This window comes from Pristis pectinata, chromosome 18, assembly GCF_009764475.1.
Source record: "Pristis pectinata isolate sPriPec2 chromosome 18, sPriPec2.1.pri, whole genome shotgun sequence".
Taxonomy (NCBI): domain Eukaryota; kingdom Metazoa; phylum Chordata; class Chondrichthyes; order Rhinopristiformes; family Pristidae; genus Pristis; species Pristis pectinata.
In genome coordinates this window covers 6,924,735-6,981,008 of record NC_067422.1, presented here as the reverse complement: position 1 = coordinate 6,981,008, position 56,274 = coordinate 6,924,735, and the positions used below count along the sequence as shown (strand labels likewise).

The following is a 56,274-nucleotide window of genomic DNA, read 5'->3' as shown; positions in this document are numbered from 1 at the left end:
AGTCTATGCCCCTCATGATCTTATATACCTCTATTGGGTCACCCCTCAGTCTCCTACATTCCAGGGAATACAGTCCTAGTTTACACAACCTCTCTGTGTAATGGTTCCTCCTCTGCCTTCAGCAATGCCTCTTTGTCCTTCACTTCACATCTTTCTATTTTTCATCTACTTAATGTCTCTGAGCAAAAACATCCAAAAACAAAGACAGAGACACGAGATTCTGCAGATGCTGGAATCTGGAGTGCGCGCGCGCACACACACACACACACACACACACACAGTGCTGGAGGAACTTAGCAGGTCAGGCAGCACCTATGGAAGGAAATAAACAGTTGACTTTTGGGTCAACACCCTTCATCAGGACTGGAAAGGAAGAGGGCAGAAGCCAGAATAAGAAGGTCAGGGGAAGGGGAGGAGAACAGGCTGGCAGGTGAGGGGGAAGGGAGGTGGGTGGTGGGGGAGGGGGGAGATGTAAGAAGCTGAGAGGTGATGGGTAGAAGAGGCAAAGGGCTGAAGAAGAAGGAATCCAGTAGGAGAGGGCAGTGGACCATGGAATAAAGGGAAGGAGGTGGGGTATAGATGGGCAGGTCATGAGGGTGGGGCAGAGGAAAGAGAAGGGGGGAGGGGGCCACAGGAATGAGGGAAGACAAAGTGGTGGGGGGGGGAGGGGAGGGGATACGGGAAGTTAGAGAAATTGATGTTGAGGCCGTCAGGTTGGAGACTCCCAAGGCGGAATATGAGGTGGTGTTCTCCAACCTACGTCTGGCCTCAACGTGGCAGTAGAGGAAGCCGTGGATAGACATGTCGGTATGGGAATGGGATGTGGAATTGAAGTGGCTGCCCACCGAGAGATCCTGGCTTTGGCGGCAGACGGAGTGAAGGTCCTCGACGAAGCGGTCACCCAATCTGCGTTGGGTCTCACCGATGTAGAGGAGGCCGCACCGGATGCAATAAATGACGCCCTCAGATTCACAGGTGAAGCGCTGCCCCTGATAGCTATTTTGTGCACTATTATAATCAGGGTGACATGTTGGTTCAAATGAGGTGGTGATTTGATGCGCAAGCTTCAATTGTACTGAGAAATTGTTCTCTAACGAAAGAGGAAGCAGAGCCCTTCAGCCCTACTCTGTCCTTCCTTTGGTTAATTAGATTGTGGCTGATCTGTACCCAAACTCCATATGCCTCCCCCACCTCTCCCCGCCACTGACTCTGGATTTGCCCCATCTCTCCTCACTTGAGGCTGTACTTGGAGTATTTAGTCACCCTGTTATAAGAAGGATGTGATTAAACTGGAAAGAGTCCAAAAAAGATTTACAAGGATGTTGCCAGGACTCGAGGGACTGAGTTACAGGGAGAAGTTAGACAGGCTAGGCCTTTACTCCTTGGAGCGTAGGAGATGAGGGGTGATCTAATAGAGGTGTATAAAATCACAAGGGCCATAGATAGGGTGAGTGGTCTTTTTTCCATGTTTGGGGAATCAGAAACTAGAGGACATCGTTTTAAGGTTAGAGGTGAAAGGTTTAATAGGAACCTGAGGGGCAACTTTTTTTACACAGTTGGTGGAACCAGCTGCCAGAGGAAATGGTTGAGGCAGGTACATTAGATACATTTAAGAAGTATGTGGACAGTTATGTGGATGACAAGAGTTTAGAGGGATATGGGCCAAGTGCTGGGAAATGGGATTAGCTTGAATATACATCTTGGTCAGCATGGATGCATATTGGTCAAAGGGCCTTTTTCCATGCTGTACAGCTCTATGGGCTCCACCCTGCCCTGGCCTGAGGCAGATTGGTGCTCCAGGGACTTGGGTGGGAGTTAATCTGGATCCCAGTGCAGAACAGAGAGAGTGCTGTACTTTTGGACGGGATGTTAAACTAAAGGTACTCCTGTCCTATTGGGCAGACAGAAGAGGTTCATAGAGAACAGGAATGTTATCACAGAATCAGAGTAATTAACAAGCCCGGAGGGGGTCTCCTCCGTCATGTCCCCTCAGTCAATAACAGGAATAGAAAACTATAATTTCCACGATTATTGAAGCTTGATGCAAATTATTTCCCACAGCTCAGCAGTGCTGCATTGGCTGTGAGGTTATTAAAGGACGTCTAGGTCTTTATTCCCTTCACTACCGCAGTGAGAGCGGTTGTTAATGCAGCTGGGAGGTGATGTTCCCTCAAGGTCCTTGCATCCAGAAAGCTGCAGCCCAGCTAATTGGCACCTCTTAGAGTGGGATCTTGAGGCTTCAGCGAGAAGAGGCGGAGCAAGTGAGCGGAGGCTAAGGTGAGATTCTGGTATGGTCTCTTTCTTTGTTATTGCACAGTTCGAGCAGTGGGACTGGCAGTCAGGGCGGTAGTATGCTCCTCTTGCAGGATGTGGGAAGTCAGGGATTCCTCCGGTGTTCCTGATGACTACACGTGTGAGAAGGGCATCTGGCTGCAGCTCCTTATGGACCGTGTTAGGGAACTGGAGCTGGATGAACTCCGGATCATTCGGGAAACAGAGGAGACGACAGGCAGGAGTTACCGGGAGGCAGTCACACCTGGGCTGCAGGATGCAGGTTGCTGGGTGACCGTCAGGGGAGGGAAAGGGGATAAGCAGTCAGTGCAGGGTACCCCTGTGGCCGTTCCCCTCAATAACTAGTATATATCATTTTAGAAACGGGAGGCGCCTACCAGGGGAAAGCCACAGCGAGTGGCTCTGGCACCGAGTCTGGCTCTATGGCTCAGAAGGGAAGGGGGGAGAAGAGGAATGCGGTAGTGATAGGGGATTCATTGGTTAGGGGAACAGACAGGAGATTCTGTGGATGAGAACGAGACTCCCCGATGGTATGTTGCCTCCCAGGTGCCAGGGTCAGAGACGTCTCAGATCGAGTCCACAGCATTCTTCAGGGGGAGGGAGAGCAGCCAGGAGTCATGGTACATATTGATTCCAATGATATGTACAAGAAAACAGATGAGGTCCTGAAGAGGGAATATTGGGAGTTAGGAAGGAAGCTAAAAAGCAGGACCTCAAGGGTAGTAATCTCTGAATTGCTGCCTGTGCCACGTGCCAGTGAGGGTAAGAGCAGGAAGATATGGCTGAGGAGTTGGTGCAGGGAGCAGGGATTCAGATTTGTGTATCACTGGGATCTCTTCTGAGGAAGGTATGAACTGTACAGAAGGGACGGGTTACAACTGAACTCGAGGGACCAATGTCCTTGCGGGCAGGTTTGCTGGAGCTGTTGGGGAGGGTTTAAACTAGGTTGGCAGGGGTTGGGAACCAGAGTGTTAGGTCAGATGATGGACCAGTTGGTGTAAAGGTAGATGCAATGTGCAGAGAGACAGTGAGGAAGGATAGGCAGTGGATACGGCATAAATGCAGTCAGTTGGATGGGTTGAAATGTGTTCAATGCAAGAAGTGTTAAGAATAAGGGTGATGAACTCAGAGCATGGATCGGTATGTGGAATTACGATGTTGTGGCCATTACAGAGACTTGGCTGTTGCAAGGGCAGGAGTGGCTGCTTGATGTTCCGGGGTTTAGATGTTTCAAAAGGGATAGGGAGGGAAGTAAAAGGGGGGGCGGGAGTGGCTTCGCTAATCAGGGAAAGTATCACGGCTGAAGAAAGGGAGGACGTCATGGAGGGATCGTCAACTGAGTCAGTGTGGGTGAGAGTCAGAAACAGGAAGGGAGCGATCACTCTATTGGGAGTATTCTATAGGCCCCCAATAGCCACCGGGACTCTGAGGAGCAGGTAACTAGGCAGATTTTGGAAAGGTGCAAAAATAACAGGGTTGTTGTCATGGGTGACTTCAACTTCCCTAATATTGATTGGCACCTGCTTAGTGCAGAAGGTTTAGATGGGGCAGAATTTGTTAGGTGTGTCCAGGAAGGATTCTTGACACAGTATGTGGACAGGCTGACTAGAGGAGAGGCCATTCTGTATCTGGTACTAGGCAAAGAACTTGGTCAGGTGACAGACTTCTCGGTGGGCAAGCATTTCGGAGATAGTGACTACAACTTCCTGACCTTTAGCGTAGCCATGGACAAGGATAGGAGCAGACAATATGGAAAAATCTTTAATTGGGGGAGAGCTAATTACGATGGTATTTGGCAGGAACTTGGGAGCATAAACTGGGAACAGATGTTTTCGGAAATGCATGGCAGAAATGTGGAGGCTGTTCAGGCAACACCTACATTAGGTTCTGGATAGGTTTGTCCCACTGAGGCAGGGAAAGGATGGTAGGTTTGTCCCACTGAGGCAGGAAAAGTTGACAAGAGAGGTGAAACATTTAGTCAAGAGGAAGAAGGAAGCATACTTAAGCTTTTGGAAGCAAAAATCAGGCAGGGCTGTTGAGAATTATAAGGTAGCCAAGAAGGAGCTTAAGGGGCATCGGAAAGCTAGAAGGGGACATGAGAAGGCCTTGGCAAGTAGAGTAAAGGAAAAGCCTAAGGCATTCTACACATACATGAAGAACAGGAGGATAACTAGAGTGAGGGTTGGTCAGCTCGGGGATAAAAGTGGAAATGTGCCTGGAGGTAGGGGAGGTCCTTAATGAATACCTTGCTTCAGTGTTCACTAGCGAGAGAGACTTTGATGAATGTGAGGTCAGCATAGAACAGGCTAATGTGCTGGAGCATGTTGAGCTTAAGAAAGAGGCAGTGTTGGAGCTTCTGGAAAACATTAGTAATAGATAAGCTCCCAGAACCAGACGGGATATACCCCAGGTTACTACGGGAAGTGAGGGAAGAGATTGCTGGGGCGTTGATGATGAAATTTACGTCCTCCCTGGCCACAGGAGTGGTACCAGAGGACTGGAGGATGGCAGATGTTGTTCCCTTGTTCAAGAAAGGTAATAAGGATAATCCTGGGAATTATAGGCCAGTGAGTCTTACGTCAGTGGTGGGCAAGCTATTGGAGAGGATTCTTAGGGACAGGATTTATGAGCAGTTGGAGAAGGATAGTCTTATATTAGGGATAGTCAACATGGCTTTGTGAGGGGCAGGTCGTGCCTCACGAGTCTGAGTTTTTTGAGGAGTTGACAAAACAAATTGAAGGTAGAGCGGTGGATGTGGTGTATATGGACTTTAGGTAAGGTGTTTGACAAGGTTCCCCATGGTCGGCTCATCCAGAAAGTCATGAGGCATGGGATCCATGGAGACTTGGCTGCGTGGATTCGGAACTGGCTTGTCCACAGGAGGCAGAGGGTGGTAGTAGATGGAGAGTATTCTGCCTGGAGGTCAGTGACTAGTCATGTTCCGCAGGGATCTTGTCTGGGACCCCTGCTCTTTGTAATTTTTTATAAATGACTTGGATGAGGTATAAGGGATAGGTTGGTAAGTTTGCAGATGACAGGGAGGTTGGAGGTGTTGTGGATAGTGTAGAAGGTTGTCGTAGGTTACAACAGGATTATTGACAGGATGCAGGATTGTGCAGAGAAGTGGCAGATGGAGTTCAATCCGGAAAGGTGTGAAGTGATGCACTTTGGAATATTAAACTTGAAGGTGGAGTACAAGGTTAATGGCAGGATTCTTAGCAGTGTGGAGGAACAGAGAGATTTTGGGTTCCAAGTCCATAGATCCCTCAAAGTTGCGCAAGTTGACAGGGTGGTTAAGAAGGCATATGGTGAGCTGGCCTTCATTAGTCGGGTGATTGAGTTCAAGATCCACCAGGTAACGTTGCAGCTCTATAAAACTCTGGTTAGATCACACTTGGAGTATTGTGTTCAGTTCTGGTCACCTCATTATAAGAAGGATGTGGAAGCTTTAGAGAGGGTGCAGAGGAGGTTTACCAGGATGCTGCCTGGGTTAGAGAACATGTCTTATGAGGAAAGGTTGAGCAAGCTAGGGCTTTTCTCTTTGGAGCGACTTGATAGAGGTGTATTAGATTATGAAGGGCATAGATTGAGTGGACAGCCAGCACCTTTTCCCCAGGGTGGCAATGGCCAATACCAGAGGACATCTGTTTAAGGTGAATGGAGGAATGTTCAGCGGAGATGTCAGAGGTAGGTTCTTTACACAGAGAGTGGCGAGTGCCTGGAATGCACTGCCCAGGGGTGGTGGTAGAAGCTGATACAATAGGGAAATTTAAAAGCCTCTTAGATAGGCACTTGGATGTAAGAAAAATGGAGGGTTATGGGCTGTGTTAGGAGGGAAGGGTTAGAATGATCATGGAGTAGGTTTATATAGGTCAGCACAACACCCATTGTGGGGCCCATACTGTGCTGTACTGTTCTATGTTCTATCAACCACTGAGTATGGGAGGGCACCATTCAGGAGAGTCAGCACACGGCAAATAAAGTTCAGCTGATGAGGCTGCGTTAAAACCTCAGGTGACGTCAAACTCAGGACATCTGATCTCAGTTCATGGACCATTAAACCTCTCCCTAAAATTAAACAAAGTGTTACCTGAGAAACGTGTCCTTCGAACTGGGCCTGTAAAGTATTGCAGAGGCCCAAGGTGCAAAGGCCACTTTGGGACAGAGAGGGTTTGGGAATGTTTCTGGGTGAGGGAGGAGGCCAAGGATGGCGGTGAGGCTGCAGGAATCGGCGAGAGGAGAAATGAAACTCGTGGCTGGCGAAGGCTTGAAAACCCCTTAGGTTGTAGGAGGAATTGAGGGCTTCTGGGGAAGTGGGGGCAGAGACTTGGAGACCAGTGGGGTTCGCCCTGGTTCCTGCACTGGCAGGGGGTAGGGATCCCTGCATTCCTAAAAGTTCCACTGATCAAATTCTTCGGAGTTGGCCCATTCAATATCTGATTATAAAATAAATTTTAAGTCATTGTAAAACCTCACACTTTAAATGATTGTAATTCTCTACCACCCCTTGTAGACATCAACTAACCTTAGGATGTTGCTCAATTATTCAAGTGTGAACCCTGATGAGAGCTTCAAGCAGCTATTTGACTGTGGAGGCGTAGTGGTTTCAACCCAATCTTGCCCTTCCCCCATGACCACACTGACAGCTTCACTGGAGATTCAGTGCCCCAGTGGGGCTGCACCCTCACCAGCTGGAGTTTGAAGTAGCACCCCAAAGATTTAATACCCAATGTATTCAGTGCAGTACTGAGGGAGTGCTACACCGACAGAGATGCTGTATTATAGAGGAGATGTCACATCAGTCTCAACAGCAGCATGTGAGTTCTCCCCAGTTGATATTTAACCCTCATCACTGAAGTACAGGTTGTTGCTGTGCACAAGTTCTCCTCCATTGCAACAGTTACCCCACAACTCAGAGCCAGAGCAGCAGACAGCACAGAGAAACCCCTCCAGCCCAAAGATACTGGCCAGTTCTTCTGCCAAGCACTCAGATTAATCTTGTATCTCTTATCACTACAATATATAAGTAGATATCTAATCTGATCTAATCAAAGTTTAACCAGTGCCTTCTCAGATATTCCAAATCCTAACCACTCCTTGTGTTATAAACATTTTCCTTATCTTACATTCTGCAAAGACGTACTGAGTAAATGACAGGGATCTGAGGAGCATTGATGTACAGGGAGAGCTTGGGATGCAAGTCCATAGCTTCCTGAAATTGGTGACACAGGTGGATAGGGTAGTTGGTATGTTTGTCTTCATAGGCTTAGGCACTGAGTATAAGAGATGGGAGGTCATATTACAGCTGTACAAGACGTTGGTTAGATCACATTTAGAGTATTGTGTTCAGTTCTGATTGCCACACTACATGAAGGATATATTGGCAGTAGAGAGAGAGAGATTGTGCAAAAGGGACTCACCAGGATGTTGCCTGGAATGGAGGGCTACATTTATAAGGAAGGATTGGATCGGCTGGAGTTACTCTCAGTGCAATATAGGAGGCTGAAGGGTAACCTTATGGAAGTTTACAAAATTATGAGGGCCACAGATAGGATAGTTAAAATCTTTTTCACAGGGCATGAGAGTCTAGAAGGGGCACAGATTTAAGGTGAGAGGGGAGAAATTTAAAGGGGTTCTGAGGGGTAAATCTTTCACACAGGGTGGTGGTTATCTGGAACAGCCTCCTGAAGGAGGTGGTACAAACGGGTACAATTAAATATTTAAAGGGCAGCTGAACATACAAACTCCACACAGGCAGCAGATCAAAGCTGAGTCTTCAGCTACTGTGCCAACTTTGCTGAAATCTCTTGATGCATTTTACATCTGGTTTTTGACAAACATCAAGAGAGCATCCAGAAAGGATGGACAGAAACCCCTGTGCTCTCAGTGCTGGTAGTTCAGGGGTAGTGTCCTCGCCTGCCATGTGGGCAGATAGGGTTCAATTCCCAGCTGGTGCCGTACTCCTGAGGTTGGAGTGGTGTCCAGTGACCTGTCTCTGCACAGCCCTTCCCCAACCTGTGTCACCAGACCTCTGATCAGGTTCCCTTCGCGCTCTGAACCAGTCAATAAATGCAAATCAGACCCAGCAACTGGTGCCAACAACTGCTGTGAACACCTCAAATGTATTTAAATGATGACTTATTTGACCCTTTGGCCTGCAGGCATGGTAGTGTAGCGGTTAATGTAACGCTATTACAGTGCCAGTGACCCGGGTTCAATTCTGGCCACTGTCTGTAAGGAGTTTGTACATTCTCACCATGACTGTGTGAGTTTCCTCCGGGTGCTCCGGTTTCCTCCCGTATTCCAAAGACGTATGGGTTAGGAAGTTGTGGGCATGCTATGTTGGCACCGGAAGTGTGGCAACACTTGTGGGCTGCCCCCAGAACATTCTCAGTAATGCAAAAAGATGCATTTCACTGTGTGTTTCTATGTACATGTGACTAATAAAGATATCTTATTTCCCAAGTGTTGCTGTTGGAGGAAGTGAACAGGGAACTACAGCCAGGGGGAGAATGCGAGTGGGCAGTGTTGACAGCAGCCAAACCTGGTTAGTGTCGCAATGCGACATCCCTCAGCGGAGGCCCTGTATCTGGGAAGATTGGTTAATCTGTTGTTAATGGTTATTCTGAAATGAGGATAAGCAATTCCTGCAGATCCCCAAGTGTTCCGGCATTTAAAGTAAAAGTCGAAGCCGAGTTTATTGTCACATGCACAAGTCCATGTGTGTACAGGTGCAATGAAAAACTTACTTGCTGCAGCATCACAGGCACAGAGCATCAGATAAGCTGCATTTACTAGAGAAATAAACATAAATTATACGAATTTTTATAAGAAAGCACAGAACACAAAAAAAAAGTCTATTTTGGTGCAAAGTGGTCATAGTGTTGCTAAACTGTAGTGATTAGGGTTGTGCCGGTTAATTCAAGGTCCGAATGGTTGAAGGGAAGTAGCTGTTCCTGAACCTGGTGGTGTGGGACTTCAGGCATCTGTACCTCCTGCCCAACAGTAGCAACGAGAAGATGGCGTGAATCTGTCCAAATGTCTTTTAAACATTGTAATTGTACTTGTCTCTACCACTTCCTTTGGCAGCTCACTCCATACACCCATCACCCTCTGTGTGGGAAAAGCTTACCTCTCAGCTCCCCCCCTAATCTTTCCCCTCTCACCCTACCCTTGGGAAAAAGACTGCAACTATCTATCCTTTTTATGCCCCTCATAATCTTATAAACCTCTATAGGGTCACCCCTCAGCCGCCTCCTCTCCAGGGAAAACAGTTCTGACCTATCCAGTCTCTCCTTGTAACTCAAGCCCTTCAATCCAGGCAATCTTTTCAGCCTCTCGATCTTAATGGCATCCTTCCTATAGCGTGGCGATCAGAACAGCATACCACAGCCCAAGAATTCCAGTATTCCAGGATTTGTAAAGGTTCAGCACGACTTCCTCATTCTGCATTCAAACCCTTCTTTAGAATCTGTAGGGTGCCTTAACCACTGATCATCTAGTCCTGCTAATCGAACAATTTATGTGTACGCACCCATACCCTGTGCTCTTGTGCAGCAGTCCTGGGAGGACATGCATATACTCACAGGCACATGCACTTGCAAACACAGGCAAAAGCACACGTACACACACACATGCACATGCATATACATACAGAGACACACATACACACCCATTGATTTAGATAAAACTACCCCTCTGTGCTGTTTCTCTGAAAGTGCACCACGTCACACATCTACCCATAAATCACATTTGCCATGTGCCTGCCCAATTGCAGTTGTTTAGTAGAAATATAATAATAACTTGCTAAAACATATTGTAACTTGCATTTATTTTTCTAAAAAAAAGGCTAAGCTTATTTTAAAGTACAGCCATGTGGCAGGATTCCCATAGGATTTAAAGTAAACAAGTTTGTACAGTGGGATAGGTCAAAATGGAACTGGCGCTTGTAACTTGCTCTTGCAACAGGTTTTTTAATGAGTTCTGAAAATCAGATGAGTTCATTTAAAACAGTGACCTATGATTCAAACAACCTAATGCATAACTCCTGGTAGCAAAAATAGGGTGTGGTTGGAAACAGGCTGAACAAGTTCACAACTTCTGTGGAAAAAAAAACCCACTCACAGAGGGGATGTCATTTGTTTCTTGTTAATGTGTGTCTTCCCTTTTTCTATTTCCCCTTACCCATGTGGCTTTCCTCCCCATACAGAATCGTCCAGTTGAAGCTGAAGCAAGTATAAATTAATGCATGAAAGAATAAACAGATTAAAAAAAACAGTGGAATGGTCATCCAGGCTTCCCAGTAATTCCTGGTGTCCTGAGCTGCAAGACAATGTTACCCAAGTGTTCAGTGGAGTTAGTTGGTGAAGAGCTGAGCTCGTCAGGCAGGAGTAGAGTGGGCAAGATTGTGTGTGTGTGTGCGCACACGTGTGTATTTGTGTGCACATGTGCGTACACATAGTCATAAAGCAGGAAAACAGGCCCTTTGGCCCAACTGGTCCATGCTGACCAAGATTCCCACCTAAGCTAGTCCCATTTGCCCATGTTTGGCCCATACCCCTCTAAACCTTTCCTATCCATGAACCTGTTTATGAACCTTCCAAATGGCATTAATGTACCTGCCTCAACAACCTCCTCTGGCAGCTCACTCCACACATCGACCACTCTCTGGGTGAAAAAGTTGTCCCTGAGGTTCCTATTAAATCTCTCCCAAATATGTATGTACTATTGTGTGTGTGTGTGCATGTTCATGTATGTTTGTGTGTGTGTGTGTGTGTGTGTGTGTGCATGTTCCCTCTCACCTTAAATCTATGCCCTCTGGTTTTAGACTCCCCTACCCTGAGACAAAGACTGAGCATCCACCCGATCTGTGCCCCTCATGATCTTATAGCTCTCTCTAAGGTCACCCCTCAGCCTCTGCTCCAGGGGCAACAGTCCCAGCCTATCCAGTCTCTCCTTATAACTCAACACATCCATTCCTTGTAACATCCATTCTGCACCCTTCCCTTTAGCTTGGTGACCAGAACTGCCCACAATAGTCCAAGTGCGGTCTTGGACTATTGTACAGACGTAACATGACTTCCCAATTTATGTACTCGCTGCCCTGACCGATGAAGGCAAGCACGCCAAATGCCTTCTTCACCACCCTGTCTCCCTGTGTTGCCACTTTCAGGGTACCATGTCCTTTCACTCCTAGGTCCCTCTGTCCTAGAGCCCTGCCACTTACTGTACAAGTTCTACCTTGGTTTAGCTTCCTAAAATTCAGCACTTTGTGCTTGTCCTAGTTAAATTCCATCTGTCATTCCTTGACCCACTTTCCAAATTGATCTAGATCTTGTTGTGATCTTAGACAAACTTCTTTACTGTCCACTATACCACCAATTTTGGTGTCATCTACAAACATACTAACCGTGGCAACTACATTCACATCCATATTGTTAATACAGATGTTGAACAACAGAGGACCCAGCACCAATCCCTGTAGCACACCGCTGGTGACAGGCTTTCAGTCTGAAAAACAACCCTCCACTGCCACCCATTGACTACTACCACCAAGCCAATTTTGTATCCATCTCCACGTCTACCCTCTCAGGCCCTCCTGGATCTTGCATGTTTGAATAAGATCACCTCTCATTCTTCAAAGCAGCTGACATAATCAACGACCCCCACCCACCCCGGACATTTTCTCTCCTCCCCTCTCCCATCAGGCAGAAGATACAAAAGCCTGAAAGCACGTACCACCAAGCTCAAGGACAGCTTCTATCCCACTGTTATAAGACTATCGAATGGTTCCCTAGTACGATAAAATGGACTCTTGACCTCACAATCTGCCTCATTATGACCTTACACCTTATTTTCTGCCTGCACTACACTTTCTCTGTAACTGTAACACTTTATTCTGCATTCTGTTATTGCTTTTCCCTTGTACTACCTTGATGCACTGATGTGATGAAATGATCTGTATGGATGGCATGCAAAACAAAGTTTTTCACTGTACTTCGGTACATGTGACAATAATAAACCAATTTACCAAAGGGCCTCATTTAGAAGAACATTTACAGCTGTAGCAAAAATGTCCCAGAGTGCATAACGCATTTAAGGAAAGGTAAAAGAATCCTAACCTTGGGTGCTGTCTGTGTGGAGTTTGCACGTTCTCCCTGTGACTGTGTGGGTTTCCTCCGGGTGCTCCAATTTTCTCCCACATCCCAAAAATGCGTAGGTTGGAGGGTTAATTGGTCACTGTAAATTGCCCCTGGTGTGTAGAGAAGTGTTAGAACCTGGGGGAAATTGATGGGAATGAGGGGTGGAAATGAAACGGATTAGGGTAGGATTAGTGTAAAAATGGGTGCTTGGTGGCCAGCACAGGCTTGGTGGGCCCAAGGGCCTGTTCCCGTGCTGTATCACTTTCTGAATGACTCTGTGAGTTTTAAGGAGTGTTAAATAAGGAGAGAGAGAGGCGCAGGGAGGGAATTCCAGAGCTTCGGGCCCAGACTGTTGGAAGTAAATTACAACCTGAGACATTAACTCTCTGCACTGCTGCTGCTGCCTGACCCGCTAAGCATACCTTAAGTTTTTTTTAAACAACAATAAACAATCTGCTGGAAGAACTCAGCAGTCCGGCAGTATCTGTGGGGAAAGGAATTGTCGACCCTGCAAGTTTTTACCCAAAATGTTGACAATTCCTTCTGTCCCACAGACGCTGCTCGACCCGCTGAGTTCCTGCAGCAGATTGTGTGTTGCTCCAGATTCCGGTGTCTGCAGTCTGCTGTGTCTCCAATGTGTTTTGTTTTATATCAGATTCGAGCAACTGCAGTTTTGCTCCTTTGGTGTCTAGGGTTGTAGATGGCTACAGGGGCAGGAGCATGGGGTAAGGATGCAAACGTTCAATGCAGCAGCCGCAGACCCCTGCACTGAGGAGCCGGCGACCAACTCAACTTCCTCTAGCACACAGCACGTGTCATAAAGTAAGTACAATGGGCTGTCACTCAGCGGCAAGCCCCGCCTCTGCTCCAAAGCTCATTGGTGGGCCGGCAGGAGTCTGGCCGCTATTGGAAGAAGCAGCTGCCCATCATCTCACCAGCTGTCCGGGCTGGGTTCTAGTCGGGCTGGGTTCGAGTCGCTCCGCGGCTGGGACCTGATGCAACTGATCGGCCGGGGGCTGGAAGGAGGAAGAGAGAGTGAGAGACGCATTGCACTGGATGCAGATTTCTCTCTTCCAGCAGGAGTTTTATCAATGCTTCCAGTCCCGCGGATTGCAAAACTCAAACCCAGGAAGCGGGCTCTCTCGGGCTGGTAGTGCAGGGGCAGCGAGAGACGTTGCATTGGAAGGACATCATTGCGAGGCCACTGTTTAAAGAGCTCCGGCGGCGGCGATGCCGGAGAAGCGGATCTCCCGGTGGTATTTTGGAGGGTTGGCGTCGTGCGGGGCGGCCTGCTGCACTCATCCTCTGGACCTGCTCAAGGTGGGGGCAGCCGAGTGGGGTGCACCGTGAGCGGGAGAGACTGGCTGGAGGAAGGGAAGGGGAGGGGATAATCTCCTGCCAGGTCGCTCCGATTTCGGGAACCTGCAGTCATTCCTTCAAATGTAGAATTCTGCAATGAAGCCGCAGGGCAGGGCCTCTGATCACGAGGGGTCCTCTCTCATTTTACTTTGTGTTATCAGCTGAGCTCCTTTGAGCATTAGGGCTGCCAAACCCATCCCATCAACTGCATTCTGTTTAAATGGGGGTTGACCTTCCTCTATTTCTGATTGTGGAGCGAGTCTCCGGCCCGCTTCATTTAACCCCACCTGGTGGGTTCTGGTCGGTGCATCTCGGCTGCCCTTCTGCAGGGAGAGTCGGTGCTGAAGGCCATTTGCACAGGCTGCACTCTGCCAAGTGACCCGAGGGCTTGGCGTACCTTGTACAACACTGCTCTTTCCTCCGTCTCCTGGGGCTGATTGATAGCGAGAGCCGGGCTGTACCGACCGAGAATAGGAGAGGTGTACAGGGACAACTGCTGGAGGAACTCAGCGGGTCGGGCAGCATCTGTGGAGGGAAATGGGACAGTCCATGTAGCGTTTTATTTTGTCCCGAAATGTTGACTCTCCATTTCCCTCCACGGATGCTGCCCGACCCGCTGAGATCCTCCAGCATCTTGTGTGTTGCTCCAGATTCCAACATCTGCAGTTTCCTGTGTCTCCAAGGTTTAGAGGGAATATGGGACTATCTTGGGTGGGCATCTTGGTCAGCATGGATGAGTTGGACCGAAGGGCCTGTTTCCGTGACCAATGTTTCTCTATGACCTGTGTGGGGAGCTGTATCTCAGGATCATGGAGTGGTCTCTCATGGCCTCTGTACAAATCGATACTTGACTACAATGCTGCAGGCAAGGCCGATCCGTAAGTGGTAATTGGTTTATTAATGTCGCATGTACCGCGATATAGTGAAAAACCTTGTCTCGCTTGCATCTATACAGATCATTCCAGACATAAATACATCGAGGTAGTACAAAGGAAAAGCAGTAGCAGAATGCAGGGTATGGTGTTACAGTCACAGATACAGAGGGACTTCAGTGCCCGTAGACAATAAGGTGCAAGGGCCACGACGAGGTAGATTGAGGGATCAAGGTTCTCTTTTATCTTGTACCAGCTGCATAAAAGCTGTCCTTGAGCCTGGTGACACATGTTTTCAAGCTTTTATATCTTCTGCCCCAAGGGAGAATGACTGGGGTGGGGGGAATCTTTGATTACGTTGGCCGCTTTCCCGAGGCAGCGGGAGGTGTAGAGGACGCGGTGCCCTGGGGACAGTGGCGGTGAGCTGCTGCCGCTGTGAACTGCTGGTGAAGGCGCCCCCTGGGGCTGTTGGGGAAGGGGGTTCTTGGATTTGGACCCCAGTGATGATGTAATTCCCCATTCAGAGGTTGTGTGACATGGACGTGGTGGTGTTCCCTGCCACCCCTGTGTTGGCAGGGGTGGTGGGTTCGGGAGATGCTATTAGAGTAGCCTGGGGCAGTTAGCGGGGCGCATTTTGTGGATAGTGCACACTGTAGCCACTGAGGTGGAGGGAATGAATGTCTAGGGTGGTGGCAGGGCGCTATTCTTAACCTTGGTTCGGCAAAACCTCTTCACTCAGAGGGCCCCAGGGTCCCGAGGTCAGCTGCCCCAGAGGGGCTGCGGGGGCCGAGCCCTCACTGCCCCTGACTGAGGGGCTGGGATCCAGTCCCACTCCGGAGGTTCTGGCTGTTCCGTCAGGAGCTGAAGAGCCGCCCTCGAGGTGAGACCAAGGCTTGGTGGGAGAGATTGGTCCCAACTCTCCCCCCAGGTCTGACTGGCGTCGGGTTGGTATCGTGGGTTGGATGACGTTGCCCTAAAATCCCTCTGCAGTAGGGGGCAACACAGTGGCACAGCTGGTAGAGCCACTGCCTCACAGCTCCAATGGCCCAGGTTCAATCCTGACCTCCGGACCTGTCTGTGTGGAGTTTGCACGCTCTCCCAGTGACTGCGTGGGTCTCCCCCGGGTGGTCCGGTTTCCTTCCACGTCCCAGAGACATGCGGGTCGGCAGGTTAATTGGCCGCTGTAAATTGCCCCTAGTGTGTAGGTGGGGGGGTGGAATCTGGGGAGAGTTGCTGGGAATGTTGCGAGGGTAAAATGGGATTGGTGTAACTGGGCAGCTGATGGTCAGCACAGACTTGATGGGCCAAATGGCCTGTTGCTGCCCCCCCCCCCCCACCCCCCTCCTTGTCGTTCTGCTTATCCTCAGTTTGTTTGATGGTGCTGCCCCTCTGGAACCCCTGGGTCAGTCTTGCTGTGCTGTAGACATGATTGTGCCCTGCTCCAGTTCCACGGTTGCAAACCCCACATGATCCGGCCTCTCCTGCGACGTGCTGGTTCAGCCGACCCACCACGAGTGCTCCCGCTCCGGGCACCTCTCGCTTCCTCCGTGGCCGCTCCCTCTCGTCCGGTCCCAGGGTCCCTGCTCTCACTTGCTGCTACTCCCGGGGTCTGTGAACTCCTGCATTGAAGTCTGCAAAGTACCACAGTTCATAAAAGTAAATTGAATTGTTCTCAACTTTGTTTGACTTGTCTGCAAATCAGGAGTAACTTTTTAAAGGCCCAAATAACTGGTGGGCAACCTCAGAAATTAAGGTTATAGAATCTGAGAGATAGCATGGAAACAGGCCCTATGGCCCACTGAGACCATGCCAACCATCAACCATCCATTTACACTAATCTCATTTTATTCTCCCCACATTCCCATCAATTCTTCCCCCCCCCCCCCGCCAGATTCTACCCCTCCCCTTCACACGCCAGGCAATTTACAGTAACCATTTAACCTCCCAATCCGCACGTCTTTGGGATGTGGGAGGAAACTGGAGCACCCAGGGGAAACCCATGTGACAGGGAGAACGTGCAAACTCCACGCACACAGGTCCGGAGGTTGGGATCGAACTCAGGTCTCTGGGTCTGTGTTACCTGTGGACTTGGACCTGTGTTTAGGGGTGGGGCACTAATGCATTTGGATCATTGGTCATTGGGGAACATCGGCCAAGGTGGGTGTGAATGTTTACTTGCAGCTTGGTTAATTGTTGTCCAAGTGGTGTTTGAGTAAACTGCGTCTCTTGATTCGAGCTCCTGTGTGCAGTTCAGAGGGACAAAGTCTCACAGGTGACCTTTCTCCTCCTGCAGTTCGACATTAATCACCAAGGACCAGTGACCCAATAAAATGCCCATAACTATTGGTGCCTATTTCACCATCTGCTTTGACTTGGAATCACGACTTGGAATCACAACATGGTCAGGGCTCAGGAAGGAGCTGTTCAACCCTTTGAGGCTTCACTTCATTAGCGAGTGATCCTGCTAATCTCGCTTCCTCAGTTCTGCAAATACTTTCCCCTCAATAGCTTATCCAGCTCCCTTTTGAACACTGAACCTGCCTCCACCAGTACCCCGGGAGACCTAACCAGTCACTGTGTAAAGATTCTTTTACTTCTGACTTCTATTGCATTGTTGTGAGACAATTGAATGGACCTCTTGTATGAATATTCTTGACCTCACAGTCTACCTCGTTATGACCTTGTACCTTATTGTCTGTCTTCACTGCACTTTCTCTGTAGCTGTAACACTTTATTCTGCATTCTGTTATTGCTTTTCTTTTGTACTTTGTGGCAGGCACGGTAGTGTAGGGGTTAGCGTAACACTTTACAGCGCCACCATCAGGGAGGAGATACAGGAGCCTGAAGACCCACAGTGTTTCAGGAACAGCTTCTTCCCCTCCGCCATCAGATTTCTGAACAGTTCATGAACCCATGAACACTACCTCGTTGTTCCTTCTTTTTGTAATTTATAGTCCTTAAGACAAAGGAGCAGAAGTCGGCCATTTGGCCCATCGTGTCTGCTCCGTGCTTCTATCATGCGCTGATCCATTCTCCCATTTAGCCCCACTCCCCCCCCCCCCCCCGCCTTCTCACAATATCCTTTGAAGCCCTGGCTGCTCAGATACCTATCAATCTCTGCCTTAAATATACTTTGCCTCCACAGCCGCCCATGGCAACAAATTCCACAGATTCACCACTCCCTGGCTAAAGAAATTTCTCTGCGTCTCTGTTCTGAATGGGCGCCCTTCAATCCTGAAGTTGTGCTCTCTTGTACTAGACTCCCCTGCCACGGGAAACAACTTCGCCACATCTACTCTGTCCAGGCCTTTTAACATTCGAAATGTTTCTATGAGGTCCCCCCTCATTCTTCTGAACTCCAAGGAGTACAGCCCAAGAGCCGTCAAAAGTTCCTCATATGTTAACCCTCTCATTCCTGGAATCATTCCAGTGAATCTTCTCTGAAGCCTCTCCAACATCAGCACATCCTTTCTTAAATAAGGAGCCCAAAACTGTCATTTTATACCTTTGCACCACTGCTGTTGCAAAGCAACAAACTGTTAAGTCAGTGATAATAAGACTGATTCTGATTCCTTGCCTCAAGACCCCACTGCCATCGAGAGCAAGTTCTCTCTGGCCATACTGTCTAAAGTCTTCATGACTTTAAGTCACTTTCCTGAAGGCGCAACTTGTTAACCGGTCCAATCTGCCGCTGTGTGTGTGTGAAAGGGGTGTGTGTGTGTGAAGTCAGACATGGAACGGATGCTGAGGTGTCCTGAGCTCAGATACTGTGGGCAGCCCACCTGCCTCGGAGTCAAGGTTGTGGGTTCGAGACTGCCTCCAGATACGTGAGCTCCACATTATAAGCTGGCGCTCTGTGCAGTGCAGAGCGCTGGTCTGTCAGATGTGACGTTAAACCGTGGTAGGGCTATCACGTCATCAGGATGCAATATTCTTTAAGTGTTTTAGTTCTTTAAAAATTGTAATCATTTTCAAGATGCATTTTAAAATATTTTTGGAATATTTTGTGGCTGCCAGAGACATTCAAAAAAGATGTGGAGGTTTTGAACAGGTTTGACAGACTCCTGAGCCCGAGGCCTTGTGATTTGTCCAGTTGTCTCATAGTTCGAGAAAAGTAAAATGCTGCAGGCATTGGAAACCTGAAACAAAAACCGGGACAGCTGGAAGTACCCAGCAGGTCAGGCAGCCTCTGTGGAATGAAACACTGTCAGCGTTCAGGTTGGTGACTGAATCACTCTCTGTGAGGAAGGAGTGTTGTTCACAGTAGCCCAGATGTATTTCCAGGATTCTCTTCTAAGCATTATTGGCTTTTGTGGGTGAAAAGTTCCATACTTCTACAACCCTTGGTTTTTGTTTCACTTGTTCATGGGATGTGGATGTTATTAGCAGTGCCAGCATTTGTTGCCCATCCCCAGTGCCAGCATTTATTGTCCATCCCCAGTGCCAGCATTTATTGCCCATCCCCAGTGCCAGCAATATTCCTCATTATGCTCTAACTGAGCACCCTGGGTGCTGGACTGCACTCCCTCTGGGACCATGGGTCTGTGGAGACTGGGTCCGTGCACAGTCCTTCATGGGTAGGCACAGTAGTGTAGCGGTTATCGTAATGCTATTACAGCACCAGTGACCCGGGTTCAGTTCCGCCGTTGTCTGTAAAGAGTTTGTACGTTCTCCCCGTGTCTGCGTGGGTTTCCTCCGGGTGCTCCGGTTTCCTCCCACATTCCAAAGATATACAGGTTAGGAAGTTGTGGGCATGCTATGTTGGCACCGGAAGCGTGGCGACACTTGCGGGCTACCCCCAGAACACTCTGTGCGTAAGATGCATTTCACTGTGCCTTTCGAGGTACATGTGACTAATAAAGAAATCTTATCCTATCAATGTTTCTTTCCAACACCTATCACCACGGTCAGCCTTTGATGGGTTGTTGACAGTCCCTCCCTGTTAAGCTTAGCGGTACTGAGGTTGGTTTTGCTGGGCTGTCCATTGTGCTGGCAGATTGTGACTCTGGACGCTGCTGGTGTTACTTCTGGACGTGTCCATTCCATCTCACTCCCTCGTTCCACTCTGCGGGAGCTAGAGATAGGGTGAGGTTTGTCCACCCCTCACCCTCTGCCTGGTGACCCGCTTAAACACTGGGGGAAATACCACACCGTTCTGTGGCCCCCTCCAGCTCTCTTCAACCCTGTGCCCCAGTTCAACCCCTTCTGCCATTAGCTACGGGGACAGTGAGCTCTGGAATCCCCACCCTGAACCTTTTCACCTCCCCTGCCTTTGAGCCTGCCCCACCTGCCGTGCTGGTGCCTTGTGGCTGGGACCTCGGCTGGAAGTTGTTGTGCAAGACCCTGGGTGGAGCCAGCGGCAGGAAAGGCTCCCGCAGTGCTCCCCGCCCGAGCAAACGAACAAGTCGGCACTTTAATGAAAGCGGCGTTTGAGATGCCACTTTAAATCCAGTCTGCGCCGTTCCAGACCAGCTGAGTGGGCAAGCTTCCAGGAACTCCTGACTTGTGCTTCAAGCTGGTGTTGCAGCCGTGTGGAAAAGTGGTGTAAGTGCAGAGCAGCAGATCAGCAGATCAGCAGACAGTCAGTGGGTTAGCGGCTGTTTGTGGCGACCTGTTGTAATCAGCAAGTGTCTTGTCCCGGTCAGGTGACCGCACCATTCCGTGCTGAGTCAGTTTGGCATTGCACCATGCGGCCTTTTCATTGGTTGAGTCATGGAGACGTACTAGCATGGAAACAGGCCCTTCGGCCCATCGAGACGGTGCTGACCATGATCAGCCCATTTACTTGTATATCATTTCATTCTTCCCCCATTCCCATCAACTCCCCCCAGGCTGGGAAACCCAGCCGCACACTGGGGGGGCAATTTACAGCGGCCCATTAACCCACTGACCCCTCACGTCGTTGGGGTGTGGGAGGAAACCGGGGGAAACCCATGCGGTCACAGGGAGAACGTGCAAACTCCACACAGGCCGCGCCGGAGGTTGGGATTGAACCCGGGTCACTGGAGCTGTGAAGCAGTGGTTCTCACTGGTGTGTGGCCTTCTCCTGTACTGAACGCCACCCCCCCCCCCCCCCCCCCCCCCAACCAGTGGGAAGCTTCCTCTGGACCAACCCTCTCAAACCCTTTCAAATTCCCAAAACTCCTTAATCAAATCGCTGCCTTCTGTGTTCTGGGGAACTCGTTCCTGGTTCCTGCAACCTCGCCGCGTTCCCCTTGGATCCTGGCTTCCTGCACCGGGCTACCCATCTTGGTCTGGGCTTGGCTTAGCTCTGGGGGAAACCCTGGGGCAAACTGGGACATCTCTTTACAACTGGATTCAGAGAAGGGCCATTGTTTGTCTTGTCTCTGTGTCTTTCTTGCTCTCTCAGTGCTTTGGCTAACCGGTCTGGGAGCCAGTCCTGAATGCCAGTGTTTTATCTCTGGCCTACACTCAGTCCTGACGCAGGTCTCGACCTGAAACCCCGACCTCTCTCCTACTGACCCACTCAGTTCCTCCAGCTGTTTGTTTTTCTGACATCAATGCTTTGTCCGATTTGGGTTCCTTCCCCGGTAGTGGGGGTGTTTTCTGAGTCACGTGACCGGCTGTCGGAAGTCCCCCCCTCCCCCCCGGTCCTGTGTTGTGTGGGTGAGTGACAACTGCTTGTGTTTGTCGACAGGTTCACCTTCAGACCCAGCAGGAGGTGAGGATGAGGATGACGGGAATGGCTCTGCACGTTATCCGGAACGACGGGATCCTGGCCCTCTACAATGGCCTGAGCGCCTCGCTGTGTCGACAGGTAAAGACCCTACCCCCAACTGCATGCAATGGGGAGGGGAGATCCCAGAATGCGGATCCTGATCCCAGCTACACTCAGCGCCTCAGGAGCTGTGCGGAGTGAATCGGAGGGAGGGGACGATGGGCTGCGCAGGGCTCGTCTGCGCAGGGCGGGGTCTGCGGGTTGTAGCTGTGCAGAAAGGATCAGCTACCCTCTTGAGTGAACAGTGAAGCAGATGTGATGGAATGAATGGCCTCCTGCTTCTAGTTCTGTGTTTCCCCCTTCATATTCCAATTGTTTCCTGCACAGGGCACACACAACCTAGCACAGGAACAGGCCCTTCGGCCCACAATGTCTGTGCTGACCATGAAGCCAGTTCAAACTAATCCCATTTGCCTGCACGTGGTCCATATCCCCCCTCGTCCCTGCCTGTTCCATGGGCTGTCGGATCTGCATGTTGCTGTTGGATCTGCCTCCATCACCTCCCTGGCAGTGCGTTCCAAGCACCCACCGCTCTCTGTGTGTAAAAACCTGCCTCCTAAATCTCCTTTAAACTTTCCCCCTCTCACCTTAAACCCGTGACCCCTGCCACTTGACATTTTCCACCCTGGGGAAAAGACCGACTGTCTTCGACTATCCCGGGGAACGTTGATGTCCCTACCTGGAGCTGTCAGTCTTCAGTCTCTCCCTCCACTCCGCCCCATCCAATCCGACCTTTGCCAAGAAGTTCCTGAGCTTCCAGACGGGTTTTTGTCCAAATCTCCTCCAATTTTGGATTCCTACGGGAGTCCAGCAGGACAGTGGCAACTTCCTGTCCTCGGGAAATTGGCGTCCCAATCGGATCTGGGGAGCTCGCTCTGTGAATTCGATTGGAGCTGTGGGAAACCTGGGAAACTTGTAGCCAATTTTTACATGTTGTTGAATTTATTGACTTAAACAAGTGTTTTAACTATTTTAAGTTTATAAATAATTATTTTCAAAACATGTCTGATTGTAATTTTTAATCTGGAGTGTCAGTGACATTCAGAAACATTCATGGTTTCTGAGAGATTTGACAGCTGGCTAAGCCAGGGGTTGTGGCTCAGTGTGTGAGTGTGGGATGAGAACAGGCTGCCTGTCACTGCCATATGGTGCTGTGTATTACAGAGAGGAAGAGAAGCCTTGATAGGATGAGACCATTCAGCCCATCGTGTGTGAGGGGTAGTATTGATGAAGACCACAGTGGTGATGGGGAAATGAGTTTAATGAGCTGGTTGACTAATAGGGAAGTTTGTCGAGATGTTTGACAGCTCAACACAGTAGAAACAGGCCAACAAAAATCAGCCAGTGATGACTGTGGGTTACCGTAAGACATAGGATCAGAATTGGGCCATTTGGCCCATCGATTTGCTCCACCATTCAATCATGGCTGATTTTTTTTTTCAACCCCATTCTCCAGCCTTCTTCCTGTAACCCTTAACCCCCTCACCAATCAAGAACCTATCAATCTCTGCCTTAAACGCACCCAATGACTTGGCCTCCACAGCCGTCTGCGGCAACGAATTCCACCGATTCACCACCCTCTGGCTGAAGAAATTCCTCCTCAACTCAGTTCTAAAGGGACGTCCCTTTATTCTGAGGCTGTGCCCTCAGATCCCAGACTCTCCCACTGAGGGGAAAGCCCTCTCCACGTCCACTCTCTCCAGGTCTTTCAGTATTCAGTAGGTCTCAGTGAGATCCACCCCCCCCCCCCCCCCCCATCCTTCTGAACTCCAGGAGAGAGTGGCAGCTCAGGCAGGGAAGGGGTTAACTGGACCGCATCCGGCGGCGATTTCTGAAACGCTGGTGGAATCTGCAATGATTCAGCACCCAGCTGTGAGGATGTAACAGCTGGCACACCGGGGACCGAGGATGGGTAAAGGAGATTGTTTTCGGGGAACTGAGGACTGTGCAAACTGGGAAGTGGGAACTTATGCGGGTGTTGTTCTGCATGTTAGTGAGCTGTCGCCCAGGAGATTGTAACAAAACAGCTGAGTTTGAACTTGGTGAATGAGAAGCATTCACAGACCTGGGCTCAGAGCCACAGACAGCTTTCTCACTTGGGGCCCAGCCAGAATTTAGCCTCTGGGCTGCTCAGAGGCTGGTAAAGCAGTGGAGGAGGGCAGAGTATAAAGGGAGCACGGGGAACAGGGCAGGAGTGACACCACCAGTCAGTACTGCTGACTGCCGGTGGAGCACACCTGCCCCCAAGTGGATTCTCGCCTAACTGCACCCTTCAGCCACAGCTGGTGGAGCACACCTGCCCCCCAGTGGATTCCAGCCAAACTGCACCCCTCAGCCACAGCTGGTGGAGCACACCTGCCCCCCAGTGGATTCCAGCCAAACTGCACCCCTCAGCCACAGCTGGTGGAGCACACCTGCCCCCCAGTGGATTCCAGCCAAACTGCACCCCTCAGCCACAGCTGGTGGAGCACACCTGCCCCCCAGTGGATTCTCGCCTAACTGCACCCCTCAGCCACAGCTGGTGGAGCACACCTGCCCCCCAGTGGATTCTCGCCTAACTGCACCCCTCAGACACAGCTAACCGCACTCATCGCCAAACTTTGACTCTGCATTTCATGGGCCATTCAGCTGCTGGAACCATCGTGGCCAAATCTGGTCAGTGTGGACGATCATTAAAAATCTCCGTGGTGTGCCTGGAGTCGTACGCAGGCAGGGGCGGGTGAAGGTGACGGATTCTCCGTCTCTGGAGGACAGGTGAACCTGGTGGTTTGTGTGCTGGAGCTCAGATGCGTGAGAGGGGGTTTAATCAAAACGTTCGAGATGCTGAGGGGTCTCGGCAGGGTGGGTGTGGAGATGATGTTTGTTCTCACGGGAAAATTTAGAACTTTTTTATATTTAAAAAAAAATTGGAAAGCAGGGGTAGGTGAATTCTTAATTAGCAGAGAGGGTGAAAGGTAAGTGTGGGTTGAAATGTGGGGTTGAGATTGTAATCCAGCTGTGACCTTGTAGATTGGGGTTGCAGGATTAATCTATACATATGCACACATTGAAACATCTACACACCCATGGATGTGCATGGACGTGCTCACAGAAACACACACCATGTTGGTCCAGCAGATTAAATTGCACAGTAAGCATCCCATTGTGCACTCCACTCCGCTCTGCGCCAGGCGTCGGAGAGGAAACTTGGCTTGATTCCACAGGGTAGTGACTGGCAGGAAGCTTTGTTCAGAGAAAGGGGAGCTTGGGGAAAGGGTCGGGGTCATGGGGCGAGGCCGGTCGGTCACGGGGCGAGGGGCAGGCGTCGAGGAGCCGGTGCTGCGGTAACTGTGCTTCTCTCACCCCCACCTGCCCGACTCTCTGCAGCTCACCTACTCGCTGACCCGGTTTGCCATTTACGAGACGGTGAGGGACCGGTTGGCCGGAGGCAGCTCGAACCCACTCCCCTTTTACCAGAAAGTTCTCCTGGGAGCCTTTGGAGGTTTGTTGGAGGTCGACGTTTTCTGTGTTTACCCTCCCCCCCCCACCGTCCCTGTGTGTGTCCTTGCCCGCGGTCTCTGACTCTGTCTCTCCCCCTCCCTCCCCCCCATTGAATATAGAACAGTACAGCGCAATACAGGCTCTTCAGCTCACAATGTTGTACTCACCTTTAAACTTCGCCTAAGACTATCTAAGCCCTTCCTCCCACATATCCCTCTATTTTAAATTCCTCCATGTGCTTATCCAGCAATCTATTGAATTTGACCAATGTACCTGCCTCCACCACCGCCCCAGGCAGCGCATTCCATGCCCCAACCACTCTCTGGGTAAAAAACCTCCCTCTGATATCTCCCTTGAACTTCCCACCCATTACTTTAAAGCCATGCCCTCTTGTATTGAGCATTGGTGCCCTGGGAAAGAGGCGCTGGCTGTCTACTCTATCTATTCCTCTTAGTATTTTCTACACCTCTATCATGTCTCCTCTCATCCTCCTTCTCTCTAAAGAGTAAAGCTCTAGCTCCCTTAGTCTCTCCTCATAATGCGTACTCTCTAAACCAGGCAGCATCCTGATAAATCTTCTCTGCACCCTTTCCAATGTTCCATCTCTCTCACGTTCGGTGACTGTGTGTGTGTACCCTGGGGGCTGACACTTGCGTGGGGCTGAGTACCAGGTCCTCCCCCTCCACCCTCTCGTTGGGGGGGGAACACGGATCCCTGTGCTGACTGCAACACTTTTACCCCCCCCCCCCCAGTTAATCACCTGCTTCTGTTTCCACAGGATTCACAGGGGGATTTGTCGGCACACCGGCTGATATGGTGAACGTCAGGTCAGTGAGCTGCCTCGGCACCCCCTCCCTCCCTCCCTCCACTCATCCTCCACCTGCTCCCTCGCTCTATCTCCACCCCTTCCCCCCTCGCTCCCTCCTCCCCCCCCGCTCCATCTCTCCCTCCCTCGCTCCTCCCCGCTGAGCCCCCACCACCCCCGCCCCAGCACCGCTGCTGACTGGAGTTCAGCACCTTGGACAGCGGCGGTGAGACCCCCTCCCCCCCCAGAGCCACTGGGTGGCGCAGGGAGTCAGCACTGACCCGGGGGATTGGTTGGTGGTTTGAGTCCCCAAGACCCCCACCCTCGGTGAATCAGCATGTGGGGGGTGGGGGAGAGGGTTGGTGGGGATGGGGCAGTGGGTGAGTGGGCACTATGTGTGGCTTGGTTCCCGCCCCTGCTCCGTGGTTGTCTGCTTGACCCGAGGGTGGGGCTGTGACCCCTTTCTCCGTCCCCTTCACTCCATCTGGGCTGCATCGATCATGGTCTCGCGCACACCTCGGGGGGAGTGGGGGGGGCGGGGCGGAGTCAGGGGGTCCCCTGGTCCCGGTATTGTTTTACAGACGCGACTGGGTCGACCCCTCCAGTGCGGCCCCTTCACCAGCCCCTCTGGCACTGACCTCCCAGCCTGGCCCCCCTCCGGGCAACTGCAGTCTTCCTGAAGGAGCTTTCCCCTTGTTCCCGGGGGATGTGGCGGAGACCCTGGTGCTTGTCGCTCCCCGGGGGGCTTGGCGCAGACGGGCAGGAGGCAGGAGCTGACCCCCACACTCCCCTCCCCCCCCCCCCCCCACCCCCAGAATGTAGATCAGTGGGCAGTCCGCCGCTCCTCGACCACAGTAGGCATCACCCCTGTGTGGCGCGGGTGGTGGTTCCAGTCTCACTGAAACTTCTCTGCCCGGGGACCGTTACCCTAACAGTTCGCAAAACCGAACTCGTCCCGGACAAGGATTTGGTGACCCTGCTCCCTCTGTCAGCATGTCCCCCCTGCTGGGTCTCCCCCCACCCCCACTGTCGGGCACTAGGACCTTGCAACCAACTCTCTGCCTTTTGTTTCATTTCCAGGATGCAGAATGACGTCAAACTTCCAGCCGACCTGAGGAGGAAGTGAGTGTTTCCCGGTCCCGGCTCACCACCCCCCCCCCCCCCCCCCCCGGGGCTGGGTGGGGGCAGAGGCTGCAGGATCGCTCGGCCCTGCTATGGGGGGACAGATCCCTGGGCTGTCCGTGGGTCCCCATCGAGAGAGGGGGTGGAGGGCCACGCACTCCGAGATCAGGGGAGGGAGGGTGAGGGGGAAGGGGTTGAAGGAGTGAGGGGACGGGGAGAACGAGTGGGGTCGAGCTGATGGAGGGCCACGTGCTTGGAGCTGCTCCCTTTTTCGGGGGGGGGGGGGGGGTGGTGTTTGTTGTGCAGTTATTCTCCTCTCCGAAAAAGTTCCTGGGACCCTGCATGGATGAAGACCGAGATCGATGGGATATTGCTGGAAGATCGTTATCCCCACATCGTCTGTGGGATCGCAGAGAACAATCTGCTGGAGGAACTCTGGGTCCAGCTGCATCCGTGGGGGGGAAGGAATTGTCAATGTTTTGGGTTGAAACCTGGCATCAGGGCTGAGGGGGGGGGGGGGGGGGGGGCAGTGGCGAGAGGGTCCATCATCTTACACCCCTCCTCTGTCCACCAATCACCTTGGCCTCTTGTCTCACCACCACGCCCACCCCCCCACCCAGTCCTGATGCAGGGTTTCAACCTGAAATGTTGACAATTCCTCTCCCCCCACAGACGCTGCTCAACCCGCTGAGTTCTTCTGGCAGGTTGTTTGTTGCTCCAGATTCCAGCATCTGCGGTCTCTTGTTTGTGGGATCGTGCTGTGCTTGCATTACAGCAGTGAGCCTGCTTCAGGAAGCAGTTCTCTGGGTGCTGAACACTGTGTAACCTCCTGGAAGGAATGGGAGAGGCACTGTTGGGACGCAGGTTGTGTGCGCGGCCTGTGTGCACGCACGGTTCTGTGGGTGCGCAAGCTCACCGCTCCCCCTCTCTCCCTGACAGTTACAAGCACGCACTGGATGGGATTTACCGCGTCTTCCATGAAGGTGAGTGACCACCTCTCTGTCTCCACACACAGCACCAGTCTAGTGGGTGATGTGGTTGGGCATCAGGGTGGGGGGAGGGGACCCCCTCACTCTCACCACCCAACCGGAAGCTAGGGGTTGCTCCCATGCATTCCCCAGGAGATTCCTATCAAAGTGTTGCCAGGACATTCAACTGCAGGAGGCATCGAGACTCCTTGGCAATTCCTTGCACGTTGGGGCAAGTCTCGCTAGGTAGCCACAGGGACAAGACTGAAGTATTTTTCTGCTTTTGTTTTGGGGTACAGGGAATCGTGAGTAAAGCCTCAGAGGCTGGGGTTCTGAGATTCTGAGCAGTTTCAAGGTGGGAGCCCCCTGTCCTGTGTGGCTGAGGGGTGCAGTTAGACTGGAAGCCATTGGGGGGCAGGTGTGTGCCATCGGCCGTGACCGAGGGGTGCAGTCGGGCTGGAAGCCACTGGGGGGCAGGTGTGCTCCATGAGCTGTCAGCAGCCTGGTGTGGAGCCCACAGATTGTTGCAGCCCCCTCCCCTGGGGCTGGGGGGGTGCATCCACGACAGAGCCGGGGGGTGGGGGGGGGGAGGTAATAGAGGGCCACAGGACTGAGCTTGAAGCTTGGGTGGGGGGAGTGTGTGGGGAGGGTCGGACGGGATATCCCTGTGATCTGCGCTGTGACTGACTGGCTGCCCTACCCCCACAGGTGGTGGAGGGGGTGAGTGTGTGGGGGGGGGGGGGTGGTGGGGGCTCCCTGTGACTGACCAGCCGCTCTCCCCCCACAGAGGGTGTGAAGAAGTTGTTCTCCGGAGCCACGATGGCATCGAGTCGAGGAGCCCTCGTCACGGTGGGGCAGGTAGGTGGTGTACCGGGTGTGGGGTGGAGGGGGGGTGGAAAACGGGGGTATAGTGTCCGTGGGGGGGTGGGGGAAGATTGGGGTGTACCGGGTGTCTGTGGGGGGGGGGGGGTCAGGGAGATGGGGGTGTACCGGGTGTCTGTGGGGGGGGGGGTCAGGGAGATGGGGGTGTACCAGGTGTTGGGGGGGGTCGGGGTGATGGGGGTGTACCGGGTGTGGGGGGGGGGGGGTCGGGGTGATGGGGGTGTACCGGGTGTGGGGGGGGGTCGGGGTGATGGGGGTGTACCGGGTGTTGGGGGGGGTCGGGGTGATGGGGGTGTACCGGGTGTTGGGGGGGGTCGGGGTGATGGGGGTGTACCGGGTGTGGGGGGCGTCGGGGAGATGGGGGTGTACTGGGTGTTGGGGGGGGGAGATGGGGTACCGGGTGTTGGGGGGGGTCGGGGTGATGGGGGTGTACTGGGTGTTGGGAGGTGGGGGGAAGATGGGGGAGTTCTCTCAGTGACAGGAGACGGGGGCTGTACTGGTTATAACATGATCAGGCACCTACAGCCTGTCCTCTGCTGTAACATGATAGTTACGTTGTAGGAAGTCGTGTTACAGCAGAACTTCTCCAGTTCGCCTGTAGGTGCAGGTGGCAGGAAGCCTCGGGGGTTCAGGCCAAAGCCCACCTCTTCCACGTGTGGCTCTCCATCCCCCGTGTGTTGGTCAGACTGCACTGGGAGTATTGTCAGCGGGGTGGTGCTGCTGGTCTGGCGTCTGGTTGGAGGGCTCCTCGAACTGTGGTTCTCCCTCGGCTACACGGTGGTCTCGTCGGGAGGGGGGGGGGGGCGCCGTTCCTGACCACTGACACTGGGAGGGGTTGCCACGGGAACCGTGAGATGGACTCCCCCTGCCCAGGGTGATGGCTCCGCAATGGTCGGTGTCCAGACACTGGCCGGCTGGTCGTCTGGGCTGGCAAGAGGCTGGGATCTCGGCCGTCTAGACCAGCGGCCGGGGAGGGGCTGTTGTGGCTGGTCGTCTGGTTCAGGCGGGGTGTGGGCAACCAGCCTTCTGGCTGGGACTACGGTGGTGGGGTGGCGGGGGGGGGGGGGAACATCTGGTCGTGGGGACTGCTGTCTAGCTGGGGCGGGGGTTGGGACACAATTGACTCTTTTCCTCCCACAGTTGGCCTGTTACGATCAGGCGAAGCAGCTTGTCCTCAGCACCGGTCTCCTGGCCGACAACATCTTCACCCACTTCCTCTCCAGTTTTATCGCGGTAAGTCCCTGGGTCACACCCTGCTCTGCCTGTCTCCATCTGTGCCCGGGTCTCACCCCGCTCCGCCCGTGTCTGCCTGTCTGTGCCTGTACCCGGGTCACACCCGTGCATCCGTGTCCTCTCATGGTGTGTGTTGTGTGACACTGTGTGCACACCCAGACCCCTCTCTGCACCCTCGTTTTCTCTCTACCTCTGGCACTCTCTCTGCTCTGTCACCACCCTGCGACCCCACCCTGACTCCTTCCCCCTCTCTGTCTCCCAGTGTGTGACTGCCCCCCTCGCCCTCCCGTGCACAGTGAGGATGGTGTTGGGGTGGGGGGAGGGGGGAAGGTGTGTGTGTCCTGGGCTGGGTCAGTGGGTTCCTCTGCCCCTCTCTGCGGGTGAGGGGGTGGGTGTCGGGGTGTTGTGTTGGCGTGTGTGTGGGTCCCCTGCTCCCTCTAACTCCAACTTCTTCTCCGGTGCAGGGCGGCTGTGCCACATTCCTCTGCCAGCCGCTGGACGTTCTGAAGACCAGGCTCATGAACTCCAAGGGAGAGTACCGGGTAAGGACCGGATCCGGGTGTAATCCTGGGCTCCGTCTCCATCGTGGCGTCGGGAACCTGCTCCCTGGGTGGGGCACAGGGGTTCTGGTTCCTGTGACAGGCGCTGGCCTCGGTCAGTCCATGGTCACCATTCCTGCGCATCCGGTCACTGATCTGTTAACTAACGCCGGGTTGCCATAAGCCCCGAAGGAACCAGGTGAGTGGGTAGATCCCGCCAGCACTCAGTGAGGGAGCTGGATGTGTTCCAGAGCCAGGGGTGGGCAGTTCCAGCGGAGGGATATCATGGTCTCAATGGGCAAATGGCCACCCCCACTATTGTAACAATTCTATTCAAACACCAGGAATGTAGGAAATCTGGAATAAAACAAAGAATGTAGGAAATAGTCAGCCGGTCAGGCAGCATCTGTGGAGGAGGAAGCAGGGATGATGTTTCAGGTCACTGACTGTACATCAGGACAAGGAAGCAATGGAAGTGAAATGTCCTGAATCTGTGGATGCAGCAGGAGGAATCTGGAGGACACAACGGGGAGGATGTGTGATGCAGGGAGAGGGCAGGGGAGTGGTGGGTCGGGAGTGGTGATGATTGGAAGTGAGAGGAGGCAGATAAATGTATGAAATAAGCAGCAGAGAGAGAGGAAACTCAGAACTTGGAATCGAGAAGCTGATTCACAGGGTCAAGGTTGAGTTTATTGTCATCTGCACAAGTCCGTGTGTGCACAGGTGCAGTGAAAAACTTACTTGCAGCAGCATCACAGGTACATGGCGTCAGATAAGCAGCATTCACAAGAGAAACATAAGCGTAAGTTAAACAATTTTTACAAGAAAGAACACAAATGGAACAAAAATAAAACGAAGTCCATTTTAGTGCAAAGTGGTCACGGTGTTGCTAAACTGTAGTGACGAGGGCTGCGCCGGTTGGTTCAAGAACCAAATGGTTGAAGGGAAGTAACTGTTCCTGAACCTGGTGGTGTGGGACTTCAGGCTTCTGTACCTCCTGCCTGACGGTAGCTGCGAGAAGATGGCACGGCCCGGATGGTGGGAACCTTTGATGGTGGATGTTGCCTTCTTGAGGTAGCGCCTCCTGTAGATACCACTGAAGGTGGGGAGGGATGTGCCTGTGGATTGCACTGAGCTGTCAGAAGGTGGAGTGCTGTTCTACTGGCTTGGGTTGGGGTTTGTTGTGACAGGGTAGGAGACTGAAGGCACAGAGGTGGGAGTGGGATGGAGAATTGGGGCAGGCAGCTGGAAGCGCAGGGTTGTTCCTGCAGGGTGAGCAGAGATTGTTCTGCCAGTGGTCACCCAGTGCAGTGTAGAGGAGACCACGTCGGGAGCACCAGCTGCAGAAGGCCGGGGTGGCAGAAGGACTGTCGGTCGCTGCTGAACCTGGGAACTCTTGCACTTCCCTCGGATAGGCAGGGTAGATGGCCCCAGTCTTTATGGGGGCGTCTAAAGCTAGAGGATGTAAGATTTAAGGTGAGGGGAGAAAGGTTTAAAGGGGACCTGAAGAGGAACTTTTTCCACACACAGGGTGGTGGGTGTATGGAACGAGCTGCCAGAAGAGGTGATATTTGCCTGCATTTGGCCCATATTCCTCAAACCTTTCCTATCCATGAATCCGTTCATGAATCTATCCAAACGTATTTTAAATGTGAACAGGTTCATGGATAGGAAAGGTTCGAGGAATATGAGGCAACTAGTTCAGACAGCATGGAGGAGTTGGGCTGAAGGGCCTGTTTCCATGCTGTATGCCTCTGTGAATCTGCGCAGTGCCCTGTAGGGAGACCTGGGGTTGGGTTAGCTGGAAATCAAGAAAATAACTACAGATGCTGGAAATCTGAAATAAAATGCTGGAAGTACTCAGCAGGTCAGGCAGCATCCGTGGAGAGAGAAACAGAGTTAATGTTTCAGGTCCAGGATCCTCAGTCAGAACTGCGAGAGAGAGAAAACAAACCAGTTTTCAGTGGGACGGAGGGAGTGTCTGTGATGGTGAGTCAGCAGTTACCCACGTTCCTGGTCTGTGTAATGAGCTGTTGATGGTGGGACCTGGGACCTGGGGCCTAACTAGCAGTTGGTTAAGGAAAACGGAGCCAACATTGCAGAAAATGGAACGTGTCAGAAACCACAATAGGTCAGGCATCTGAGGGAAGAGGAACGGTTAACATTTCAGACGAGGGGCTCTTCATCAAACCCGAAAGGGAGAAACGGTTTGGACAACAAGGGAAGCAGAGGGAGTTTCTCTGACGGTGAAGATGTGTTGCAGCTGGGCTAAGGTACTGTAGCTGTGTCACCTGTGGTGGACGAGGCTCTGGCAGACAGGGATGTGTCCCGCAGGTCCGACTGTACATGGAGAGAGGAGTATCGAAGAACAAGATATTTGAAGTTAGAGAATTCGTTATTGAGTCCAGAAGACTGCAAGGTGCCCAGATGAAAGGTGAGGTGTCAGAGTCATACAGCATGGCAACAGGCCCTTCGGCCCAACTCATCCATGCTGACCACGAGCTAGTCTCATTTGCCTGTGTTTGGCCCCTTTCCCTCTACATCGTCCCTCTGTGGACCTGTGCAAATGTCTTTGAAGCTTTGTAATTGCATCCACTGCTCCCACTTCCTCTGGCAGCTCGTTCCGCCCCCGTGTGGGGGAGAAGCTTGTCCCTCAGATCCCCTTTAAATCTCCCCCCCCCCCCCCCCACAAATCTATGCCCTCTTGTTTTAGATTCCCATACTTTTGTGGGGGGGGGGGGGGGGGGGGGGGTGGTGAGAAGGTGGAGACTGGCCATCCACCTTATCTGCAGCCCGCATGATTTTATAAACCTCGATAAGGTCACCCCTCAGCCTCCCTCGCTCCAGAGAAAACAGTCCCAGCCTGTCCAGTCTCTCCTTATAACTGAAGTTTTCCGGTCTCAGCAACATCCTTGTGAATATTTTCTGTACTCTCTGGCTTAATCACAACCTTTCTATAGCGCGGTGACCAGAACTGCGCACAGTGCTCCAGGTGTGGTCTCACCAATGTCTCATACAGCTGTAATGTGACATCTTAGCTCTTGCAGTCAATGCCTCATACAATGAAAGCAAGTGTGTCTTGTGCTTTTTCCACTACCCCGTCTACCTGTGTCACCACTTTCGGGGAACTATGTGTTTGTCCCCCTTGGTGTCTCTGTTCTACAACGCTCCCCAGGGCCCTGTCATTCACTGTGTGTCCTCAAAATGCATCACTTCACACTTGTCGGAGTTAAATTCCAATTCCTCTGCCCACTTTCGCAGTTGATCTAGATCCTTTTGTAACCTCAGACAATGTTCTTCACTGTCCACCACACCACCAATGTTGGTGTCACTTGCAGGCTTACCACATCACCTACATTCTGATCCAAATCGTTATTGTAAATTACAAACAACGGGACCCAGCACTGATCCCTGAGGAACACCACTAGTCACTGACCTCCGATCTGGAAAAACTTTTCTCCACTACTACTTGCACCCCTTCCACTCCACTCCTTCCAATTTTGTATCCAGTTGGTCAGCTCACCCTGGATACCATATGACTTAACCTTCCCAACCAGCCTACCATGCGGGGCCTTGTTAAAAACCTTGCTAAAGTCCATGTAGACAACATGTACTGCCCTGCCCTTGTTGGTCCTCTGGGTCACCTCAGTCAAATTTGCTTTCAATCACATTGTTCCTCAGGCTTGCTTTGGGTCGTGTTGGTGGGGCGGTGGGTCAGTCTGCTGATGGTTGTAGCTGGGTCACTTTGCGCTCTCTTTCTCTCTCTCTCTCCCCTAGGGTGTGTGGCACTGTCTGCTAGAGACTTCCCGACTGGGACCTCTGGGCTTCTACAAGGTGAGCTGGAGACCAGCTCCTCACCGGGGTTAGGGACGGGAGTCCCTCACAGTTGCTGTCGGGGTGCCTGTCTGACTGTGTTTGAGGTGTCCTGGTGCGGAGGAAGTGGCTCGGGGCGAGGGGATGTGATGAGGGGTGGAGGGGGATAATGGAGAACGTGGAGGAGTGGGGTCAGTGGACAGGATATGAAGAGGGCGAACGTGGGGAGGGTAGATCGGGAGGGTGTGGTTGAAATGATATAGAGGGTGGGGGAGGGGAGGATGGCGGTGCTGGGAAGGTTTGGGAGCGGTCAAGGGGATGTGAGGGAGTTGGATGGGGAGGGATGAGGGGGATTGGAATGATCGGGGGGGGGGTTGGGCGATGTGCGGGGAATTGGGGCAGGGAAGATAGAGGGGTTCGGGGGAGGGAGGACTCCTGGATGAAGCGGGTACTGTGATTGCCAAACATGGCGTCTGGTAGGCCACTCCTGGGGGGAGGGGTGGAGTTTGAGGAGGGGAGGCGGGCAGACGTTGGGATGGGATGAGGGGTTTTCGGGGGCCATCCTGGGCACCAGTGATCCGTGGCCTCCTGGGTGGGGGAGGGGAAAGAGGAGGGGGTAGTCTCACCTCTCCGACCCTAATGGCTTGCCTCCCTCCCCAGGGCTTTATCCCCGCCGCCATCCGCCTGGTGCCCCACACCGTGCTGACCTTCGTCTTCCTGGAGCAGCTGAGGACGCACTTCGGGGTCCTGGTGCCGGCCTGAGACCAGGACCCCCAACCACCCCCCCCCCCCCCCCCCCCACCACCCTGGCTCTCTGCCCCAGGACAGGCTTGACAATTCCCAGCAATAAAGTTAACATGACAAGGTGGTCTTCCCCTGGGTTAGGTTGTCAGGGTCTTGGGCCTGGGGCTGAGACGTTGGTGACCCCACCAGTGGGACCCCCCCCCCAACCCCTCCCTCCCCCCACTTCCCCTCCCCCAACTCTGTTAGCTGTCAAACCTCCCTCAACCTTCGGGCCTTGGCTCCCAAGCCTGATGGGATCCGACTGTGCATCGGGAATTGATGAAGTCACACGTCCCCAGCTTCAGTCAGCGAGGGTGGGCTCAGTCTGTGAACCGCACCCCCCCTCCCCCTGGGGTTCCCGTTCCTTCTCCACCGAGCGGTGTGAATACAAGGCCTGAGAGAGGTCCAACGCTTGACTCTCGTCTCCCGGGAGCTGGTCTTTGCCCCCACGTACCGGCCCAGGACCATGAGATGGGAATCGAAACGCAGTGGCTGGCCTTGTCTCGGCTGTTCCTGCTCCCCTTCCCCTCGGCCCCACCCACACTGTGTGAAGGCAGATCTGCCCTCATTAAATTGCTGCTCAAAGGCCTGAATCAGGTGCTCAGGACCTCGTTAAAGATTACTCTGGGATAAGCCCCAGAGAAAGTATTTTGCCACATTGTCTGCATTTTCCCTCTGATTAAAGACCAAAATATTTTGCCACAGTGAGTGCATCTTCCCTTTAATTAAAGACACACAATGAAGTCTGTGCCTTGCATGTGTTTTGAGATCAGGATCAAAACTCTAGTTGTGCTTACTTGGTTGGTTGAAGGACATTTTCAGTGTGAAAGTGCCTTAAAGGGTGCAGTTTGCTTGTATCTTTGAACAGCCACATGTCCAAAGCAGGCAGGAGCTACCTAATCCGAGCACTTTGTGTTCTGTTGGACCCCTGCCCGGAACTTCCACTGATAGATTCATTGATGCCAGAGTCCCCTGTCTTGTATTCTTCCTTCCCATTAATCGATGGTTTCCTGTGTTATCAATGTGGAATTCCCCCATCCTGTACGTCTGCTTTCCATGTTTCTCCGGAGAGACCTGGCCCCCAGCCTCTCTCCCCACCCACCCACTTGCTTAGAGGACATGCAATGTTCGCAATCCCTCCCATGCCAACTCTTCCCCACTCCGCTGGGTTTTGAATGGGACGGGGCAGGCTGGAAGTACAGTTACCACGGCGATGTGCGAATGGGAAGCTCAGCGGGCTGGAGATCCCGTGAGCGGATGGGGCTGGCCCTTGCGCCCTGAGGCGTTCGACTCTGGGCAAGTGCACCGTCGGCTGTGGAGGCACTTGGGATGATGCTTGTGAAGGGAAGATGAGGAGTGCTGGAAACACTGAGCAGGTCAGGCAGAGGGAGAAATTGGAGTTAACATTTCATCTGATGAGAGGTCATCGACTGAAATAGTTAAACCTGTACCTCCCTCCACAGATGCCGCCTGACCTGCTGAGTGTTTCCAGCACTCCTGATTTGATTTTGGATTTTCAGCACCTGCTGTGTCTTACTTTTCCAAGCTTGAGGAAGGCACTTTGTAGGTTCATCCCCTCCTCGGACCTACTTAGTCTGCCAGTTCCTGCACCATTCCCAAGTCACGGCGCACAACTCACTGACGAGGTCTGGGTCCAATGACCATTCTCCTGCTCTCCCTCCTCGGCCTCTGCTGCTCGACCTACCTCCAAATTCTCTCCTGCTCTTCATTTTTTCCCTTTTAAAGCCCTTTATAATTTGGAACACTTCCATCAGATCACCTCTGAACCACCCGAGCTTTGAGGAGAATGAGCCCCGGTCTCTCCGTGGCCTGTGTGGAACTGAACCCGGGGACGTCTGCGCCTGGTGTTGAGGAGGTGGGTATGGGTGTGGTGGGCCGAAGGGCCTGCTTCTATGCTGTACGTCTCTGACTCTCCGCTGTTGGCCAGGACCTGGAATCACAGAACAGTACTGGACGGAAGGAGGCCATTCTGCCTGTCGAGTCTGTACTGGCTCTACGTGAGAGCAGTCCAGTTATTCTCACTCCCCTGCCCTCTCCTTAAAGCCCTGCAAATTCCTTCCCTTTTGGATACCCATCCAGTTCCCTTTGAATCCCCTGGAGCCTCCTGTCACTAAGCCAACCACTGTGTATAAAACGAAAGATACTCCTGCAACTTAGGGACCCTTCCTCCAATGGGAACTGTCTCTTTGTGTCTGGATCCTTCACGAATTAAACACCTACATTAGATCTCCTCTCAGCCTCCGCAGTTCCAAGTAGAATGGTTGGACTCTGGAACGCATGGCTTGAGGGGGTGGTGGAGGCAGATACAAGAAGTATCTGAACGAGCACCTGGATCACCAAGGTCTAGAAATCTATGGACCAAGGGCTGGTAAATGGCATTAGCGTGGAAGGTAATGTGGTTTGCAGGAACGTGGGCAGGAAAGCCTGTTTCTGTGCTGTATAACTCTATAATCACAACCTCAGAGCTAAAGAACCTCACCTATTTAGTAAATCTCCTCTGCACCCTCTCTAAAGGCCTCGCTGTCGTAAAGTGTGGTGCCCAGAACTCTGGGGAAGCTTCCACTCTGGAAAAAATGTGTATTTTTTCTAATCCATTGAGTGAAGGCCTCAGATTCACGTCTGTTCCCAGTGACAGCACCTCAGAGCCTGCCGCACTCCCTCAGTGCCGTGCTGGGGGATCAGCAGCGTTTCTGAGCGGGGACTTGAACCGTCCGCACTCTAACTGAGGATCCCAAGGTCCTGTTTCACAGTGCTGGTCAGTTCAGGCAGAAATGTGGGAGCGTGGTCACATTAACCGGGCAGGGGAGCTGGTTTAAGCCCATGTTTTCAGCATCTTTTGAGCTCGGGGCACCGGCACAGATGGGGACCTGAGTGCAGAAATGTTTAATTCCTAATTTGTAATTAAGATTAATTAATTAATTGCAATGTTTTTGTGTGCTCAGTGTAAGACTGACAAATTCAATGTCAATAATAGGAATATATTTTGCAATAAAGTTCATGTTAAAATGGGAGTGTCTCTGAGTCTTTTGTCCCTGTTGGATATGTTGGTACCCCCCGTGAGTGGGCATGATCGGTGCCTGCAGTTTTAAGGTACCTCAGAATAGTTAGTTGTCCTAGGGCAACTTTCAAGAAGCTGGTTGAAGCAAACAGGTCCTGTCTTTCTGATTCCTCAACCTCTTAAGCGATGAAATAAAAACCAGCTTGTGCCCTTTTATGCAGAATAATTATTTTTGGCTTCTTGACGCTTGGAGCTGGAGAACCCATCGTGTTCTGCTTATGCTCCCTGGTATCGACACTCTGAGCTGGAGCACGTGACCCAGCGCATTCTGCTGCCTGCTTGGCACTGCCCTCTTCACAATGAACCGTGCAAGCATATGTTTGGAGATGCTTATCCAAAATTATTCAGCTGTGCCACTAATATGAAAGGTTTAACCCTTAGACACTATTATTTTAATTAAGTATCAAGAAACCAAAAGCAAAAATAATGTCAAATTATTCTGCATTAAAGTGCCCAAGTTGCTTTTTATTTCACCTTTACTGCCGTAGAAAGGCAGTGCCTGTTTGCAACAATGACTTGCCTCGGCTGTTTTCCCTGCTGTTAAAATCGATAGTGATTTCCTGTCCAGATTCAGTGGGAGTGAGTAGTGTCCAAATTATGGACAAGTTGGGGTTAAAGGTTAGTGTATTTTTTTGTGTCTGTGGTACTTTATATTTTTTCAAATGAATCAATACAACAGAAGTGTAAAACTCTGGGGTTGGGGTGGGGAAGGTTTATTTACTGCATTCATTCACCTTGGTAAATTTTTCCCAAGTTACTTGCATCCTGGAATTCTGATCCCAGATGTCCTGGGAATGGAATATTTGCACTGGATCTGCTATTATTTGGGGCGCATTTGAACATATCCACAGAGCACTGCCTCTCGCTGGGCTCTGAAGAGAAGGAGCGAGTCTGCATTCTCTCAAACCCACTTATCTCTCAGATGGGGACTTCAAACACACCCACTTACTCTTAACGTGCCTGCCTCTGATCTCTGCTACTTCAATCTTTAATTGTCTGTGTCTCTTTGCTGCAGAGGTCCAGGTGTCCCTGTTTTAGCGAGGCTGCAAACTGTGGTTGGGCAGGGTGAGGTCAGTTAATTGCAGGAGATGAGATGGGCTGATCTGAACTCTATCATCACTGAATCACATCCATAATTCCCCGAAGGTGGCAACACAGGTAGGTGAGATGATAAAGGCATACGGCATGCTTGTCTTCATAGGTTGGGGCGCGGGATATAAAAGTGGGGAGGTTGTGTTGCAACTTTACAAAACACTGGTTGGGCCGTACTTGGAGAATTGTGAGCCGTTCTGGTCACCACACCACAGGAAGGTGCGGAGGAGATACCAGGATGTGGCCTGGATTAGAGGACTTTAGTTATGGGGAGAGGTTGGGTGAGGTTGGGCCTGTTTCCCCTGGAGCGAAGGAGGCTGAGGGGTGACTTGACAGAGCTATATAAAATGATGAGAGCCATAGATAGGAAGAATCTTTTTCCTGTGTTGGGAGTGTCTAGAACAAGAGGGCACAGGTTTAAGGAGGGAGGAAGGAGTTTTAGTGGGGATCAGAGGGTAAAGGGAGTGGTTGATGTCGGGATCTCGCTGCCAGAGGGGGTGATGAAATCAGGTACAATCGCTGTTTAAGAGGCATTTAAAAATACTGTCCTAATGCAGGCAAATGGGGCAAGTAAAGATATGCAACAGTTGGCATTGATGTGGTGGGGCAAAGGGCCTTTTCTGTGCTGTACTACTTGGTCACGCTCTGCCCCGTCCCTCTTCGTCACTCTCCACCCCTGTCCATCTCTGTCACTCCTCACCTCTGTTTGTCTCTGTCACTCTCCACCTCTACGTCTCGGTCACTCCCTGCCCCTGTTGTGGCTGGTAGGGAGGGTTCTCAGAGTCAGCAAGTCACCTCGTTCTGGGTGAACACTCCCAAGCTTCCCCGAGAAGAATTTTCACTTGGACCCCACTCCAGGATGTTGCCCCTCACCAGGAAGATTTGCTTCGATTGAGAGGCTTGTCTATGGCCCCCTACTCCGCATCTGAAGGTTGTGGGTACCAATCCCACTCCCGAGACTTGAAATCTAAGCTGTGTTCTCTGCCGGAGCTCCTCATTCTGAGCCTGTCAGATGATATGGAGAAGTGCAAAGGAGGTTCTCCAGGATGCTCTTGGGATGGAGTGTTTCAATTTTAGAGACCAAATGGACTGGATTTATTTTCCTTGGAGTGGAGGAGACTGAGAAGGGATCTGATAGAAGTGTATAAGATAAAGAGAGGCATAGGTAGGGAGGTTAGAGTCGTACAGCACAGAAAAAGGCCCTTTGGCCCAACTGGTCCATGCCGACCAAGAATCCCCATCCAAGCTAGTCACATTTGTTCATGTTTGGCCCATGTCCCTCGACCTTTCCTATACATGTACCTGTCCAACTGTCTTCAATGTTGTGAATGTACCTGCCTCAAACACTTCCTCTGGAAGCTCATTCCATATACGGACCTCCCTATGAATTTAAAAAAAAGTTATCCCTCAAGTTCCTATTAAATCTCTCCCCCTCACCTTAGGTCTATGCCCTCTGGCTCTTGATTCCCCAACCCTGGGGAAAAGACAGACTGATGGGAAAATATCATTGCCCATCATAGAGGGCATGGGTTTAGACACCTACGTTAGACTATTGTTTATTGATTACAGCTCCCCCTTCAATACTATAATTCCAAGCAAACGCATCACCAAACTCCGAGACCTGGGACTCAACACCTCCCTCTGCAACTGGATCCTTGACTTTCTGACCAACAGACCGCAATCAGTGAGGATAGGCAGCAATACCTCCAGCATGATTATTCTCAACACTGGTTTGACCTTGCACCTTATTGTCTACCTGCAATGCACTTCCCTGTAGCTGTGACACTTTACTCTGTATTCTGTTATCGTTTTTACCCTGTACTACCTCAATGCACTGTGTAATGAATTGATCTGTATGAATGGTACGCAAGACAAGTTTTTCACTGTACCTCAGTACAAGTGACAATAATAAACCAATACCAATAACAATAGAAAGCATCCTATCTAGATGCAACATGGCTTGGTACAGCAACTGCTCTGCCCAGGACTGCAAGAAACTACAGAGAATTGTGGACACAGCCCAGCGCATCACAGAAACCAGCCTCCCCTCCATGGACTCTGTTTACATCTCTCGCTGCCTTGGTGAAGCAGCCAGCATAATTAAGGACCCCATACACCTGGGTCATTCTCTCTTCTCTCCTCTCCCATCAGGCAGAGGATACAGGAGCCTGAGGACACGTACCACCAGGCTCAGGGACAGCTTCTATCCCACTGTGATAAGACTATTGAATGGTTCCCTTGTACAATGAGAGGGATTCTTGACCTCACAATCTACCATGTTGTGACCTTGCACCTTATTGTCTACCTGCAATGCACTTCCCTGTAGCTGTGACACTTTACTCTGTATTCTGTTATTGTTTTCACCTGTACTACCTCAATGCACTCTGTACTGACTCAATGTAAATGCGCTGTGTAATGAATTGACCTGTACGATCAGTATGCAAGATGAGTTTTTCACTGTACCTCGGTACAAATGACAATAATATACCAATACCAATAGGTTTAGGTAAGGGGTAAGAGGTTTTGAGGGGAACTGCGGAGAAACTTGTTCAACTGGAGGGTGATTGGGGTCTGGAACGCACTGCCTGCGGGGAGGGTGGAGGCAGGTACTCCCATAGCATGTATCTAGTGAAGCACTTGAATTGAAAAGGTTACGGATCACGTGCTGGGAAATGGGATCAGTGCAGACAGATACTTAATGGTTGGCATCGACATGCTAGGCCGAAGGGTCTGTTTCTGTGCTGTAAGACTGTCTGATATGTTAAGCTACCTCACCTACCCTCTCAAAGACCTCAAGGCTGCTATTGGAAGGAGAGACAAGCATTCCTGCCAATATTCCCCCCTTATTCAACAGCAATAAAGCAGATCATGTTGTTTACTATCACACAACTGTGGGATCTTGCTGTGTGTAGAGTTGGCTGCTGCATTTCGTTATGTTCCAGTGACACTCCGCTGGTTGTAGGAGGCTTCGGATGTTCTGTTTTACTTCATCCTGTCCCAGCAATCTTTGGAAATACAAGCAGCTTTCCCAGAGCCAGTTGCCATGGAGACAACCGCGACATGAGCCAGGGTCCTAAATCGCAGCTGATTCTTCTGACTGCCTACACATCTCTGGTGCTGGTTCTGCTCACACTGTCTGTCCTTTTCCAGTCATCTACACGGTAGTGTAACGGTTAGCGTAACGCTATTACAGCGCCGGCAACCTGGGTTCAATTCCCGCCGCTGCCTGTAAGGAGTTTGTACGTTCTCCCCGTGTCTGCGTGGGCTTCCTCCGGGTGCTCCGGTTTCCTCCCACATTCCAAAGACGTACGGGTTAGGAAGTTGTGGGCACGCTATGTTGGCGCCGGAAACATGGCGACACTTGCGGGCTGCCCCCAGAGCAGTCTATGCAAAAGGTGCCTTTCACTGTGTGTTTCGATGTACGTGTGACTAATAAAGATATCTCATCTTACTTCTTATGTCCTCCCTTTGTTTTTTCATTTTTGGGATCAGGACCCTCGTTGGCGAGGCCGGCATCGATTGCCCTTGAGAAGCTGGTGGTGAGACCACTTGAACCTCTGCAGTCCTTCTGGAGAAGATGCTCTTCCAGTTGGGGAGCGAGATGCAGGGTTAGACCATGTGCTGATGAAGGACCAGCGATATATTTCTGAGGAAGGAACGTTTGTGACTCGGCGGGGAACCTGCAGGTGGTGGTGCCCTTGTCCTTTGTGGTGGAGGTGGTGGGTTTGGGAGGTGCTGCTGCAGCAGCCTGGGTGAGGAACTGTAGTGCATCTTGCAGATGGAACGTGTTGTGACTGTGAATGAACCACACGCAGGCTGGAGTTGTAGATGTAACAGGTCTTTACTTAGCACAAGCAAACATTAGAACATAGAACAGTACAGCACAGGAACAGGCCCTTTGGCCCACCGTGTCTGTGCTGACCATGATGCCAATTTAAACTAATCCCATCTGCCTGCACATCAAGACGTCTGTCTGGTCAAGTGCCTGTCTAAGTGCCTCTTAAAGGTTGCTATCGTATCTGCTCCCATTATCTCTCCCGGTAGCACATTCCGGGCCCCTACCAATCTCTGGTTAAAAAAACTTGCCTCGTAAATCTCCTTTAAACTTTCCCCCTCTCACCTTAAAGCTATGCCATCTAGCATTTGACATTTCCACCCTGGGGGAGAAAACACTGAATATCTAGCATATTTATGCCTCTCGGAATTTTATATACTTCTGTCAGGTTGCTTCTCAGCCTCTGACGCTCCAGAGAAAACGATCCAAGTTTGTCCAACCTCTCCTTGTAGCTAATCCTCTCTAATCCAGGCAACGTCCTGGTGAACCTCTTCTGCACCCTCTCCAAAGCTTCCACATCCTTCCTGTAATGGGGTGACCAGAGCTGCACACAATACTCCAAATGTGGCCTGACCAAGTTTTATCCAGCTGCAACATGACTTGCCCACTTTTATACTCAATGCCCCGAATGATGAAGGCAAGTATGTTGTATGCCTTCTTTACCTCCCTATCCGCTTGTGTTGCCACTTTCAGGGAGCTATGGCCTTGCACCCCAAGATCCCTATGTACATCAATGCTGCTAAGAATCTTGCCAGTTACTGTGTACTTTCCTCTTACATTTGACCTCCCAAAGTGCAACACCTCATACTTGTCCGGATTGAGCTCCATCTCCCATTTCTCGGCCCATGTTTCCAACTGGTCTCTATCCTGCTGAATCCTTTGGCAACCTTCCTCACTATACACAACTCTGCCAATTTTTGAGTGGTCTGCAAACTTATTGATCAGGCATTCAGGAGGAGATGTGTGGGAGAATCTCTGAACTCAAAATACATGGAGGTTTTATACTAGTACAGAACAGCAGGTGATTGTATTCTGTTTTCAATAGTTAAAACTATATAGCTTTGGGTGTAGACACTTGGTTCCATCGAATTACATATTTACAATGGAAAAGCATCTCAAGAGTCAAGATACCTCTGAATATTCAAACACATTTGTTGGGACAAGTAATTCACGTGGATGGTCTAAAAGCTAAAACCCCTGACGCTAAAAAAAGGTACACAAATACCCAATTAATGATAGACGGGGCAAATATGTCTTTGTCCATGTTTGATGTGGTAAACAACAAAATAGCCAGTCTGGTCTGAACCTTCCCTGATCTATGTCGCAATGATGCAAAATAACTTTAGGTGGAGATATCTGATGCCTGGTTTGATGTAGGCCAATTAACATTATCTCACATTTGGCCTATGTATACGAGAAGGTCTCATGGTCATGTCAGTTTACAAACTATATCTCTTGAGATGCCTCCTGCAGTGAGCCAGTAACCAGCTCTCTTCAGACCGTGGTGTTTATTCATGCACCTGTGCTTTTAATTTCAAACTGATTCCTGCTTGTAGTTTACATTTTGAAATAGACTGGTTCTCATTTGTATTAATGGCTACTATATCTTAAACTCTATACCTTGACTATGGCTGCTTCTCCCTCACTGTGTGCTGGTAGTGGAATGAATGTTTTGGGAGGTGGATGGGGTGCCAGACACTTTGTCTTGGATGGTGCTGAGCTTCACATAGCTTCAGATAAGCAGCATTCAGAAGAAAAACATAAATTAAACACAATTTTTATATTCTGGCTCTGTAACTGTAGCTCTCCACAATCTCCAGGAAGGTGCTGAAAGGTGCAAGGCTCTTGTCTTGCCAGGAGTTCGGCCAGTGTGGTTTCCGTCTCCTTGCCTGATTCTTGAGTCAGGTGATCTTCTCTCTGTTGTGATTTGGCTGTTTTGAGCAGGCATATGTTCACCATCACCCTCACTTTCAACAGTATTGTTTGCCTGGAGAACACCTCCGTCCCGTTCTACAGAAGATCGAGGGGTTCACACAGAGAAGTGCTGAGGTCCCCAATTTAGCCAGCCTGGTGTGTGCTGCTGCCCTGCACCAGTCTCGCTTTAACAGTCACCAGGATTGTGCCTGATGACCCTGGGGCACCACCCTTTGTTTGAACTGGAACTCGGGTCTTTTCACTTCAAGTCTGAAGTTACTCTGATCAACTGTGAGTTGTCTGTGAATAACATATTTCCCGTGGCTGTGTACACCTGGGCCAATGTGCCTTGCTATTTTATCTCGTCCCGTTCCCTCTTCCAACAGACTGAATTGGGTGTTGTGGATTCGCCGGTAGTTCCCAGAATCAAAGTAAACATTAAACTGAAGTACTTGACACTCTGGAACATGAATATCACCCACTTAAATCAGATTTATCTTGTGTCCTTCTTGTCCACTTTGTTCCCTTAAGATGTTTCCTCTATTAAATTATCCCTTTATAACGCTATCAATTGTCAGAATGAAGACACGTTGTTCTCTGCAATAATGCCTGGTAGCTGCTAGACTGTGCTGGAGCTGCCTCGCATTGTTTGTGTGCTTTTTGTGTGTATGTGTGTGTTTGCACATCTGTGTGGATATGTCTGCATATCTGGATACGTATCTGTGTGTGTATATCTGTGCATGTGTGTGTATGTATCTCTGTGTGGTTCTGTGTGTATACTGTGTACCTCTGTGAGTATATACATGTCCATGCAGCAAAGGTACATATGCTCATGTTTGCCTATCTTTAAGTGTGCATGCATCCGTGTGTATCTGTGTACACCTGTGTGTATTTATTTGTGTGCATACCTGTGCAAGTATGTGTGTCTGCAGGTTTGTGCCTGGGTACATGCATGTGTGTCTGCACACATTTACATGTGCACAAGTTTGTGTGTGTGCATGCTCATGCGTGTGTGGATCTCGTGTGTGTGTGTGTGTGTGTGTGTGTGTGTGTGTGTGTGTGTGTGTGTGTGTGTGTGTGTGTGTGTGCGCGTGTGTGTAATGTGTGCTTTCCCACTTTCTACACCAATCCCACTCGCCTGCATTAATTCCATGTCCCTCTGTGCCCTGCTCATTCAAGTACCTGCCTAGATGCTTCTTAAATGTTGTTACTGCTCCTGCCTCCTCTGGCAGCTCATTCCAGATACCAACTACTCCTTGTGGGAAATATTTACCCCTCAGATCCTCGTTAAACCTCCTCCCTGTCACCTTAAACGTACGCCCCCTAGTCTTAGACATGCCCACCATGGGAAACATTTTCTGGCCATCTTTCCTATTATTGCCTCTCATAATTATATAAACCTCTCAGCCTCCTTTGCTCCGGGGATAACAGACCCAGCCCATCCAATACTCAAGCCCTCCAATCGGTGGGATGCTGTGGGATCGCAGCACTATTGGAGATGCCATTGTTTGAACCATGTTACCTGACTGGTGGGTCTAACAGATTCCAAGGGATCATTTCAAAGAAGAGCACCGAGTCCCCACTGGAGAAACAAAGGACCACAGATGCTGGAATCTAGATGCAAAACACGATGATGCTGGAGGAATTCAGCAGGCCAGGCAGTATCTGTGGAGAAAAGCAGGCGGCCAACGTTTTGGGTCAGGACCCTTCTTCAGGACTGAAGATAGGAAAAGGGGAAGCCCAAGGGGAGTCCTCCCCACTGCCCCGGTCAACTGTTCTCCCTCACCCCACACCCGAAACATGGTCAGTCAGTCATTTATTTCATTGTAGTTTGTGGGAGCTTGCTGTGCACAGGTTGGCTGCTGTGTTCCCTACACCACAGCAGTGCCCACACTTCATTGGCTGTAACACAACTCGAGCGGGGGGGTGGTCCCAAGGAAGTGACAGACAACAAGGAACAGCTTGTGTATAGAAGGGCGGCGTGGAGGGAGGGGGATTGGGAAGGGGGGGCGATCCCCTCAGAGAGAATGGGGCAGATTTTCTGGCCGTTTTAGGGGCTGCAGGGAGTTGCCTGGGCCAGTTGTTGTTGTACAGCCTGCTGATGGGGGTCAGGTAGTCACCCTGGTGAGCTGGAGACGACGAAGCTGATGGGGGGGGGGGCCGAGAGAGGCGGGAGACAGCAAGAAAAGGGTGGAGAAAGGATACTTATGGCTGTGTTGATAAGTTGGCTGCAGAGTGTTGAATGGGGTGATTAGAGATCGGCGTGCGGGCATGGGATCTGAATAATCACATGGTCAAAAGGTCATCGGGTCTTAGACTCCCACGCTATGGAAACAGACCAAACAGCATTTTACACCCATTCACAATAATCCTACTCTCTGTACCCTAATTCAAACAGAAGATGATGGGAATACTCAGCAGGACAGGCAGCGTCTGAAGAGAAGCAGAAACGGCATTTTATCAGGACTGGGAAAAGTGAGAAACAAACCAGATCTGGGGGTTGGGAGAGAGCAAAAGGGAAGGTTTGTGACGGAAGGGTCTGAGTGACAAAGGGTTCAGTGGTCCGAGGTGAAAGGAGTGAGCAGGACACAGCCTGAACTGGTTGACCTCATTGTTAAGTTGTGACATGCTCAGTGGGAAGATGAGAGCTCATTGGAGAAGTGACAAAGGCAGGGAGGTCAGAGTGGGAGCGGGGTGGAGAATTACAGTGACCAGGAGCTCAAAGTCGCCCTTGTGAGACGTCCCGCGAGGTGGTCACCCCATCTGTGCCAGGCCGAGTTAGCAGCTGTTCCGAGGATGGCCACCAGATGGCAGTGGATCTGCAGCTTTCTCTTGCTGCCCGGGTGAAGCAGTTCCGCTCGGTGACTTGAGTTCGAACTCCACCACCTCCACTCAGCTGTTGCACAGCTTTACCTGCTCTAAGGGGGCCAGCTCCCTAAAATCCGAGGGTTTGTTGTGGAGAAGAATGCAGAATTTTGGGAATCATTCGGGGAAACACAGTGGCGCAGTCAGTAGAGCCACTGCCTCACAGTGGCAGAGACCCGGGTTCAATCCTGACCTCCGGTGCTGTCTGCGTGGAGTTTGCACGTTCTCCCTGCGTGGGTTTCCTCCCGGTACTCCGGTTTCCTCCCACATCCCAAAGGTGTGCGGGTCGGCGGGTTAATCTGGCACTGTAGGTTGCTCCTAGTGTGTGGGTGAGGGGCAGAACATTGGGGAGGGGGGTTGATGTGAATGTGGGGAGAATAAAATGGGATTTGGGTGGGATTGGTGTAACTGGATGATCAATGGTCAGTGGGCTGAAGGGTCTTTCCTGTGCTGAATGATTTTATAATCTGTACTCTGTCAGAAACCTTCGTCTGTGTTCAAATCAAGTGAATATATCAGAATATATCACTGAGTTTCTCCATTATTTTTGAGCTGAGGTTGAATTGATCTAATCTCCGCTTCACTTGCTCGCCCTCAGGACATCGGCCTAATCAATACCCTGGGCCTCTGATGGAAAACTCAACTGCGGGAGGTTGTCAATCCCTGGGAGAGGACAAGCTCTGGAAAAATACCAGGACCCTCTCCAGGAGATTCCTGATGGGATGCTCAAAGTAAAGGAAATTCAGGAGGTTTAGAGAGATTCATGGGATTATATTGTGGGTGGGCAGTAGTCTCTTCTATAGGGTGGTTTGGGATGGCTGCAACACTTCTCTCTGCCTTCCATAGGCTCAGAAGGTAGGCCATTCAGCCCCTCTAGCCTGCCCTGTCATTCAATGAATTCTAGACAATACAGCAGCCATGCATGTGGAATATAATGTAGAGAAATAATTCACTTCAGTAAAGAAGGGGTGAAGCAGTAGAATTTTTTATCACTGAGAGACAGGGAGATATTTATACTCAGGTTTACCTGGTCATCCTCCAGCAACCATAAGATCAGAGAGTTGTTAAGCACAGAGGCCATTCAGCCTATCCAGTCTATGCCAGCTCCTATTAGAGCAAACCATCCATTCCTATTAACTGAATGTGCAGACCATGAAATGCAGCAGAAAAGAGAAGCAGGAACAGTCCACTCTGCCCCTCCAGTTTGTACATCATTCAGCATGGTCACACACTTCCCCTAGCCCTGGAAGTCATTGTCTCTCCAATGTCTGTCACAGAACACAGAACAGTACAGCACATGAACAGGCCCTTCAGCCCACCGTGTCTGTCCTGAACATGATGCCAAATTAAACTTAAATCTCTTCTGCCTGCACATGTTCTGTACTAACTCAATGTAACTGCACTATATAATGAATTACCTGTACGATCCGTGTGCAAGACAAGTTTTTCACTGTACCTTGGTAGAAGTTACAATAATAAACCAATACCAATACATGATCTGTATCCCTCCATCCCTGCATATTCATGTGTCTATCTAACAGCCTCTTAAGTGCCTCTATCATATCTGCCTCCACCGCTCCCCTCAGCAGCCCGTTCCAAGCACCCACCACTCTCTGTGTAAAAACAAACATGCCCCTGCATATCTCCTGTAAACTTTCCCCCTCTTACCTTAAATGCATGTCCCTTAGTACTTGACATTTTTATCCTGGGAACAAGATTCAGACTGTATCTATGACTCTCATAATCTTATATACCTCAGGGCATGTGCTGTAAGGAGGGGTTGGACGAACTTGGGTTGTTTCTCCACCAGGCTCAAGGACAGCTTCTATCCCGCTGTTATGACTATTGAATGGACCTCTAGCATGATTAGATGGACTCTTGACCTCACAGACTACCTCGTTATGACCTTGCACCTTATTGCCTGCCTGCACTACACTTCCTCTGTAACTGTAACACTTTATTCTGTTATTGTTTTCCCTTGTACTACCTCAATGCACTGATGTGATGAAATGATCTGTATGGATGGCATGCAAAACAAAGTTTTGGTAAACCAATTTACCAAAAAGGGTATAAAAGGGGAATGCTGTGAGTATTCTCTCCTCAGTCATTGGACAAAGAATCAAGGAGCATAGGGAGGAAAGATGTTATTGAGACAAAGATCCCCCATGATCTTACTGAATGACGTACAAACTAGAGGAACTGAGTGAACTGTTCCTGCTTCTCTTTTGAGCTATCTGTCTTCAGAATCAGGTTTATTATCACTGTCTTACATGACGTGAAATGTGTTGTTTTGGAGCAGCAGTACAGTGCAAAGACATAAAATTACTTTCAATTGCAAGTTAAATAAATGGTGCAAAAAAAAGGAACAATGAGGTAGTGTTCATGGGTTCATGGGCTGTTCAGAAACCTGATGGCGGAGGGGAAGAAACTATTCCTGAAATGTTTCTGTTTCTGAAATTTCTTCTGCAGTTTATGGTCTGTACATTTGTGTAATGGGGATGTGAAAGGTCTGGGGTTAGTGTGTGTCAGAGTCTGGTTCTGTGGGTTCCTGATGATCTGTGCCACTGTGATTTGTTATACATTCAGGAAAGATGCTATTACACAAGAATCCGTGATTATGAAGTTGAGCTTTCAAACAGAGATTGATGATACTCATATATCCATCACAAGCAGAATGCGTTTTCAGTTAACAAAAGCTCCAGGTGATGTGCTAATTTAATACTCGCCCAAGTTTAAATGTGCAATGAATCTCAGTCACTGACGATGATGTTCTTCTGACATCAGATCACACACGTCGATCATTGGATAATTGCAGCAAATCAATGGGCTATCAGGTCAGATTAACGTGTGCGTTTGGAAGGCTCCAGGTGGAGGCACCTGCAGAGCCTGAGTCACAGAGTCACGTGACCAATCCCAAGAGCAACTGGAGTGGATGCACGTCCCATGGGAAAGTGGCCTCAGTCTTTACATTGCGCAGGGCAGGTGATCTCTGGCTGAGTGTGAGCAGTGAAAGTCCCAATGGACACTGACCATTTGGCCCAACTGATCCATACTAGCCCTCTTCATCTAAACCCAATAGTGTATCTCTCCATTTGTGAATCTGTGGGATTCATTGCCACAGAGGGCAGTGGAGGGAAAGTCATTGGGTGTATTTATGGCAGAGATTGATAGGTTCTTGATTGGTAAGGAGGTTAAGGATTACTTGGAGAAGGTGGGAGAATGGGGTTGAAAAAAAATCAGCCACGATCGAATGGTGGAGCAGACTCAATGGGCCAAATAGAGTCATAGAGCACTACAGCACAGAAACAGGCCCTTCAGCCCATCTAGTCCATGCCGGCCTGATCTTCTGCCTAGTCCCATCTACCTGCTCCCAGACCATATCCCTCCAAACCCCTCCCATCCATGTACCTATCCAAACTTCTCTTAAATGTTACAATTGAACCCGATCCTACCACTTCCACTGGCAGCTCGTTCCACACTCGCACCACCCCCAAGTCAAGAAGTTCCCCCTCAGATTCCCCTTAAATATTTCACCTTTCACCCTAAACCTATGTCCTCTAGTTCTAGTCTCACCCAACCTGAGGGGAAAAAGCCTGCATGCATTCCCCCTATCGATACCCCTCCTAATTTTGTATACCTCTATAAGATCTCCCCTCATTCTCCTGCGCTCCAGGGAATAAAGTCCTAACCTATTCAACCTTTCCCTATAACTCAGATCTTCAAATCCCGGCAACACCCTTATAAATTTTCTCTGCACCCTTTCAAGTTTATTGGTCTCTTTCCTGTAGGTAGGTGACCAGAACTGCACACAATACTCCAAATTCGGCCTCACCAATGTCTTGTCCAACATAACATCCCAACTCCTGTACTCAGTGCCCTGATTTATGAAGGCCAATGTGTCAAAAGCTCTCTTTACGACTCTACCTACCTGTGACGCCACTTTCAAGGAATTATGGATCTGTATTCCCAGGTCCTTTTGTTTTACCGCACACCTCACAGCCCTACCATTCGCTGTGCAAGTCTTACCCTTGTTCGTCCTCCCAAAGTGCTGCACCTCACTCTTGTCTGCATTAAATTCCATCTGCCATTTCTCAGCCCATTTTCCTAGCTGGTCAAGATCACTTTGCAAGCTTTGATAGCCTTCCTCGCTGTCCACTCCGCCCCAATCTCAGTGCCATCCGCAAATCTGATGATCTAGTTTACCATATAATCATCTAAATCATTAACATAGATGATAAACAACAGGTCCAGCACCGATCTCTGCGGCACATCATTAGTCACAGGCCTCCAGTCAGAGAGACAACCATCTACTACCACTCTCTGGCTTCTCCCGCTAAGCCAATATGAATCCAATTGGCTACTTCATCCTGAATGTCAACCTTCTGGACCAGCCTCCCGTGTGGGGCTTTGTCAAAGGCCTTGCTGAAGTCCATGTAGACAATGTCCACCGTCTTTCCCTCATCGACCTTCTTGGTAACCTCCTCGAAGAACTTGCTAAGATTGGTTAGACATGACTTACCACGCACAAAGCCATGTTGACTATCCCTAATTCTATTCTATCCTAATCCCTCTCTATCCAAATACTCCTATATCCTGTCCCTTGGAATAGCCTAAAATGGCCTAATTCTGCTCCTATATCTTATAGTCTTATGGTCTCTCGTCCTTTCTCTCTCATGAGCTTTTCCGCTTTTCCCTGGTATGTCAAAGAGTCAGAGCAAGGAAACAGGCCCTTCAGCCCACCAAGCCCTCAGTACCCTCAGGCACCCATTTACACTCATCTCACACTCATCCCATTTTATTCCCATCAACCTCCTCAAGGTTCCACCACTCACCTACACAATAAGGGAAATTAACACTGGCCAGAAAACCCACCGACCTTGGAAATGGAATTGGTTTATTATTGTCACTTGTACCGAGGTACAGTGAAAAACTTGTCTTGCATACCGTTTGTACGGATCAATTCATTACACAGTGCATTGAGCCAGTACAGGGTAAAACAGAATGCAGAATAAAGTATTACAGTTACAGAGGAAGTGCAGTGCAGGCAGACAATAAGGTGCAAGATCATAATGAGGTAGATTGTGAGGTCAAGAGTCCAATTTATCGTACTAGGGGACTGTTCAATAGTCTTCTAACAGCGGGATAGAAGCTGTCCTTGAGCCTGGTGGTACGTGCTTTCAGGCTTTTGTATCTTCTGCCCGATGGGAGAGGAGAGAAGAGAGGATGTCCGGGATGGGTGGGGTCTTTGATTATGCCGGCTGTTTTACCAAGGCAGCGAGAAGTGTAGACCGTGGAGGGGACGCTGGTTTCCATGATGTGCTGGGCTGTGTCTACAATTCTTTGCAGTTTCTTGCAGTCCTGGGCAGAGCAGTTGCCATACCAAGCCGTGATGCATCTGGATAGGATGCTTTCTACAGTGCATTGATAAACGTTGGTGAGGGTCAAAGGGGACATGCCAAGTTTCTTTAGCCTCCTGAGGAAGTAGAGGCGCTGGAGAGCTTTCTTGGCCGTGGTGTCTATGTGGTTGGACCAGGACAGGCTATTGGTGATGTTCACCCCTAGGAACTTGAAACTCTCAACCCTCTTGACCTCAGCACCATTGATGTAGACAGGTGCATGTGCACCGCCCCCCTTCCTGAAATCAATGACCAGTTATTTGTTTTGCTGTCTTGCACGTCCCCCCCCCACATCCCAAAGACCTGCACTTCTTTGGGATGTGGGAGGAAACCGAAGCACCCGGAGGAAACCTGCGGGGCTACAGGGAGAACCTGCAGACCCCACACAGACCGCACCCAAGGTCAGGATCGAACCAGGGTCTCCGGATCTGTGAGACAGCAGCTCTACCAACTATGCCTCACCAGCTGTGCTTCCTTTAAAAAAATTCAAATCCTTCTTTCACTTGGGGCGGCACAATGGCACAGCGGGTAGAGCTGCTACCTCACAGCGCCAGAGACCTGGGTTCGATCCTGACCTCAGGTGCTGTCTGTCGAGGGCACCCAGGCGTAGATTGGCTCTTCTGTGAACCTTTCATTGATGCTCGGTATGGGTGTGAAAGCTGATCTGGCTGTCCACTGACTCTTGAATATGAAACCAACATCCAAAGTAGGTTCTAGTTGGGCCTGGGTAATAAAATAATCCAAACCCATTCTGTGAAGCTGCTTAACATCAGGACCTACCTGGGGGGATGGAGTGTTTGACCAACCCAAGCTCATATGGTAAATCCTTTAATCCCTCACATCAGGTCCAAAGGTTCCCAGAGTTTTCTAATACCTTTTTTAAAATCCATTCTCATTCCCTCTGTCCACACCTTGTCCACTTCCATCCACTTCATTTCATCCGTTTCTTAGACTTGATTCGCTTTGTTTCATAGAACATAGAACACTACAGCACAGTACAGGCTCTACGGCCCACAATGTTGTACCGACATTTTATCCTGCTCTAATATCTATCTAACCCTTCCCTCCCACATAGCCCTCCATTCCTCTATCATTCATGTGGCTATCTTAAGCATCCCTAATGCATCTGCCCCCCGACCTCTGCCGGCATCGCGTTCCACGTGCGTTTCAGGACATTTGCCGAGTGACGTAACCAGTTTGGGTGTAGGTTCCTCAGCTGGAGATGTTGGATCGAGATCTCAAGAGGCCTCTGCAGACCCCCAGCTACAGATGTCCTGTCCGTCTCTACCAACACGTTGGGGAGAAGCAGAGAAAGCCTGGCCTCTCCTGGTCCAGTTGTTTCTGAGCGAGAATGGGTCCATTAACCCTCAGCGCTGTGCGGGGTACTGAGCCCAACAAGCCCTTTATTGTCCCTGACCTCTGGCAGAGTTTCACAGGCTTGGCTTTATTAACTTCAATCACCAAGCATTTTAGTTAAGACTCCTTGGAAGGTTGAATGGGCAGGCACTGTGCAGACCGAGTGTGGAAGGAGATGAAGTTCTTGGGATTGAGGTCCATGATCGGCTGAAGATGAGCTTGTCGGGATGGGCTCCATCACAGGTAGTGGCGCTTTCCTTTGGGAGCCAAATGACCTTCTCTTGCTTCACACCTTCCTGTCTTCAGGATGCGATGGGAATAACTCAAGCGGCCGCTCTGGATTCAAGATTGAGTTTAGAAATATCCCCTCAGTGTGTCCCAATTCCTCTCACTCGCATTGTTTATTTGAGGCCTTGAGCATCTGTTTAATAATCCGTCACTGACCGGGAAAGTTACAGGGCCTACAACTCTCAATATCTGCCCAGGACAGAGGCAGCGAGGAAACTGTGGCCATGGCTCCGACCTGTGGAAGCAGCTATGGGGCTGGAATCGGGATGCAGAGTTCCACTTGGAATAAACTGAGGAATTCCCAGAATTTTGCAGTACGGAATCTTAGTAGTTAGGCCAGCTGCTCCTGGCTGCTGTCTATGCTACTCAGGTCTTGGTAGCACAGTGGGTAAGTTACTGGTCTAGCAACCAGAGGTCCCACCATTTGTTCAGACATGGGTTCGAATCCCACCTCTGCAGTTGGGGGAATTTAAATTCAGTTATTTAAGAATAATTATTTGGGTTGGTGTATGGGTTACGGGGAAGGAAGCTGTTATCAGTATCATAACCTTGAAACGTCTGGATTTATTGTAAAAGCCCATCTATATACAGTCATTCAGCATGGAAGCAGGCCCTTCAGCCCACTTAGTCTGCACCGACTGTCATGCACCCATTTGCACTAAATCCTCTCCAGCCTTTATTCTCCCCCATTCCCATCAACTCGCCCCAGATTCTACCATCAACCACACACTAGGGTCAATTTACTGCGGCCGATTAATCTACTGACCCGCATGCCTTTGGGATGTGGGAAGAAACCGGAGCACCCAGAAGAAATCCACACAGTCACAGGAAGAACTCCACACAGACAGCACCGGAGGTCGGGATCGAACCTGGGGTTGCCTGCACTCTGAGGCAGTGACTCTACTAGCTGCGCCACTGGTGCCATCCCAAACGCCTGACATGAAAGCTGCCTTGTGTGCCTCATCTGCCCTGTATGTTTTATGTGGCTGGCGACAAGTGCTGGCGGAGCCAGTGATGCCCACGTGAAAAATGAAAGGCTAAGAAGCTCCTTTCTGCTGGTCGATATATCTTTTCTCTTTCCTGTACATCCTACTCCACCTCGAGTACATTGATGCCACTCTTTCAGCAAGCTTCACCTTCTAAACTCTTCATTTCATTTCGGGGTACATATTTTAAAATTTTGAATCCCCAATATTGGACTCTTTTCATGAATAAAGACTTGCATTTATTCCCTGACTTGTAGGATATTCCTTAACACCTGATAGTCCATCAGGTATTCTTGACCCCTGCTGTAGGGTATTGGGATTGGTAGAAAACTCAGCAGTCAATATGCACATAGCAAGCTCCCACAAGCAACAATGTGAAACTGGCTAGAAAATACGTTGAGGGAAGGATATGTTTCAGCCAGGGATAACTCCCC

At 50.6% G+C, this 56,274-nt stretch overlaps 1 protein-coding gene across 2 annotated transcripts; it reads left to right on the top strand.

Annotated features, from left to right (window-relative positions):
- Positions 1 to 13,372: 13,372 nt before the first annotated feature.
- Positions 13,373 to 38,059, top strand: LOC127579840 (mitochondrial dicarboxylate carrier-like). Of its 2 annotated transcripts, none has more exons than XM_052032820.1 (11): positions 13,373 to 13,754; positions 21,324 to 21,443; positions 24,771 to 24,885; positions 25,663 to 25,711; positions 26,770 to 26,811; positions 27,751 to 27,794; positions 28,567 to 28,637; positions 29,802 to 29,894; positions 30,359 to 30,436; positions 34,211 to 34,267; positions 34,907 to 38,059. In XM_052032820.1, exons 1-11 carry the CDS (start codon positions 13,665 to 13,667, stop codon positions 35,006 to 35,008), a joined length of 861 nt encoding a protein of 286 aa, XP_051888780.1. In that variant the 5' UTR covers positions 13,373 to 13,664; the 3' UTR covers positions 35,009 to 38,059. The 2 variants fall into 2 exon arrangements, with proteins under 2 accessions (XP_051888780.1, XP_051888781.1); XM_052032821.1 differs by lacking the exon at positions 13,373 to 13,754 and adding an exon at positions 14,610 to 14,671.
- The last annotated feature ends 18,215 nt before the right edge of the window (positions 38,060 to 56,274 follow it).

Coding starts and splice junctions, on each gene's coding strand:
- LOC127579840 (XM_052032820.1), top strand. CDS start 13,665: ATGCCGGAGAAGCGGATCTCCCGGTGGTATTTTGGAGGGTTGGCGTCG. Junction 25,712..26,769: donor GCTGATATGGTGAACGTCAG/GTCAGTGAGCTG, acceptor TTTCATTTCCAG/GATGCAGAATGACGTCAAAC. Junction 29,895..30,358: donor TCCTCTCCAGTTTTATCGCG/GTAAGTCCCTGG, acceptor TCTCCGGTGCAG/GGCGGCTGTGCCACATTCCT.